We start from the raw sequence: 71850 nt of genomic DNA, 5'->3' as shown, positions 1-71850 counted from the left end.
TGAAAAAGTATATTGGTTAATGTGTTAAATAAAAATCAGTCATTTCATACTGTAATCTTTCTGCTATAATCTTTTCCTTTGACTCCTTTTCATTTCTGTCCCTCAAGTAATGATTCAAGACCATTTTTCTGCACACGAATATACAAAGGAAACTGTAAGTCACCCGCAGCCTGCGAAGCTGAATTTCCAATTCTTGAGGCAACAGAGCAAACAGTGGGCTAAGAACACATAAGCTGAAGTAGTTTGACACGAATGATTAACAGAGCTGGTTCATCAACAAATACATGTGGATCAAAATGAAGACTGCAAATATTTCATGAGAAGAGGAAGGGCTAAATGAATCGAATAAAGTGTTTGCTGTGACTTGCTTGGCTGCCTGTAAGTGGAAGGCTGCATTTCTGTGGCCCCGTGTGCCTTTTTTGTTTCCTTTTCCTTTCAGCAAAACTGCCAACATCCCGAGGATCCTAGCTGTGTGTTGCTGATTGCTTGGCATGATATTTTTCTCTGTACCAGTGGGCTGTTATTAATGAACTGCCAAACCTGAAAAAAAAAATGGAGCCGAGTGTATCTGCATAGCTAAATAGCTTCTTTTAATTTGCTGTAGGTCTACAGGTTACTTGGTTCATTTGTGAGAACAAACTTCAAGACCCTTGCTCTCCAACACGAGCCGTGGCCAAAAAAAAGAGACGCTGCAGCAGAGAATCAGGGTGAAATATAGCAAATGGAGATTAAAAAGAAGTTTTGCCCATTTCAAGCAAATTATTGAAGTGGGTAAAATTAATCCCTTCTGCATCTGCCCTGGCTCTGGAGGGGTGGCTGCAGGGCTGGACTCGGGTCTCAGTGGCTGCAGCCTGTGTTTGCAGAGAGGAGGCTGGGCAGGTTTCTGCAGGAGGGAGGAATGGCAGCCGAAGCGAAGGGCTGGCACCTCGCAGGGCTCGTGGCACCCCGAGGGGCCGGGGCAGCTTGGCAGCGGCGGCGGTTTGCAGGAGAACACGCATTGCATTTCCAGAATAAACGTTGCAGGGGATAAGCACCGGAGCTCCTATTCCTGGGGAGCCCCCGCTGATGGGGAAGGACAGGGTGGGTCATGCAGCCTCTCAGGAGCGTTTTAGGAGATTATCCAGGCTGCCAAACTGCACATCAGCTTAATTTGGGGAAGAAAAGGGGTGCTCCGCTTTAATAATCTGAGTGGAAAGAAGAAGATAATGTTATTCCACTTCCCTGGATGCTTCCACAGCAAAGCAAGGAGGAGTACAGCTGGAGAAGGGACACCCTGGAGCATCCCCCCGCTGCTGCACCCGGGGATCCTGGTGTCAGCAGGGAGGGCAAGGTCAGCCCCATTCTACCCCATTTGATACAGGGCAACAGATCCACGTTCTTGCTCCAAATTTCCTCCAGTTCAGTACATGGGGTACTGAGATGGTTGGCAGTGTTTGCTTAAGTGCAGGGTAGCTGGGAAAAGCTTTTCTCCCTACAGGGGCCTGGGGAGGCAGGAGGGCAGCCACAGGCGAGGGCAGCCCAGATGACACCTTCTGGGGTCATGCTTTGCCCAAGGGGTTGTCACAGAGCTCTCAGAAGCCCAGAATCCCCAAATCCCAGAATAGCTGAGGTTGGAAGGCACCTCTGGAGATCCTCTAGTCCAACCCCTGCACAAGCAGGGTCACCCAGAGCAGATTGCCCAAGGTCATGTCCAGGTGGGTTTTGAATATCTCCAAGAATGGAGACATCACGACCTCTTGGGGCAACCTGTGAACTCCAAGTGTTCAACCACCCTCACAGTAAAAAAAAGTCTTCTTACATTCAGAGAAAATTTCCTGTATTTCAGTTTGTGCCTGTTGCCTCTTGTCCTGTCACTGGGCACCACTGCGAACATTTACTGAACTCCACGAGGCTCCCGTCAGCCCGTTTCTCCAGCCTGTGGAGGTCAGCACACCCCTCAAGTGTATCAACCGCTTCTCTCAATTCTCTTGTATCATCTGCAAATTTGCTGAGGGTGCATCTGTCCCATCTTTCAGGTGGATGCACTTGGTCCCATCATCCAGCTCCAACACTCCTGACTTTGAGCGGACAGCAGGATCCCCACGGCGATAGGCAGGGCTGAGACTCAAATTCTTCTGGGGAAGTCAAAGCACCTCGCTGTCTGAGCTGGACCAGGCAGAAGGAGGTGAGAAATGACTTCCCGACTACGAGAGGAAAGATGCTGCCTCATTTCCACAGAACACACACTAGAGATGGGGAACAGGCAGCTTCTGCTCACTCCCACTGCATCTGTTCTTCCTAGCCATGAATGCAACAGTTCTCATACTAGGGAGACAGTGACCATGCTGGAGATGTTTTCTGCCTGCACGGCTACAGCATGGCTTCAAATGGTGGGTGCCTGATGGGGCAGGAGCTGGTGTGATCCCTTTCAAAGAAGGTATGATGTTTACCCAGGTTTACTAGATTAAAGAATACAAGGAGCAGCTGCCTTAAGCTTGAAGCTGCTAAGCATTGGACAGCCTGGCATGTGCAAGGGCTGTGATTCCAACAGATCCAGGGCATTTTGGGACAAAACCAGACAGGCTGGGTATAAACCAGTCTGGTGACAACCTTACTGGGCATGTGGGATCCCCAGAGCATGAGAAATCACACGGCTGAAATGCAAAGGCAGAAGATGCAAATCCGTTGCCAGAGCGTGAGATGGATGGAAGTCAAATGAATGACTCCCATGCCTGGAGAAGAAACTCAACAGGTCTGGGTACCTCTCCTTAAGCAGGGCTCAGCACACATAATGGCTGGGTTGAGCCCTCGTATCTCTCATGGGGTCCAACGTGGGCAGAGCCGGTCCTGGGAGAGGACCTGACCTTGTCATGCGGATGGTCCTCAACCCAAGAGGGTACAGGAGTCTGGAGAGCTTCCCCAGAGAAGGACTTCTGCACCCAGGATGTGTCAAGACATGCCAGATGAATCCTCCCAGCCTGGCCTGGAGTCCAGCCGTTGAATCTATGGGGACAGAAAAGACTGTCTGAAGGAAGAGAGGAATGTGCCCTGGGTGCTGTTTGTCTGGCACATTGCTACTGCGAGTGTGAGTGCAGTAATTGAACCGTGTCAATAATATACCAACAGAGCATTTCCACCAGAAAATGGCATTTAAATGGCATTTTGTTGTAATAAAGAATTTCCATGGGAATACATTGATTTCAAGGAAATTTAATTTTGAAAAAAAAGAGAAGACATTTTGTAAGCTTTGAAAGCTCAAGCACCTCTATTGCAGTAAATATATCATTTGTTACTCTACAATTGACTTTATTTCTCAGCTTATTCAACATCATGTAGTTATGTAATTTGATTGAAGTAGTTAGCTAATATTCAGACTTGACTTTTGGCAGCTGTTTCCAATATGGAGGGAACTTGCAAGAAAGCCAGGTACTTTTGGTGGAATTCATTTTATATGCAAAAACATTGCTGTAAATGACACTTTCCTTGAGATGAGTACTGGTGCAGCAGGAGATACTGATGCCACCAGACTTCCCAAGCCTCTTTCCCCAGCCAACACGCTGCCCAAAATCTCGGTCTTTGCTTTCTCTGAACATAAGGCTGCAAAGTGTTGCTTTGGCCACCCTTGGCTTTCTGATGATTGCTTCTCATTATTTCTGTTGTGCCTCCCCACCCTCAGACAGGCAGGCCCGTAGACCTCTCTAACAAAGCAACATCCATTTAGCTCTTTCATGCACAAGCTCAGCTCTTAATTAGTCTTACACGTGGCCTGCGCTTTGGGCAATAGCTCCTGTTGGTTGCATAAGAGAAATGAATTCTTTCCCTGCTCGCTCTGACTGAAGGATGGCAGCAATGCCCAGCTTTTGCAGTGCTCTCCCTGACCGCTTGTGGAGCAAGAGGGTCCTCGCGCCTCTGCATGCTCTGGTCTGCAGCCTCCAACCCAATCCCAGCTGCGTGGGTCCAGCCGCTTGCAGGGAAGGATCAAGCCTTTCTCCTTCTTCAGCAAAATCGGCCTGATACAAGCACAGCTGGAAGAGCAAAGTGCACAACCACTGTCCTCCTGGGTGCTCACCCGAGTTTTTTAGGAAGATATAAATAAGCCACAGCTGTGCATAAACACATTAGCAAGGAGTTTGGTCCACCCAAGGTGAAGACACACCAGCGCGATTCTGAAAGTCTCATCCAAGGAAAGCAGACAAAGACTCCGGCTTTTAAACTGCCTGAGTCCCGCTAGACCATGAGAAAGGGCAGCCAACATATCTTGGTCGTCAGGATTAGGGTAAGGGGATTACTGCACCTGCTAAAGTCTCTCTGAACTTCAAAGGCTCATGGCACATCATATTTTTAAACATGTCCCAGAGTAATTAAGCAAAGCAACTTTAAAAGAAAGGCATTTTGTCAGTCTGAGGAGCTCCCTTGGGGACTTCCTTGCTGTGGAGAAGGTTAGCCTGATTACGGCAGGAAGACAGGCATTTTACAAGCTCTCCACTGCAGCCACATCCTAGCTGCAACGCTGTCTGCCAGGGCCAGGGTCTGGGTCCTGGAAAAGCCCCCGCAGCAGCCGATGAACCCACCATCCTTGATAGGAGAGTTAGGCTCCTGCAGCAGCTTGGTGCCTCCTCCTGCAAAGGGCCTTATCGCGGCTCCCCATCCGCCGCGGCAGCGTGGGGGCGAGGAAGGGGGCCAGAATTCACGCAGGGCTGTCAGGTTGATGGACGGATGCTGCTGGAGCCCAGCCCTGCTAAGTCTTGCATACATCTGCGATGTGCCTCTGCGTGGAGCAAATGGAGCAAATGTTGCTCTGCTGAAAGGGGCAGGAGCGGTCACTTGTGATGGACACGTGTCACAAGCACATTTCGAAAACCCTGGAGATCAGGATGGGCTCCCCATCACTTGTGGTCCTGTCCCTGCTGCTGGGCTAGGAAGGGTGGCACTGTCAGGATCTCCGAGACCTGCTGCCCAGCAAGACTCCTCAGGCCTCTCCAGTCTAGCACTGAGATTCAGTCCTAGGCTGAGAAAATAGGTTTTCTGAATGATTTCTGATTTCGAGCCTGGCTTCAGCATTGCATCAGGTAGAAGCGGCATCCTGCTGAGCTTTCTGTGACTCACTGTGCCACCCACTTCTCGAGGAAAGGGAATGTTAGGTCTTTAACAAGCGAGCCGAGCACTGGAAATTGCTTGTGGAGTATTGATTGGTGTCCAGACTGCAGGGAGAAGGGATTTTCAGTCATTATCTGGAAGATGTCAGGGCCGTGAGACTGATCTTAAAACTGAACAAGAATAGAAATTATTCCTCTTGTTTTGTTTGGGGGTTTTATTTCCTTTGCATTGAATTCTTGGTTAACATTTACAGGAGTCAAACCTGGATGCTGCTGCAGAGAGGGAGGTATGAAAAATCAGAGCAGCAGCACTACACCAAGAGCACATGGCCAGAGAAAAGGCTGGGGTACAGAAAGACCAGTACTTTTTTTATCATCCCGTGTGTCCAAATGACTTGTGTGGGTGCAATGAGATAAGGGGTTTCTTCTTCTGACTCTAGACCCAGTAAGACCAGACTGGCGCAACTGGTACCCCAGGAAGCAAGCAATCCCTCCCTTCCTCCCTCCTGCAGGAATGAGTCACAGAGAGCTCGTGTCCAGCTCCCCAGCCTCTCGCAGCTCCTACCCGACCACTCAGCTCGCTCCAATTAGGCAAGAAAAATGTGTGGAAATGAAAGGAGCTGTGTGCAATTTCCAGCAGCTGTTAACTTCCTTGCTCTGCTCCCAAGATGGTTGAATTTGAATCGATCTGGCTGTGGAGCCCCTGCTAAAGTCTGCACATCTTTACTTAATGCTTTACGTGACATTTTGACCAAACCCCAAATGCCAAGGACCACTGCCCATGCGAGTGATGGGGTGACTGTCAGGGTCAGAGGAGGGAGGTGGGGACTCAGCGGTGGCAGGTCCTGGACAAGTGTCCTAGGAGGAAACATTTCCAGCTCCTGTTGGCAGAGGTGAGCATTTCCAACCAAGCATTTCCACCTCTGCCCGGTCGTTTTGCTTGAAACATACCACCTTTTCAAAATCTGTTTCTGATTTCCACCAGCAGCCTGCTCAGATATTGACTGGTGGCTGGCATTTTATCCCAGAGGTTATGTTTTGTGTGACTAAGAGGGGAAACACAGGGATGCAGAGCCTTGTCAGAGGTCCCTGGCCTTCAGGAGAGACACAAATCGGCCACGAGTGACAGGAAATTTCCAATCCCAGATCCAGCAGCTTTTGAGATCCTAGCGTTTCCTTATAATTAGGAAGCTTAGGCAGAGCCAGACAGCTTTCCCCTGCCTCCAACCCTGTCCCCCCATAGCCATCCTGCAGGGTTTCAGGGTCCCTTCAGAGCTCCCCAGCTCTGCTCCAGCTCTGTGGCTGCTGCCTGGGTCAGGCTCGAACATGCCATGGAGGCTGTTAGCAGTGATGGGCTGCACGTACCCCTGGGGGCCCGGAGCAGCTTTGCTGCTGCAGTTCGCATTTGTTCACAGCATTCTCAGGATGTCTGAGCTCTCTGAAGCTCCTCGAGTCCTGGCCTGCAGGTCCCACACCTCAGCTTGTGTTGCTCAATGTTTCTCTCCAAATATCCGGTTCACCATCCTGCAGGAGTGACTTGGGCTGGCTGACCCTCATGGCTCTTCACGCATCTCCCTGAGCCTCCATCTAAATGTGCCGTTTCCCAAAAGCATCGCGGGTTGCTCCAGGAGGCAATGTGATTTCTATTTCTCAGCGCTGCTGTGCAGATTTGTTGCTCGTGCCTTGGGGCAGGCGGATTTCAAGCCTCGCCTGCACTGCAGTTCGCAGAGCCCTGCCTGCATGGAGGAAGCACAGCCTTGATGGTCCCGGCATTTCTGCAGCACCCAAGCTCTCTTCCCGAGGGCCAGCCAGGCATTTCGGCTCCCCGCCAGCCAGGAGAGGCTCCTTCGGATGAACAGAGAGATGGGGAAGCTGCCTGAGGCAGGCTGTGCATACCCCTCCCTCCCCAAGCCACACTGCTCATCACCCTGCCAGGGTAGCCTTCAGTGTAATATCAATAACTCTTTACTATAAAAAAAAAATAAATACAGTATAAATGTACCAATTCCTCCCCTGCACGTGCATACACACCAACTCACACTCACCCACACGATCGATCTCTGTTTAATTAAATACTGGCAATGACTGTCACGTGGGGGCAATTCTGCTGACTTGGGCACTTTGGGATTTTTATGCATCTATTTCTGCTTTGCTTTTCCATTAACTTATTTTTCCCTTTGTAATAAGGGGTTGTCAGTGTAATTTATACAGCAGTGCAGGAGGCACGGGCAGCCCGGGGAGCCATTCACAGCTTGCCAGGGATAAACACAATTACACATTTTTAAATGTCAGACTTCAGGAGAAGAAATGAAAAAGGTAAACTATATAAATCTCCGAGAGAGAGCTGCTCTCTCTCTCTCTTTGAAGAACAGCTTCCCAGCCAAGCTACCATGCCCCCACATCTGTGGCACAGGCATGTCCTCCTGCATCTCTGGGATGCAGAGGCACAAAGGAAGGGCCACAAGAAATACATAGAAAGTGACAGTAGCACTTATGTTTCCCATATTGCTATTGAGTATTTAAAAAAAAACAAACCTGGAAAAGCATCATGCCCCAGCATGTGTTCCCACAACCTGTCCCCTCCTCACCCACTGCAGGCCAGCTTGCACAGGGGAGAGCCTGTGCTGCTCCCTACTCATTTCACAGTCAGCTGCTTTGATCTCATATGTGATTAAAAGAGGATAGTTCAGATGGATTAAATGAGAGCCACTTACATAATCTGTTTAAAATTCCAGTAGCACATATTCAGAGAAGAGGAGAAGGAGAACAGCCACCAACTCCCACTTGTTTTGCATGTTAGGTGGGAGCTTCACTGCTGCTTCCCTGCTCCTGGTGGGCTTGGGACAGTGTAGGAAACCACCTGCAGGTGACAGCAACCTTGTCATTGTGACCCACAATGGGTGCCTGCTAGAAAGAGAGAGGAAAGCTGGGTGTGGAGAGGGAGGCTTATAATGCCCAGGCCCTCCTAATGAGCAGCTGTCTGAGCTCTAGAAAAGCTGATGGCACAAAGAGGGTCTGGTGTTTTGGGAGGATGTGTGTTGTTGTGGTCTAGGGTGCTTCCAGGTGGTTGATAGCCAGGGTATGTCTCTTGCTCTAAGCCTATGGTAGGGGGTAAACTTTGGGTGGGAGGAGGTAGTGGGTTAGCAGGGTCTCCTCATCTGGCTTCTCTTAGGCTTGTAGCCTGGAGGAAGGAATGGGGGGTGAGGAAGGACCTACAACCAAAAGGATGGGGCTGAAACTCTTTGGAGAGTGCTTGCAGGGGTAGGAGAGAAACTGGAGTTTCTTGTTACCTACATGCTAGATGAAGGGAGCCTGTCCCACCGTTATGGAGCTTGAAGGGCTTAGGCTGTGGAGGAAGGCAGTAAAGCTGGTGGGCTTGTAGGGCCCTAGAAAGATGCTATTTGATCACGTAGTACTTTTCCTGCTGGACTGGGAGGATGCTGCAGCAAAACAAGGTAAGGAGATGGAAAGGGAGTGTCTCTTGATGCAGGGAGAGGGAGGGAACCTTGAGAACACAGTAAGTTGGATGGCTCACTTCAACATTTGGATGGCGCTGCTCATGGAAAGCCCCCAAAACAGGCACAGCCACTGTTGAAAGATTGGTGGGTGGTTATGGAAGTGAGGACTATTTCAAGGGACTGGATGGGGAGGCTGGAGGAATGGGGGAAGGTAGGAGATCAGATTTGGGCTGGCAGTGGTAACTGGTAAAGCCAGTGCATACTGGACCTGGAGTGGACAGGGATCAGCACAAGGAGGAGGAGCTCAGCCCCTGCAGGAGTGTGTTACTGATCTTGGACCCCATGGACTGATGCCGCTTACTGGTGTGGCAAACAGCAGCCATTTGGCCAGCAGCTTTAAGCTGGAAGTGTGAGCAGGGAGTGCTGGGGATGGGTAATAGTATAGAGAGATGGGATCCATGGTCCCTTCTATAACGCCACTGTAGGAAACTAGGTGCAGTTCTTTGCAAAAGGGAGGAGATGCCTTGCAGTGGGCTTGGGGGTATGGTGCTGCACAGAAGTGTTTGTGGTGGAAAGCTGGTCTGGAGAATAGAGTATGTGGCAAATAGATGAGGTGGCTTTTTGGCCTTTCTAGAGGCTTATAGGAATGCTGCTAGAGTATCAAAAAGAATGAAGTTGTATCTATTTGTACTTGAAGGACACTGGTATGTTAGACTGTATTGACCTCAGGAGCATAAAGGCCTCATCTCTAACCTGGCCCTTGGAAAATGGGATGCCAAGGGCATTTCAACTGCTGCTGTTACATTGCTGTAATATTAATCTGGGTTGCAATTTCCAGAGTAGTGTTTCTCCACTAAGGCAATGCTAATGAGTTGCTCAGAGCCCACATGGCATCCAAGTGTTTCAAAGTGTAAGGGCCATGAAGGAATAAACAGGGCATCTCCACTAGCTGAGTGTAAACCATTAGTTTGATGGCTTTGTGCAAGGGCAGGAAGGTGAAATAGGACTGCAGCAACATTACACAGTGAACTCAACTTATTTACTAAGTGATAAAGGGTTTAACATAGCTTCTGAGGTAGTCAAACTTCAATCTAAATGCTAGTTATGCATAGGACAGCTCATGCTTAGGTGAAGGCAGCTGTGAGTGATACCCAGCCCATTGCAGGTACTACTGAGAAACTGCACTGAGGGTGAGAGAACATTGTCTTAATTGAGGGTGACAACAGGGCTCTCCAGGGAGTGGAAGAGCTTTTCTGAGATGCCAAGAAGTGCAAGGCAAGAGCTGGAGGGATGGGACTTCTTACAGAAGAATTGCGATGAGTTTTCCTCTAACAGAGGCTGGTATGATAACTAGGCTCTGGTGTAGATTTTAAAAACAGTCTCCAAAGGTGTTTAAAGTGGCATGGAAAGTCTAGCTGTTCTTGTTCCAGGTGGACCATTTACAAGCCTTGATAATAACCTAGCAGATGTTTATCTTCCTTTCAGGATAGCAGGAGGTTTAAGGTGTTGCTTGCATAGCAATGGGAATTTGGCTGGGGATGAGGCTGATGAAAATGAGACCTCTACCATCAGACAGCACAAAAACCTCCCTAGAGAGGCCTTGAGGTTCAAGAGCAGGGAGGACTGGTGGAGACAATTTTTCTGACACTGTCTAAAGACCAGCAGTGTGTTATATGGACCAGCTTGTCAGCTGGGGGATGAGTGGCATCCATGGCTGCATTTAGCTGACAGTGATCACTGCTTGGTGAGATCTGACTGGCTTTCAAAGCATGAAAGCTAGATCACATCTGCTAGGATAGCATCTACTTCTGATGCCCTTTACCAGTAGTGTTTGTGGAGGTCCTCTCTGCTTGGTAGCTTCAGGGAAGACACAGTAATGTTGATACAGTGTTTTTGATTACTTTAGGGTGTTTTGAATTAGTTGATTCTAGAACTGAGAGGTAGTCACAGGAGGAGCCCACTGTGGGCACATGTGCAATGGAAACTGCTTCACCGGTCTGGTGATGGGTGAAATGGAAGGTGTCATGGAGCCCAGTGCAGTGTCTTGGCTGCTCTTGGCACTGATGGTGGCATGGTCCTCTGCCCGTGCTCCCAGCTCTGGGAATGAGGCCAGGAAAGGGCAGTAGTTACCCCTCTGAAGCAAGGGAAGATGCCAAGGTGGGTTTTGCCTACAACTAGATCTAGGCAGTAGAAAATATAGGAGTGAGGGAGTACCACTTGCTGTTGAAGGATTATATATGGAAAGCAAAGGCCCTCTGGGGAAGGGCCCTTCTGCCCATTAATCAGAGGTGGCTGGGGGGTTGTGGAGGAGGACTTGGGATGGAGGCTGGTGTGTCTCCGTGGGATGGCTCAACTACATGTCCCTAATGGAAAGCCTACTACAGTAGATCAGACCACCTTTCAGAGGTGAAGGATGTGAGCAGGGGGAGACTGGGTTCACAGAGTTCACAGGTCAGAGGGGAGGTGTATGAATGGGGTTAGGGGACACCTGGGGTCACTGAAAACTAAACTGAAGAACTGCAGACCAGAGTGAACTGCTGTGGGTGCTTCCCACCCTCTTACTGTTGCAGATGCTCTTTGCCTCTAACATAACCTGAGGGTGTCCCTTGAGCCTAGATGCCAAGAGGCTAAAAGCACTGAACGTACAAGACCAGTACAAGATTCTTGTAAGCACAGCTGAGAGAAGTGGTATAAGGAGTGCAAGCTGGGGCAGTGGCTCTTGGAGAAAACTGAGTTGGCCACCACTGAGAGTAAAAAAAGCAATGATTTATCATTTGGCCAGTCAGTGTTGCCTGAACAGCCAGCTATGCACTCCTGAATGCCTCTCCAGGTACAAGCACCTCTTGAGCTGGATGCTTTTCATGAGTCTGCTGCTCACCCTGTGAACATGAGTCTGCTGCTCAGCCTTCAGGGAAAACTCCCCAGTCATCAAATTTAGGACCCTGCTAGCAAAGAAGAAAGTGATGTAGGATCACAGCAAAGAGCAGAGTGTCATTAATGGAAAAACAAAGCAGCAACTACGAGCAGAGAAAACAAAATGCTGGTCCCAGACAGCTGGGGTTTCTAGACAAAGAGTTTACTCGAGTAGGAAGCAAGGAGTCTGTTTACAGAGCTAATGCAAGGATGAAAGGGAGAAAATGAAACTAGAGCTTTTTATGGTATTGCTTGAGGAAAAAGACAAGGAAACAATGCTGGCAGAAATAGTTTGAAACACAAACAGCTGGTACTACAGTCATCATAGCTGGACATAAAGCAAACGAGACTGCAGAGATGTCTGGAATTGGGTTTTCTGTTTGAAAACTCTGGCATCTATGTAAACACAGAAGGTTTCACAGTCACTTGGTCTATCTGTTAGACTTGACTCTAGGTACAATAAGCAAAGCCACAGCTAGCCTGAGAAAATTCTCTGAAAAACAAGATCAGCTAAGCTGTCCAGGGAAGGTTTAACAACATTGGGTCACCAAGGCCAGGCAAGTGCATGCACCCCAGGCAATGGGAGGTGGGCTGGAAACACAGATACTGTCTACTGGATGCAGGGGAAGGAGAAAGCTCACAAAGCAGACGAATACACAGCTTGTGTGGTGGAACAGAGTGATCTGGGAAGGGAAAACCTCAAGTCCTGTTACCTCAGCAGCCCCAGCAAGTGGAGGGGCTGTGGTGAAGCTTCCTGAAAAGCTGTTTGCTACATGATGCTGCACCTGACCTTCTGAAGGTCAGCCACTGGACTTCACACAGGCTAAACCTCAGGACTGTTGATTCCCTTTGAGGGTGCTGTTGATTTGGGCTTGCTAGATTGCCTCACTGGATTGAGTTGCTTTATTTTTCTTTCACCAGTAGCATGGCAAAAAGCACTCTTGCTCAAGTGACTGGCCATTGGCTTGGGCTGACAGTAAGCAAAACTAGTCTGGCATCTCCTTTAGACCTAAGGAAACCATCAGTTACTCCAAGAAAGATATTCCCCCATTTAGCTCCTCTGTAGCTGTCAAACATATTTAACTTTCTGTATTCTTTGTCACCTGGAATCCCAAGGAAACCTGAATTGCATCCTGGTTGTTGGGGGTTTCCCCTCTTCCAGCTCCTCTGCTTCAGTTAAAATGACAGAAGATATAGTTCTGTTTAAAAGGTGCTTGTTGTTCCGTGACTGATGTGACTCCAGAATCATGAGCAGCAATATTAGACTGAGGAAAGTAATCAATAGTTGAGATCATACCAAAATACATTCTGAATTCAACAGGCAAGTGCAGCCTGTCCTGTCAGAGCCTTAGAGATTCCACTGCTTATCCCCACCAGGAGAAGTGGGAAATAACTTTTTCTAAAAATCATTCTGAGAGTAACTCAGACCTTACCACCTAAAACCAATAAATGCCTCTGGTTTGATCAGGAAAGGTCTTTGTGCTTAAACATGCTGTACCTCTGAAGAGAGGCAAAGGAGTTGTGTCTGGAGACTCCCTTCAGGTCTTTTATCGAAATGTTACATGTACATAAGACTGATCTCTGCCCCAGAGGCCTTCAGATGTCCTCTAGAAGCTGTGCCTGCTTGTGTACCTGCCAGGATGATTGACTTCTCAGGGCAAGCACTCCATCCTCACGTCCTAGTACTTGTCTCTGCGATGTGTGCTGCAGTTGCTTGGCTGCTTCCTCGTGGTGCTTTCCAAGGGTTTATGGCAGCTTCACCTTTGAACCCAAAGTTAATGTGCATGGCTCTGCAGCTCCAGCTGTTTCTTGGCGTGCTGAGTCCCTGTGTCTCAATGGTCTTTTGTATTCTTTCAAATGCCTGGTCCTGGATGTGATCATTTTCTCTGACTGTCTCAAGAGCTGGCAGACTTAGGAACTGTCTCAAGCTGATTAGCTTTCCCTGTCTGTTTCTTGCATGTCCTTTTTCCTTTGTGGCCACCAGGTTCTCAAGGGCTGCTGGAAGTCAACAGATGTTTGCTGAAATGGACTTCAGATCCTGCTTGTACTGCCATTATTCAGCATTTGCTTAGGAGCTAGTGTAACCTAATACTCGGCAAGCATAGTAGAGAATCTTTCACTTATCCAATTGGATGGTGTCATTTTAATAATAAAAAAAAAATCCTTTTCAGACTTATTCTGGGCTCTAATCCTGTCCTCCAATGTGTATGCAGCTCCTCCTGGCCTTTTTACCAGCCAGTTTAATAAGCATCCTCTACAGGGCAGCATCCAGGTCACTAATGAAAAATTGAATAATATTAGACAGATGTGCTTTGGAAAAGCCTCCTTGATGTCTTTCATTCTGACAATAAGTCATTCACGGCTCCTCTGCAAACCCAAGTTTCCAGCAAGTTTTGTGCTGGTGTCATACTAAATTCTTCCCAAATGTTTCTTTCACATATGTATATTTGCTTGCAAGAGTTTATTGAAAGATGGTCAAAAACCACACTAAAATTGGTATACAAGGTATCATCTGCTCGTACTGCTTACCTTGCTGCTTTTAACAGCTGTGGTAATCAGTAAAAATGAGATACAAAGACTTAAATGTGGAAAAAGTCCATAGTAGACTCTTTTGCCTGAACAGCATCTGCATCAAACTGTTAGAAAAATGAGTATAACTTTGAAAAGAGATAATTCCTACAGAATGTCTCATTTTATTTGACCAAGAAATCTCAAGAGATGTCTCCTAAGAAGCCTTCAGATATCTGTACTGGGCATTTACTAGTTATACATCCTCTCAGCTCTCACACCAAAGTAATTTTCTTTTCTCCAAATTTCATCTTAATGGTGGTTTATAGCATATGTTCACAGTGTTATTCATTAGCTCTGGGTAAATAAACCTAAAAATGAGGAAAAAAACCCCTACAATAAATATGAACAGTGAAAGATTGGTTCAAGAAAGATTCGAAGAGAAGTGAAGCAGGAGATTTTTTTCTACTTTGGCCATTAGTGTGTTGTTTGGAAATCACTCAGCCATTCTTGTTTACTTTTACTGACAGGAATTATGTGATTACAGCACATTACTATTCCAATTTATAGCAGAAAGGCTAGCTAGGGGACACTTAGGTGGGGATTATGATCAGAAAGCTGACTGTACTTTTGAAAGATAAGACGATGCCTGAGCATGGTGCACTGCAGCAAGAGGGTCCTCACACGCGTGCCCTCTTTCCGCGGGTGCCCGCACAACAACGTGCGGGCAGAGGTGGATCATCTGTGGGTATGGCGGAGCAGGAAGGAGTCGGGAATCCAAAGTCATTGTATGCAGGCAAGTGAATCCCAATGCAGCATCAGGCAGACTGTGTAAAGGCGGCAGTCAAAGCTGTAACTGGATTTGAAGTGGTCCGGTATCCTGCTGTGGTGGAGATGATCCAAAGGCAGCTCTGGAGCAGTTCAGAGCTGACAAAATGAGGTGCATTGCATCAAGCCCAGAGCCTGATGAGACTCTCCCAAGCATTGACATGATTAATTCAAAATGTGGTGCAGTTAATACAAAAGGTGAACGTTGTAGCAGCCAGAAAATAAAGGAGGCAACAGATAGGAAGGTGTCCTTTAATCCTTATGTTATTGCTTTTGATAGGGAGACTGCAAGGGCTTTCGGGGAGGAATTCTGAAAGCAGGAAACAGTGGACCTCAATTTGGAAAATTTCTCATGCAAAGCTGGGAGCGTGCGCTTGGAAAGGCTGTATGCCAAACACTGCAGGAGGAGCAGGGAGGGCAGAACTTGGACAGACCTGAGTTTCCTGGTTCGAAAAGGCCTGACTGCAGTTTATTTTGGACATATGATTAAGCTTTAAGAATGAAATGAAGCATAAATGTACATGGGAGAGGGGCAGCAGAAGTAACAGTACAAAGCATGAGCTGCAGCAGTGGGAATCTTCTGTTGTCTTTCAGCAATGCCCTCCTCAGGAGGTCATGATTTGCACCCTATTTTTGGAGCATGAAGGAGAAAAAGGGCTTGCTTAGATCCTCTTCTAAGGACAAACATTTAAAACATAGGAGCACCTTGGACTGACCTGTGCTCGTGTGCACATACTGCTTAAATTTTCTCCCATGTGCAACAAAGGGTCGTGAATTTTCCCTGTAACGTAGCCTAGCTCTCGAACTGGGAGACTGAGCTCTGTCCTCCTGAGATTATTAGCCCAGCCCTTCAGTCTGTGTGGCTGTAAATGGGGCTAGGCCTTGAACCTCGGTGATAGCATTTCCTAATTGTGCCTTGTTCTCAAGAAATAACCTCTTCTGTTCACTTTTTCACATGTGGGGACTCAAATTACCCTCAAAGAGCTTCTTCCAATATCCTTATCCTTCAGAGTTTCCCAGGCCCAGGAGCAGCACAGGCAATGACTGAAATTGCTTGCAAATAGCTCATTTCTCAATAATTAAACCCATTGTTCTGTAACAATGCTGTAGATTTTTCTAAGATATTATTATTTTTAAATGATTACTTGCAAACATATAATTTGATCTCTTCTATTTAAAAGCACATCAGGAGAGCCTGTCAGTGATTTATTGTGGAAGAAAGAGTGGGAGAGGTGGGTTATCACTGGAATATCATCTACTGTCTCAACAGAATTAATTTGTAGAAAGATGCAAAGTTAGAACACTAATTTGCAGTATTTATTCCCAGAGGTCAAAACATCACTGCAAAGAGTAGCTGCAAGGTGGGATTTCAGAAAGCATTCAGGCTTGGCATAGGCAATCCCTCGGGCACCTGCAGCAGCATACCAGCTCGCCTCTTGCAAAGCTATGGGGTGGGTTATTCTGCTCTTGCCTTGAAATCCCCCAAGGAGGGTGTTGAAGGCATTCCTTTTTTCTAATTGCATTTTATTTTTGATGCCCATATGGTGAAGATGATCCACCTTTTTCTGATCCCAGTGTAACGAGTGGCTCTTAGCTGTGAGAACTAAGACACAGAGATGGGAAGTTGAAGGCATAAAGGAGGAAAGAGTGGGGGCCTGATGGCCATGTAGCCAGTGTTGTAACCATTAGGAAAGGGTATTGTATCTCAGCCAAGAAATTCCTGGGTTCTGTGGAAGTCCAGAGAAATAGTAAAGTAAGGTTTTATAGCAATAACTTGAATTTAATGTCCCCTGAGTTCTAAGGCTTTTTTTTCCTTAGTTAAATTACTTCAAAATGCAAGCAGGTGGTAAAATCTGGTGTATCTATGGGCATCTGATTTGTGACAAAAGAAATTGTTAATACTTGAAGAAAGTTTTATAAAGAGATTAGGAAGCTGATAGGTGTTCTGATTATCTCCCTGAGCTAATACTGGAAGAAAACTTTATTCACAGAATGAAACGATGCCATATTTCTGTGGCTGGATGAGGAGCTAACAAAAGTCTAGAAGTAAAATTCACATTTCTAGCACAGTAAATCAGTGGAGTAACTTAGCTTGGGAAGTATGGCATCTCTCTTATTTGCCTCTAATTTGAGATTAATGCATTTTTCTAAAACATCTACCACTCTCCTTCAACCAGTAGCTCTTGTGATAAGGTAGGGGTTCATCGGGTTCAGGTTTGACAGACGATGAATTGGATCATCAAAATTATCTTCTCAACACTTCTGAATATATGCTACCTTTTTGAAAAAACTCAGAAATTTAGACTTTAACAGAACAGTTGTGGAGGTGTTGGTGAGAAGGAGTCTCTGGAAGCCTCTGGTCAAACCGACTGCTTGGAGCAGGACTACTGCTCATGCCAGATCCGGTCACGGCGTTGTCCAGCCAAGTCTTGGAAACCTCTGGAGGGAGTTCCCACTGCCCCTCTGAGGAGCCTGCTCTGGAGCCCACCACCTTCCTGGGGACTGGGCTTGCCTAAGGTCCAGCCTGAGCCTCCAATGCTGCTGTGTGTGGCTGTTGTAGTATCATCTGACACCACTGAGAAGACTGTCCCCATCTTCCTGCCTGTCCCTCAGGTAGGTGAAGGCTCCAATTAGATCACCCCTGAGCCTACTCTTGGCCAGACTAGACTGGCCTGTCTCCCCCAGCCTTTCCTCATAGCCCATGAGCCACAGACCCCAATCATCTTGATAGCCTCTGCTGGCTCATCTCTGCTTTTCCCATGTCACCCTTGAACTTGGGGGGCCCAAAACTGGACGTGGCACTGAGGTGTGGCCTCCCCAGCACCAAGCAGGAGGGGATGGTAACTTCTTGCAGTCGTCTGGCCTTGTTCGTCGTAGTGCAGCCCAGGATGAGGTCTGCATTATTCAGGATGAGAGCGTGCTGGAGGCTTGTTTGCCCTGGCAGCCTGTCAGTTCGCAGCCTGGACTGATGCCAGGCGTGATGACGACCCACATGCATAATTTTGCACTTCTTGTTGAACTCTGGAGTTTGTTGGCCCCATCCTCAAGTTTCTCAAGGTCCCTCTGGATTGGAGCTCTACTGTTTGCTGTGTCAATCATCCTCTCTAATTTAGTACTGTCCACAAATGTGCTGAGGGTGCGCTCTGTCTCATCACTCAGGTAGCTGATGAAGATATTGAACAATATCAGCCCCAGTATTGACCCCTGAGGCACTCTGCTTATTACTGGCTGCCAACCAGATGTTGAGCCATTGATTACCACGCTTTGAGCCTGGCGACCCAGACAATTTTCAAGCCATCTAATAGTCCTTTCATCCAGCCCGTACTTCCTCAGCTTCCAAATGAGAATGCTGAGGGAGACAGCGTCAAAAGCTTGATCAACCTGGCTATGTTGAATTAAGGCCAAGTCTGAGGTTATTAACTGAAACAGCAGACATGCCTACACAACCAAATGAAGGAGTGATTGCAGTGTCTGCTGCTGTAACCATGCTGGCTCTAGGGCACAGTAACAATAGCATTAACATGGGTATTAGCTCCTGCTAACAAGCAGAGCAAAAGCTCCTGAGGAATTGCACTTACGAGTGCTGCTTTCTAGCAGAAACTGAAGTCCATGCCCCTGCATCTTTGCTGCTCCTGTTGCCTATGCCAGTTTGGTGGTGCGAGGATGGGCACGCTAGCACATGCAGCAACAGTATTCGCTTTTGCTGTGTAATCACACCTAATAATTTTGTGCTGACAGAGCTGACTTCTCAGCAGCACAAAGCAGCAATTAAAAACTGTATTTGAAATCATTACATGAAGACAAACCTTGCACCTAATGCTGCTGCAAGGCCCTTAGATGGGTGAGCAAATAACTGGGGAGATGAAGAATTCAGATGGGAAGTGAGGCCTTTTGGTCTTTATCCACCTGTTTGTGATTTGCAAGTTCACATACATTATGGTTGCTGTGTCCTCCTATTCAGATGGACTAATGCTGCCAGATATATTATAAAGACTTATGGTGATAAACCAAGAAGAAAACATTTAATTGACCCCCAAATGACTATTGCTGTTGGTGTCAAATATATGAGAACAAAGCTGGTCAACTTGAATCACAAATCCTCAGCTGGTAGAGACATTTAGTAAAGACCTGAGACAGCTGCGCAGTGCAATTTCTCTCACTAATGATTCTTAAATTAAGAAATTAACCCCCTTCCACAAGCATTTGGATTGCACTGGAGTGGGAGACAGTAACAAAAATTGGACCGGAGTCCATGGTAATAACAGCCATGGATGCTGCCAACAATACTTATAATTTTTGAGCCCTAGTGCTTGCAGAAACAAGGCACTCTAGACTGCCAGATACGGCCCTTGTAAGGGAAGGGACGGTCCCCAAAGGCATTGGTGAGCCCTATAGTACTCATGTGCTGCAACATGTTTGCCAGGCATGCTGGTCTTTTCCAGAGGTTATGCCTTGTATTAGCATTAGGCTTAACGCAACTCTCTGTTCAGTATTGTCTGACCATCTTCTGTCATCAGTCAGACCAAATCTCTGCATTGCTGGAACACCTCAGGGTGCAACTTCCAGCTGGATCAGCTGATGGAGCCAGCAGGCATAGCACAAGCCTTAGACCAGCTTCAGGATTTTATGCTGGCTTTATGGCATCCGTGTCCAGCATGGAGTGCCACAGTCAGAGGAGACCTGACCAGCCTGTAACCTGTCAGTATTTTTTTGTCAAGCCATCAAAAACTCTTGAATGAATTTGGACTGGTAGAGTGAGTTCGTGTCAGATCAGTTGTCTGTATCATAAAGCTGCAGTGTTTTTCAGCTGGTACGAGGAGCCCTAACGCTGGGTTTATTACATTGTCAAATGGTGACCTTGCTAAGCTGTTTGCAATGCGCAGACTGCTGCAAATGAATGAAGCTTCTGTTAGGGAAGCATCAAAGCAGTAGCAGGGCTTGGATGCAATTGCTTAGCGAATGAAGGGTGCTGTGCAGCCATGCATCTATTCCCCTTCACATGAAAAATTCATGCTGTGCACTGGGAGGTGTGGTAGGCGTGAAGGGATTTCTTTAGCCCTCTCCTGAGTAAGTCTATTCCTCGTGGCTTCATGGGCTAAGCCGATCTGAGCTTTGGGCAGACTTGATCACTGAACCCTGTGATTCAAATAATTGCTACTAGTCATGTCGCAGGCTCATTGAGTGTTGTCATTGCCTTTGATTTGACTACCTTTGAATGTGAGCTTGAGATCAGTGAGGTCAAGATGTTGCAATATGACAGAACACTTCAAAGCTCTTGGAGAACCTCTAAATGCTGATGGGTCTTGGACTGTGTCCTTAGACTGCCTGTAAAAATGCTTCTTTTTTTACCACTTCATCTTCATGTTCTTTCTAAAGGCGTTCTGAAATGGGTGTTGCCTGGAGATATTTTCTTTAGCTTTTGCTAGCTGTTCATCCCCCATCAACAAGAAATGTCTGATGTGTTTATTTTTGTGTGTGATCTTCTAATAGATTGCTTTTACCCCTTTGAAGGAAAAGTCATTGACTTTCTTAAGAGTTCATGCTCCTTCCTCCCATCCTCCTGCAAGATCTTTGTTTCTATCTTCTGCAGTGATCTGCAGATTGGCATAATTTCTTTCCTTCATGCCTTTTCCAAGAATTCTCACTTATTCACCAATTTTAACAGTTCTGTAGTACTTTGAGAGATTCAGAAAGAGCACAAGTTCCCTAAACACAAAACCTTTGATATTTCCAGCCATTTTCTCATTTCTATCTAGGTCAGCACCTGTTTGGGGCATAATGCTCGGTGCATGGTGAGCTGCCTTTCTGGTCACCCCATGCAACCATTTCAGTTCTCCCGGAGTCCAGCATATTATCTGCTGTGTCAGACATGACTGAGATGCCAAAACATATTAATTACCTTAAAAAAGCTTACACAGAGCTTTGATTTCATAAATGTACAGATTTTCTTGTTTTCTGTGATTTCTTCTTTAACAGCATAGTGGTTACAGTGCCTTGTGTTAAGTTTTTAGTTATCTTTGGAGTCTTGGATCTATCCTTCACAGTAGTACTAAGATTGAACTATCGCTCACAGAGGCACCTTTCTATAATCCATATTGCACACAGGTATCATTTGAAACACTGAAAGGTGCTGACTATTTGACTCTCATTTTCACTAGGGACTACTTGCTCATCGCCTCTCCCTGCAAACAGGCCTCTGCTCCACATATGTGAGCTTTCCTCAGGTTAATGATAAGTCAAGCTGATTAGTTCTCTGAAAGTGGCTAATGAAAATGTTGGAGGATGGGGTACTTCAGAGATGCCTGGCAAATGGTAATAGTGGCTCCGCTATGTACTCAGACTTCTCTTCCACGTGATCCTGATAAACTTGTGAGGATGTTGGGTGCTTTGCATCCTCATGGCTTTTCACATCTGGGAGCTCAGGATGGATGTGAAGTTCCCTTTGTAGTCTGCTGAAACCAGTAGTCTCAAGTGTTTTCTTAGACTTGGAAAACTTCTTACGCTGCTTCCCCATTAGCAGTTTTTCTGCAGAGTGCTTCTTGCTGCATCTGCAGACTGTTCTTGCAGGAGATGGTCCTACATAGGTCTAGGTTTTCCGGTGTCTACAAGACCTGCCACCGGACACAGCTGCATCACCCATGCAGCAATTCCCTTGGAAGCCTTTTGGCTTTCTGCCCCTTTCCTTTCCTAAGGGCCATTCCACCTGTTTCTGGAGTTATGCTTAGGTTTTTCCTGTTCCTGAGAGTTTTTCATCATCTTTCAGGTTATATGCCACTATTGTTGAGCTAGACCATGCAACCACAGGCTTTTCTTCAAAACTTCAATCTCTTTTCAGTCTGGAGAGGTGAGCCCGTTTTGATTGACTGAGGCTTCTCTTGACATAGCTCCCTTCAGTCAGCAATGAACAGTCTGCTTTGCCTGCCTACATTTTATCTTTTTTTTTTTTTATTCTAGATAGGAATGATATGTTGTCTTAAATCCTTGCTGACTGCTTAAAATTCTCCCACATCTTTGGAGTGTTTAATTATTCCCCTTCAGGAACGGGTTTAAATTGACTGACTTCCTTTAAGGCTGTGATTTCACATGTAATGGCAGTACTGCTTAAATTATTATAGGCTGGCTCCCTCCCTTGTGCAGCTGACTGACCTGGGAAAAGTAACACTTCAAAACCAACATTTTCTCCTCCAGCTGGGCTTAATACGATGGGCTCCCTTGCTCTTGTCGCTCCCCAGCCACACGGATGCAGCAGGGCAGGGGCACAGAGCATCTTCCTGCAGTGGAGGTGCCAGTTCATGGTGGCATAAAGCGTGGGTGGTATTTTGGTCTTAGTTTCGTCTCAAGCTCCCTTCACCAGGGGGATTGCTGATGTTCATTAGCAGCTAATTGGTGCTGGAGAGCTGTGACTTTCACCCCACAGTTTCGCAGCTACTCTGGCAACAGCAGCTGATGCTTAATTGCTAAGTCTGAGTGAAGCTGTGGGTTCACAGAGATTGCCTGAGTTCTGTTATCTGCCTTTGCTTGACAATTACATGTAGTTTTGATTAGTAAAATTTTGATGGGTTTTACTGTTCTGTTTCTTTGATGTTTTGAGAAAGCTTTAGCTGCGCTGCTGAGCTGCTCCTGTAAAGCGTGCCAGAGCATTATTTAGGCACGGGAAAATGGAAACTGCATCTGGACAAACGCTGCTTGAAGAGGCTGTTTGCAAACCAGATTTTTGTTCCTGATGGTCGCCATCTGAGGCAGAAATTATGGCTGACATATTTTGCCCAAGAACTAGTTTTAATTTGTTGGTTTGCCTGATTGAATCAAATTTGGCCGTAAAATGGTGCACTTTTGATTTCCTAACCTATTTGTATGTGTATCTTTGTGGGTAAATGTGGAAAATAGAGTGAGGTCATTGCTGTCTGCCTGCTAGTTAGCATAGCTCGAATGGTAGTAGCAGAGTCATGTTTTTCCATGGCCCATTTTGACCCAGTAGCTCTCCCTGTCCCAGTGCCTGAGATGCTATTCAGCCAGTTTAACAGACCCAAAACTGCTGTGCAAGGATCCAGCAACTCGAATCCAGGAGCTCTGGTCATGTGAAAATGTATTTTTTTTTTTTAGGACATTCTGAGATTGGCAAGTTCAAGACCATAGTCTTGTGACCTTACACCTTACATTATTCTCTAGTCTGAAACAAGCCCAGGTGTTAATTCTGCCAGCTTCACCTCTGGGTCCAGGCACTCCTGTGTAGGTAATTGCAGTAAATGAGCCAAAGTCTCAGCTGAGGTCTGGCTCAGTCATCTCTGTCTCAAAGCAGCCTTGAAATGGGAAAGCCAGCATGTCAGCTGGTTGCCTCTTCTAATGCCAAGCCGTACCACGTTGGTTGAGGTGCTGTGTGTGTTGTGCTTCCCCCAAGCAGACACCTGCCTGGCGTGGGACAGAAGGGCACATCAGATGCTGCAGAACTAAAGTCACGTGAAGTCTCTCCAGGTATGAGATGTGTGTCTGGTCCCTCCTCCCCGCTCATCGTAGTTCCCTTTCCCTCTCTCCTAGGGTGACAGCCTGGTTGGGCAGTTGTCCCTAGTTTGTGGGGGACTCTGCAAGTCCCCAGCGTGGGGCTGAGGGCACCAGTGCTGCAGAGGCACAGCTTACACAGCAGTGTAATGCTGCTGTGTTTTCTTCTCAGTTCCTCACCTGGTACTTCCTAGCATTTCAGTTGTTTGGGTTTTTTCTTGACTGTGCACTGAACTGATATTTTCAGAGCTTGCTATCACAACCCCAAAACAGTAATGTTCCTCAGCGGTGATGGCCAGCCTACAGACCACTGGTAGGTAGAAAGTTCAACTCCCTGCATGCATTGCCTTCCCCATGATATTTCTGGTTATCATGTCTTATTTCGTAGATTTACAGTGTTTGTGCAGAAGCTCTGTCTCTGCCTCCTGTTCAAAGAGGAAGGTTTAGTCTAAATACTTGCCTTTTCCATACAACTATTGTCACCTGCTGTCTTATCCTCTAGGTAATGATGCTGAGGTCCTGTGACTTCATCTTGCTCTTCCACACCTCCCGGCTTTTTCCCCACTGTCTTTTCAAGTGCCACTTGCTGTGGCTTGTCTTGATTTGGGTGAAATTTGTCCCCCAGCTCCTGATTCACCTGTCCTCAGGATAACTGATGATGTAGACCCCTGGCACTATGCTCTCCTCGTGCTGATGTGGGGCAGATGTCTGCTCTGCCTTGCCTTGGCACCCAGCCTGCTGGCTCCTCTGCAGGGCTGGACGCTTTGCTGGATGCCCTCGCTGAGCCTCCTGTGCTCCGTGATGCTGGGCTCCCCTGCAGCACATGGGGCTGAGTGACTTCCCTGGCCAAGCAAATGTGGATGGGATGGCAGGAGCCATTGGCCTCAGAGCCCACAGCTATGTAGAGGTTGGATTTTTGTGCTTGTTTTGTTTTAATAAGGAATTCCCTGGTTGCTACATTATACAAAACTTCACGATTTTTTTTTTCCTGCTTTCCCAGCACCTTTGTGCAAGGCCAGGACTTATACATGCAGCTTCTCCTCTGCCAACTTTCATAACGTAAGCCTTGAGACTAGCTTAGCCCAGCTTCTTAAATCTAAAGCTTTGCTTTTTCATGTTAAATTTGTGAACTCCAACTGCCAGGCACTAAACTTCTTGAACTAGAGAAGGGATTTTTTGATAATTGTGATTTTTCTCCATGACTTGCAAGTTCTGTAAGCTTCTCGCTACACCGTTTATGGCCAAAACCATTACAAAACTGGCTGAGCTAAGACCTGAGAGAGGTCTGAATTCTCTCGAGCAAATGCTGCTTGAGATTAGCAACGTTCAAAGGATCCAGCTTGAAAGTGTCCTAGAAGATGCAGTTGCACTACAAGTAAAGATAGACTATGACATTTTAGAGAAAAACAATAAATGAGTTGGAAGGCTTTCTTATCTGCAGGTCTGGCTGTAGCCAGATGTCTGCTTCCCTTGCTGCGCTCCCCACCAGTGCTCCCCTTGCCTGGGAAAGGAGCTCTGACCTGCTCTTCGTTTTATGCCATGGCTGTCCTGCTTTAGACACCTGTGTCTGATTCTTCCCCATGCTCCTACTATCCCATAATGTGTTTCTGACAGTGTGCTTGCCCAGGGGGCTTCATATACACTACATAACTGGGTAGAAAATGGGGACAGGCTGGTCAATGTCCCTGCTGCTCTCCAAATCCACATCAGGTGGGATTCAGCCACATGTGTCACAGGGTGGGAGAAGGGCATGAGAACCTAAGGGGGGTTCAGGATAGGTCCTCAGGCAAGGGCTTAGGAAAACAATTTTTAAAAGGAAAAAAAACCTCAACATTTTCTTGACCTTGACTTCTTGCCCTTTGAAAGTACTGCACCACTGGTCAGCCTGTGATATCTGGATGCCAAAAATTGCCCTGGTCCCAGAGCAGGTGTGCTCATCCAAACTTTTGGAGAGGAATCTGATACTTAATGCGGGGAGGAGGTACACTGGTGTGCCCTCTCAGAGCAGCTCCTCCACCTTCCTCAGGCCTGGACCAGACGTGTGAGGAGGAAACTCAGCAAGCTGGGAAAGGAAGAATAACGTTACTGAGACAGGTCTGATTCCTCTCTCCCTTCTGGGGCAGAGGGGATTATTTGGAGAACAGATTAATAAATCCTTTCCCTGGTGCCAGCAACTTCCACTGGCAACCAGTTTGCTTAAGGGCTAACCTGGCAGAAGATCCCAAACATGTGAATGCTCATGAATACTGGTAAGATCTTCACCTTGAGGAAATAACATGTTTCGTTTCCAGCTGAGGCTGAAGAACATAATTGCACTGTTCTACCTAATTGAAATGAAAAATGCTGCCATATCAACCTACCGAAAATATTGCAAGCTTATGTCTTATTAATTTACTGTGGGAGCTGTACCCTGAAATGTGAATGAAATTCTGAATAAGATTGTTTGAGGTAATTCACAGGTTTTGATTTGAAATATTTTACCTTTTTGTTTAAATTTGTTGTTGCTGGGCAGGATGACAGTTTGAAGATGATACCTCATTTTAGATTTTACAGATCCTGTAAGTGTGAAAATGAATGAAACCTAGGAGTGTAATGTTGCATATTATTCAATTATCTTTCAGCTGGGTCCAGAGAGCTTCTCTAACACTGAATCTGGGATGGAAAAGCAGGAGGTAGCACAGAGACTCAGAAGAACCACAGAGCAAAACTCTACCAAGGAAACTACTGACCCTGCAAAGGATGGAGTTTCTCAAGCATTAAATGGTGCAAGCCCCAGGGCCCAGTCTAGGGTTTGCAAAGTAAATGCAGTTTCCATTGACTTCAGTGTGCGTTTGGCCCTCAGGCTTGGGGCCACGGAAGAGCCTGGTGGATTCATGCATGCTTTTCTCCATATCTAGCAAAGTAGCAGCCTGATCAACTCATTAGAAGAAGGCCTTGCCTTCCACGAGGGTAGGAAATGCATGGAGTCAGCCTCCAAACCTGTTGATGCTGGATGCATGCGATGGCCCCTGGTCACTGCCAGGGAGGCATTGTCAGAAAGGAGATTGGTTTGTGGCTTCCTACTTCAAGATGCAGACTTCCATTTCGATATCAGCTCGTGCCACCCTCTCGGTGTTTCTCCTGGGGCTGGTGAGGATGTTTATTGGTGCTGGGTGCATTCTCCCCTGCTTGCAGAGCAGGCTCCTTCCCGTGGTCCGGCACCCATCACAGCACTGCCTTTGCTGCAGGAGGGGCCCTCCCCACGTAGACATGGAGCCTCAGAAACACCAGCTCCAGCAGTGGCTTAGGAAGGAGAGCAGCACGTGGGCAGAGTGGTGTGGTTTACGTGTCGGGGGTGGAAGGATGGTTGGGTTTTTTAATGATTTTTTTTTTTCCCAAGTACTACTCTCTTTTTTTTGTTCAAATCATACTTTGCCTTAAGGAGGCGGTTTGTCACCGGGTATCCCTGATGCTGCTCCCCGAGGAACCAGAACTGCAGGCAGTGTAGATGAATCAGGTCTGCCAGGATAATTGTGGCAGATAAGAGAGAATTGAAGCCTCCAGCCCAGTCAGAGAGAGAAGACTGCTGAGGAAAGAGAGGCTAGCTCACGGCGCTCAGAGATGCGGCATACAGCCAGCCTGGAGAGCAAAAACCATCATGCCCAGCCTGAATCAGGGAGGCTCTTTCCATACGCCAGCCACGCACACACCTCAGCTGACAGCATTTGCTTTCCAATGACAGGACAGAGAGGAAGAAAATGAGAGCTGGCTGGAACATGGACTCCATAGCGAGAGCTCAAACAGCATGAAAACCATCAGGAACGTGAGAGGGGAGGAAAAAACATTACCTATAGCTCCCAGTGTGACTGAGCAGGTCTTTGTGCCTCTAATAGTTTCTCCATCAATCTGCCAGAGCTGTGCTTCGCTGCACAGAGCTGCCTCAGCCGGGTGGCTATTGCTGGGTCACCTTTTGCAAAAGATTTGTGTCAACGTAAGCTGTGGTTATAGGGTCACAGTGGAAGTGCAGAAAGCAGCAGTATGTTGCTGGGTTTTTTTTTCTTTCCCCAGCATTTGTTGCCAGATACAGATTGCCATGCCATCGCTGCAGCGATGCTGTCTCTTAGGCCAGTTATCGTGGTAAAACTTCGTAAATGCTGCTTTTTGTCTGGGCTAAGGGGAAGGATCTGCTGCTGTTGCCTCTTGCATTGTGCAGCAGGAGCCCAGCTGAGCACCAGGCGGGAGCTGCCCCAGGTTTTGGACTCGGGCAACCCTTTTCTTTTCTGCTTTTGTAGCCTGGCACAGCAGCCCATTCGTGCTAATTGGTAAATTATGAGGATTCACTTCAAAATTGCCTCCTTGATGCCCAGCAGGTATCAGAGGCTCTGCATGCAGACTCTCCCCAGCAGGGAGCAGGGGCATGCACCCCATCTCCTGCCCTTCCCAGACTAGATGTGACTTTGTCACTCTGCAGGTGCTTCATGCTGTGTCTTCATGTCTCTGCCTTCAGCGCTGGCTGGTGTTATGGCAGCATGGCTTGATGCAGCCCATGGCTCCATCTGTGCTCCCCACCAGGCAACCCTGCCTAACTACTCTGCTGCTCTGGCTCCTGAAAGCATTTGCACCCAGTGAGCACCCTTGGGTGCAATGCTGTGCACCCAAGTATTGCTGCCACAGCAGCTGCCACACGGCAGGGGGAGGAGATGAAGAGGGCTGTTTCCCACTGCGGGTGGAAGTGCTTTGCAGCAGGATCCTGTTTTCCTGTGGGCAGGCGAAGTGGAAGGATTGTAAGGTACCTCAAAGAGGAGCCGAGTGACCCGAGGTTTAAGTAAAGATCATGCACTCACAAAAAAAGAAGAAAGTATTAAGCACTGTTTTGTTTCATCTTTCACCTAGATATAAATTGTCATCGTGCATTAAGAGGGAGATGCAATAAAGGTATTCTGTGCATTTCCTCCTCAGAAGGTTGACCTGCAGCCCCTTCTCTGGCGATGCTTTCTAATGCAAAGCTTTCCTGAGAGCAAAGTCCTGCTTGGGCATGAAGTGCAAACCCAGAAAATGTGAACTGCAAGCCTGAGGCTGCAGGAGAAGGAGGGGGGCAGCTGGGCGAAGCGCTGTGCTGCTGTGCAAGGTCCTGGTGATCCCGTCGGCTGAGGATGGAGGGAGTGTGGGATGCAGGGGGATGGTCAGCAGCCTGACCGGGGCGGACCAGGTGCCTGGAGGGTGTGTGGGGGATGTGGTGTGGATGTGGGGAGAGGCAGTGGTGCTGGCAGCTGGAGAGGCTTCCTGACAGGAGTACTGGATTTTGCAGTGCTCTCAGCTATTCCTGCTGCCCTTCTGTGCTCTCACCACCTGGCTCTGATGCACAGCAGCTGTGGTACAACCCCTTTACAGCTGTTTGCCGAAGACCTGCTCATCACTGCTGTGCTCCTCTCCCTGCCCCTGCCACTTTGCCACTGCAAAATAGCTCTCTCGGTGGTGATGTGTGCCCGTCTCCTCAGCTGTGTGAATTTGCTCATAGCTGCTGATGCTTTTCAGGCAAGAAAAACTGCTCCAAGGAAGCCTGGCTCTGCTGCCGGTGCCTTGCTGTTGCTTCAGATGATGAACGATGGGGTCTGATGATGGTGTGATGCAAGGCAGAAAATGTTAATCCCAGGGTGAGCAACCAAGACAAAGTCATCGTGCTCAAAGATCTGATGCAAGCCCACTGCAAAGAGGAAAAAAACAGAGACCCTGCGAGCATCCGAGGAGAAAGCCCAAGTATAGGGTACCCAGCCTACGTCTAGGGGAGGATGGAGACATCAAGCATGGTGTACCCAGTGGGCAAGAACAGGCTAGTGGAGAAGCTTATGAGATAACTGGGAGATTAAAGAGCACTCTGGTGTGGACACAGTGCTTGCCCTAGCATGCAGTTAACCCATCCAGGTCTTTAAAGCAAATTTAAACCAGCAGTGTGTTTCTACTCTGCGTAAGCAATTAGATTCACATGGCCATGGTGATTTTCATCTGGCACCTGCATCCCAAAGCCAATTTAGCATGAAAATGCTCAGTGTGTAAACACAGCGAGAATAGCCTCTTAGCTCCTGGGCCCTCTGTCCTTGATGTGACATTCAGTATTTACAAAGGTTGGGGTTTTTTACGCCACAGCAGGGAACCACACAGATTTCTCTGAAATCAAAGCATGATGACTATTTTGATGCCCAAAATGACCGCTTCCACTCTGCTAATATTGGACAAATATTGACTTGTGGCCACTATGAGTCCGTTCCTTCACTGATGAATGCTCAATGCTACTTGGATAAACAAATGATTTCTCATGAATATTCTTATTTTAACACATCCCTAGAATAATAATATGTCCTGTATATATTCTTATTATGCTTTTTTTTCTGTTGACAGTTTGAGGTGACATTGTGTGGCACTTTGTTAGCACAGAAAAGGAGTGTCCCGTTGTGGAGGGTCACTTGTCCAGAGCAGAGTTCAGCTGTACAATTCTTGGTCTCTGCTTGACCCTGAGCAATAGAAAAAAAAATCAGAGTTACTACTTCTGCGTGAAGGAGGGGATGAGCATCCAGCACAGTCCTGTCCATGCATTGTTTACTCTGATTGCTAGATCATTAATCTAACGCCTGATGATACTGGTGGCTGCAGCCCAGATGCTGCAGGTGATTAGCACCTGGACTGCTCCCAAAAATACACTCTTCCATTAGTGAGGAAGGCTGCTTGTTGCTCAGCCCATGACATCTCCCTCAGCTCCAGGAGCCCTGTGACTGCTCGCTGCCTGTGCACCGCTTGCCAAGGACCAAGGAGCAACTGTCACATGCGACCACAGCGTGGCAGTCCCACTTTTCCTGCTGAAGTGGGACGTGCCAGGAGCTCCCTAGCAGGAGAGGTGACAGGGGAGAAGATGGGAGAACAGCGTCCTGGTTTCCAAATGTTGCTCCTTGAGCTGCAACCATAAAACGGTCTTGGCATACTCACACCTTGGGTTAAGACAGACCTTACCGGTTTCATTCGCTAATCCTGGCAGCAAGGCTTCCTGATGCCTATTTCTGCTTCCCACTGTCGAAACGGCGATGCAGCTCATGGTTGGTCAGCTTTGGAGCAAATGGCTCGCCTTAAAGCGAAGTTACTAAGCACCTGATGACAGCAGGACCATTACCTTCGTTTTGCCGCAATCAGTTACTCTGCTTCAAAGTGGCTGGAAACATCAGCATCCTGCGTTGGCATTGCTTTACAGGCACTTTGCATTGATATGAATGGCTCCACAATGGTGAACTGATATGTAGGTGAGGCTGTTAAAATTATTTAGTGTAAGCTAGTAAGCAGAGCTACTGGAGAATGAAGTCTTCCAGAATAGCTCTTCCAGAACAGCTCCCCACATGAACATTCAGGTCCAGAATAAAGGGCCACTTAATTCTGGAATAATTACTCCAATTATTTTCAATGACTCCTTTCTCAAATTTTGTGAAGTGTCTAAAAATTGTGCATGTCCCTGTCACTCCGATGAGATCACACTGTTTCACAAAAGTCGGAGTAGATGAAGTTACTGACTCCCCCAGGCAGCCTGCATATTTTTTAATCCATTTACAGTGTTTTGATTCCATGGTGATAAGGACTTTATAAATGCTAATTGATAAATGAGATAGAGTTTATATTGGCTCATACAGGGCAGAAATAGTCAAATGCATACAAAATTGCTATTATTTAAAAACTCGACAAGCCTTTCCATTCCGAAGTTGACACAGTGAATAAACTCAGGGAAAACACGTCCTTCGGCATGTCGTCGGCGAATGCTGTGAGCATCTGGGTTCGCAGGCTCACACCAGCCTGGCGAGGGTGGACGGCCAGGAAACCACTGAGGAATCGAGAAACAGCTATCAGATGTCTCATAGTTAGTATGGGCAGTGTCACACGCTTCAATCCTTCCTTCTCCTTTCTTTCCTCCCTTCCCCTGCGAGGATCAGGCCAGCCCAGCAGCCATCCAGGCACTAGCTTGGGAAGGGGAAAAACTCTGGTTCAACTCACCGTATGGACAAGCTGCCTTTGAAGGAGGTGTCTGGGGCTTTGGCTTCTGTGACTCAAAGGTGCTTCGTTTACTGCAGTAAGACAAACATGATTCTGGATTTTTAAACTATTTTTACTTCTCTGCTGGTTTGTTTTTTTTTTTTTCCTTAAACACATTGCCTGCTTTAACTCCCGCTAAGTTCATAGACACCTGAGAAGTAAGCCAGCCTGCCCACGAGAGGTGTGCACTGCTCCTGAAGGAAATGGATGGCTTATATCGCCGGCTCACCAGAAACCATGCTTGTAGTCAGAAAAATACGCAAAATTTATACAAACGATTGCAGGCTTGCTCAGTGCTTTAATGGAAGAACCTGCAAAGCTTATGAAACAAATTTGCAAAATGAAAAAACATCTTCTCTGTCATACCTGGAGGCTCTGGCTCCATGTTTTACAGGTTTTGATGGTCTTTTCTCCAAATCCCTCCAGCCAGCAGAACCGACCGGAGATTGCAATCACCTGATCCTTGCTCAGCGAGGAGTGTGATCGCTGTGACCCAGGATGGGTGGCATTGCAGAGCCCCGGCATTGCACGGATACTCCCAGCACTGGAACCCCCAGTCCCTGGGAAGCACCAGCGTCAGTACCCCAGGAAACCTGGGAGGCAAGCAGCCTGCAGAGCCTTTATAAGTCTTCCTTTTCCCTTTTATTGTCTAGCCAAGCCTAGCTGTCTCTTAAGCCCATGTGAACAAAGACTCTCTGATGCTGGAGCGTGTCAGCAGAAGTATACATCAGTCCATTTTTTCCTATCTGTGGGGAATGCAGTGCTCTCTGCCTTGTTTTCTCTCTCGTTCTGGTCCTGCACCAGGCGACAGACATTGGTAATTAATTGCCTTGGTCGCTTTTTAGCTGCAGTCTCTTGCTGGAGCCACAGCATAAAAAATAGAAGTTAAATTCATGTCTTAGTCCCGCTGTACAATTCCCTTTCTCTGCAAGATACGGTCTGAGCACAACGTGCATAGCAGCCTCCAGACGTCGGGCTGGGGAGCCAGAATGGCGCTGCTGCTATTTTTGCCAAATGCTGACATTAGTCACACTAAAAAGGAAAAGCTACCTCTCACCTCACTGTAAAATCTAGCAGGATGCTGAGCACCCAGAGCTGACCCAGCACACCCAGGAGGGTGCTCCCTGCCTTTGGCTGGGGCTAGCAGGGGTCTGACCACAGCACAGCCAACACAGACCAGGGCATCCACTGTAAAAAAAGCCACTTTCCTGCTCAGTGGGTGTGGGGCTGCGCTTCCCGATGCTCCGCTTGCCCCACTGAAAAGAGAGTGACGGCAGCCCCACGGCAAGGGCACAGCATTGCCTACGGGGCCATGCGGAGCAGCAGCGTGGGAATGGCACACCGAGGGTCAATGCCGAGACCAACAGACAGGCAGATGGACAGAAGACCTTATTTTTCCAAAAATTAAGGGTGAAACTTTTGGTTTCACCTCCCAGTGAGTCCCTGAAGATTTAGACTATGGTGAAGTGTGTTGCAGACATTTTATACATAACTGTAAGCACGGTAATAAAGCATGTTATATGAGTTACAAGACATAGTAATAAACAACCTCTGGTGATCTATCAGTCTAAAAGACCCCATTAGGATTTATTAAAACTTCTGTTAATCATTTATACTTGCCTTTCTGTACCTAAAAGCCTGCGAGCAGGAAGCTTCAAACAAAAAGCCAACACAAAAAGCCACATCGGGAAGACAGTTTATTACCAGCCCTGTAGTCACTAGCAGCAAAGATACACGTGCATTTTAGTGGGCATGAGTTTGCTGCAAAGAGTTTTCTGCAGTGTCCACGTCGGTCAGGAGGGTGAAGCAGGCACCATCAGCATGCAGGGAGGGTATTGATGCAAACCCACTGCAAATGCAGCCCACCTCCTGCCTGCAGATGTGACGTCCCCGAACATCTGCTGATGCTCCAGCGGCTGCATCAGAAGAAGCAGAACCGGTCATCTTCACCTTGTTTGCTAAAATTACTGCTGTTGATAGGATCTGGGGAAGAGCCACACGCAGCGATTATCCAGGCTTACTGCAATTGACTGAAGTTGTCCAAAAATCACTAACACAAAGAAAATCTCCCCCTGCCATTAATCCTCTTGTAGTCTAGACAAGATCTCACAAAGTATATTCCCATGACCATGCGGCTCTGCACTGTCACTCAGACTGAATAATTGTAAACAGTCCATCAAATTCCAGATTATATCCCCTCTGCCGTTTTCAGAGGTCTTTATGCTGTTCACATTGCTGCAAGTAGAGACACGCCAGGAGAAAAAACTCAGCTGGGAACAGACTTTGGCCTGGAGTCCTTCCAGTGGCACCTGAACGGTGTGGTTTGAAGTCTCCATGCAAGCACTGCTTCTTGCATAAAGCTATGCACTTTGCTACCTGCAGACCAAGCAGATCAGTGGGCATTTGCTCACCCCAAAATGCAGTGAGACAACATGAACAGAACCAGCAGAATTGCACTGGCAGCTGTTTAAGAAAACATATTTGATCAAGAGTTATTCTTTGGCCTGGTCTCTACACAGATACCGAGCTGGGAATGGGAGACTGATGCAGCTACCAAGAAACTTTTTCATGGCATCTACCGAAATGAGCTGCCAAAGTCTGGCCAAGACTGCTCAGACCAAGAAAATGCACTTTCTCAGCAGAAAGTGCCGGCCCATATGTTTTGCCTGGAAAGTAGGCATCAGGTAGATGCATGGTCAATCTGGTACAAGGGCACTGTTCAGCAAAGAGGCGTTGAAACTCAAATTGAAGACAGTGATAAAACAAAGCCTTTTACTTTTGAAGGGCCTGAAAATACAGTGAAATATTACTCAGGAAATAAGTGTTAGCCTGGCAAAGGAAGTACCAAATGCCCTTTCTGGCAGGAGTTTTGGTTGCAATATAACTGAAGATCTCCCAGAAACCTCAAATTATGAAATATTTGTTTTGAGGAACAGATGACATCCAAAGCACTATTAGAGGAAAATCAGACCTTCCGCTGATTTTCTCTCTTGCCATCCCAGGTGGAGAGCAGTAGGTATTGCCAATATTGATTTAGCAGGAAGGACCTCAGATGTACTTGAGGTTTGCTTGGCAAAGATTTTTTTTCCCTCTGATTTTGACATAATATGCACTCAAGTACAAGCAATCTGCATTAGGCAGAGGTCTAGCAGCTTCCCTCCACTCCTACGCTGGCAAAAGCTGATTTTTGCAAGTGTCTGCTGGTAACCAGAGCTGATGGCTTGTAGGTGAAAACAGATGCTGTTCTGCGATACCCATGGGATCCGCCTCTGCCCACAGCATTGCATGAAGGCTAAATCCCATCACAAATGCCACATACGGTTTCCTTCTTCCCCAGGGCTGCTGGGTATGGAAGGTCATTGAATGAGCAGCTGCACCCCACTGCACGGTGGGTGGTGGGTCCTTTGTGGTCATGGTGAGTCCCACCAGCATGTAGGAGACTGCAAGAACATGCGTGCCATTGTTTATATAGGTCTTGCTCTGAACAGGGGACCCTCACTCCGTGACTCGGCCCAGGGCTGCCACTGTGAACAGGGGAGCATTGGTGGGGCTGAATCCAGCAAGGTGCCCCATGGCACGAGGAGCGAGGAGACCTCCTGCAGCCACCACAGACCAGGATGATGCAGGGGTGGTGACATCCCTCCTTGGTTCAGTCTGCACGGAGGTGCCAGCCACGTTGGAGGGAACGTGCTGCTTCTTACAGGGAGTGCAGCCAGTGCCTCCTTGGGGTGAAGGACCCTGTGATGTCTTCCCAAGTGCCCAGGTGTCTCCATCACCACTGGAGCAGAGAAAGGGTGATCTCTGTCTGATGGGGAGGACCCGATTTGCAGCCAAAGACACTTGGAAACCCAACCTTTGAGCTCTCAAGAGTTCAAATCCCTTATTGATCCCTTGAGCGAGATATGAATCCCTTGAGCTTATCACAAACAACTTTGCAATAGCTGCTGCCCTGTCTTAGGAAACTCATGACCTCTGCTTGTGAGAGCTCCTTGCTTTTCTCTTCCCTTCCCCATGGGAACCGCCTTCTTCCCTGGGGTGAGTGGGCTGCTGCAGCTGGCCAGATGTGCAGGTGTGTGCTGTTTCTCTGCAGTTCATGCCTGCCCCTGCACATCCCAGGGTTTTCTTGGCGTGGTGCTGCATTGCAAATCTGCATTAGGAGCATGGCATTAGCACTGCAGCTCTGTGGGAAGTGTGAGTGCTCCAATTCCCCCAGCGATTAGTGGGTGACAGTTCTGATAAATCAACTGTTTTATCATAAACATGTGCACTCAGCATTAACTCTACATGTGCCCAGCTCTGGGTGAAGAGATTATTTTTCACCAGGAAAGAGACAGCCTGCAACAGGGAGATCCTCAGCAAATCCCTCTGAGGAGCTGCCACGTCCCTGCCCTGACTCATGCACGTGCACACACACGTGTACCCGGCCATATGACAACACCAACATGTACATACAGCATAACCTACGTGTGCCTGCACACACCCGTGTGCACAGAAGAGACACCCCCCCACCCCCACGTGGGCTTCGTGTATGGCCAGGCACCCCATGCATCCATGCAGAAACACACAGTGATGCCTGGGCAAGGGACTAATCCCAGCTCTTCCCTGCTGCATTTCCAGCTGCGTGGTCCTTAGAGCTGCTGTATTACTTGCCAGGCCCCCGAGCAGCTGACTGAGAGGGCAGCAAGCGCTCAGCAGCCCCAACACAGATCCATGTGCATGTGTGTGCTTGGTGCCTTCTTCGTGCCACCATCCCTGGGAGTGGTGGGCATGATTTTCTTCTGCAAGGTGGGGCGGCCAGTGTGCATAGCCCTTCTTGGTTTCCAACCTATCTATCTGCCTGCACCCAGCTTGTAGGACTGACTGTCAACCAGCTTTTTTCAGAGTCACAGCTGCGCGCCAAGCCTTGCAAAATGGGAAAACCCAATCCCTTGCAGCTGGGAGCAAAGCTGAGGACAGGGAGCAAGCACTGGCCTTTACCTGCTCTGCTTCTCCGTGTCAGGACGTGATGACTTGGGACACACGCTCATGCAGAGCAAGAGGGCTCCCGGTGGGCCAATGCTGAAGCGAGATTTGGTGGTCCCAAAGCTGTGCTCACCCTGAACTGCCATTGCTGATGGGGACACTTCCATGCATCACTGCTGGGTTTGCAGAGCAGAGCTTTGCTGCAGCCTGGGCGCTTTGGGATACTGAACCCAGGCTTGGGCCAGGAACAAAGAGTGATGGAGAAAGGGGCACCAAAGGCATGGGATGCAGCAGAGCCTGCAGCCAAGCAGGAGCTTCAGATAATGGATGCAGGGAGCCGCGGTATCCAGGTACCAGTTACCCAGGAGGCTGCCTCAAGGCTGAGGGCCACTGCAGGCATCTCCCCTGGCCTCTCTTGCACGCAACCTCCCATGTCTGGGGCAGGGGACCACTGCCACACCACGGGAGGAATCAAGGTGGCAGCCCAGGGGCCCATAAATCACCACGTCTCTCCGTGCATTGTGGCAACTCCTCATTTAGTGTATGTATGTATTTGTGTATTCCTTCTGACATTTTTATTATTATGAGATAGTTCCCCTGAAGGGGGATGAATAATGAAAACGCAGCCTTTGGATGTAGGAAAGTAGGGAGGCAGAGAGTAACTGCTCTGCCTAAAGACACCTCGCTGCAGTGCACGTCCCCTTCCCACACACTGCTGTCCCCAGCGCCGGCTCCTGATGCCTCCCTGCCCAGAGCCAGCACCACATCCACCCTCCCCTCCTTCCACGAAACACCGGCGCACCACGTCTGCCCTTCTCTTGCCATCCCTCTGGTGATCTCTGGTGTCTCTTCTCCTGCTTCCAGACCCTGCTACCAGCACCTCTTCCAGAAAGGTGCTCGTGGGCATTCTCCTCTGCTGACCTTCCTGCCCGAGCACCTGATGTTGTGTTGAGGACATGGAGGGGGCTTTGCAGGCTGCCAGAGGTGATGTTTGCCAAGGGGGTGTTTTTGATGGCAAGGAGTGGAGGTGTGATGTGACATTCCGCCAAGGTATCCTGTGTGGATTGCTGGGAAGCCTTGGAAAACTTCAAGCACATGAGAGCAGCGTGGCTGTGCTCACACTCAGGGCCAGGGTGGGCTCTGCTGTGGGCAGACGCAGGGTTGTAGGGTGAGCGGGGGGACTAACTGCCCCGCATCGGCTGCTGTCAAGGGAATCTCCCCCTGGGCACTGTGGATGGGAGCACTGATGCCACGGGCTGGGTTTGGAGATCAGAAAAAATCAACAGTATCGGTTTCCGTGGCAACCCTGCCATGGAGCTGGAAGCGAGCGCCATGGCCTCCATCACTGCAGACATGGGGGAAGGCCCTGCCTGGGTGATGGTTTCTAGACAAAATGATATCCCCACCATTGCATGGCACTGGGCGAGAGGCTGGAGACCTGTTGGCTGGAGCTGGCTCCACAGAGGAGGGGAAGTGGGGCTGGAGCCACCCATCCCGTCCCATCCCATCCCATCCCATCCCATCTCATCCCATCTCATCCCAGGTGCCAAATCCACAGCCCCCCCCCGCAGGGTGGGATACTGCTCTTTTTTACTGGGGCTCCCTTTTCCCCACCATGCACCCCAGGAGCAAATGACTTGCAGGGAGATTCGAAGCCTGTGGACCTTCCCAGGGTAGCTGGGGTGGATGGAAGGGTGTGCTGTGAAATCCTGTGGCTGCAGAGATCAATAGCACAACATAAAGCCATTTATATCACTATAAAGGCAGCATACAGACTAGAATTAGTTACACTGAAATGTCTGTCGTGGAGTATTAATTGGGTTACTAAATATGTCACTGTGAATGTATTTTATAGGCAGCATAAATTTCTGTATTAATAAGGAACATTTCTGGTCCTCTCCATGGCTGCCCATCACGGCGTGAGCTCTGCCGGCACAGGGCTCTCCTGGCTCCGCGTGCATGGGGCACCTGGCAGGCGATGCTGCCGGCCTCCTTTGGTGCCCCATCCCTGGCAAGCCTGCACTGTGCTTGCCAGAGGGGTCCCGATGAAAACACCCTCTGTCCTCCCGCAGGGAGCAGAGACACAGCTCGGCCCTGGGGCCGGGAAAGGTGGCAGGTCAGAACCTGCCCCCCTCCCTCATTGGGATGGGGGAAGAAGGTCTCAGGGTGATAAGCCAGGTCCCCTTTGCAGGGGAAAGTGAGGATGCACAAGGAATCTGGAGGGGCTTTGGGGTTTCCCCACGGGACTCTGCTGCCGTGCAGCGAGGTGCACAGCCCAGGATGGTGTGCACTGCCTGCATATGCGGGGTACACCAGTACAATGGGACTGGGCAGGGGTTGTGGTCCCCGAGCATCTTGTTTGGGCTCTGGGCTGCCGGGCTGGGCCCTTCAGGGACAGTGGCTGGATGTCAAAGTACCACCAAAGATCCAGCCATCCATTTAGATGCAGATACACAAGTGTAGTTCTGGACCTCATGCGGTTGCTTTGCTCTGTTTTTCCCATTTCAATGCTGCTCCCCCCTTCCTTGTACGTCTGCTGCTATCAAATGCTTCTTTAAACAGAGAAATTCAGCTGTCTGGTTGCTTCAGATTATTTTTGGTTCTTGCAGTGAAAAAGTTTAAAAAAAAAAAAACAACAAAAAAAAAGTAAGCCTTCCTAGAAATGTGAGCTCCTGCCTCCGTGCTGCCCAAGGGGCTCCTGCCGGCACTCGCACCGGCAGTTGGAGAGTTGAATCTCATCTGTAAGTCACCCTGCCCCTGGCTGTTGTGGGGTGGTCACAGAAGGGAAGCAATCCTGGTTTTACATGAAATATTTAACTGTATCTAAGTTACAGCTGGCATACATCCACTGCAAACAAACATCCGTGGAAGATCTGAACTGTCAGTGAATGCCTATGAAATGCTATGAAAAGAAGGGAGAAAAACACAGCTTTTAACATTAAAAATATCACTACAACTTGCTCCTTTTAGTTCAAAGGGTCTCTAAGGGCAAGTCTTTGACACTGCAGCCCTGTTGCTCGGAGCCATTTTGGACAAGTGCATATTGAAAGGGCAGTTATTGAATTGGTGACGATTGATTTTGATTTTTTTTTTTTTTTTTTTTTGTGTTGAGGCAAATGAAGACAGAAGCAAATAGACATGAGGAAAGAAAAGGGCACAGAGAAAAAGGTAAAAATATCGTTTCCCATATACTTTGGCTTAGTTGCTGAAAAATGTCAAGCCTACAACCTGCTCTTGTTTCAGATTTGAGAGGAAAGCTTTGGCAGAGGGCTGGCAGCAGCCAGCGAGTTTACCATGGGATCCAAGCCAGACACTTCTCAGGGAGGCAAATGAGATGACAGGAGGAAGCACAGGAGATAATCTGGGGATGAAGAGGTGCACATAATGCGAGGCTGGCAGCAGGGATGCCAGGTTCACAATGCTTACCTCGTGCCAAGTTGGTCACCCCAGTAAAGGAGGGGATGTCACTGGGGCACTGGTCTCGACCCAGAGGCTGGACTGTTCCCTGTTCAGAAGTCCCTGCTCCTGAGCCATGTGCATGTCTATATAGAGGATTCCTCCTTCTTTTGCTTCAATGCTAGTGACTCACACAGAGCTTGAGAAGAAAAAAAAATGTATTCCTAAACATTGTTATTTTGGGTTCATGAAAAGCAGATTGTTCACTAGGTAACAAGCGAACAACTTGCCAGACACATGTAGAGGTCACGACGACTGTGATTCATCTTACTAATCTAGCAGGTATCTAGAGCCATTTTAAATGTCTTTACACTTGGCAGTGATTCACTTCAACTGCTCCCGAGCACCTTTCCAAAAATGCAAGATTCCTTTGCTCCTCTGTGATTGTGAGAGTTGTTCACACAAGGTAAGGAGAAAGCAGTCAAGCACTTGCCAGATAACCATGTGCCTCACCTGAAGACAAGAAGATTCAGACGAATCTGCATTTAATATCTGCACTCAGATAGCAAAATAGGAACACATTGCCTCCCTGTACATGTGCATGCTGCAGAGCTCCATGATGGATCTCCTATTTGCGTCCAAGTGACTACCTTCCAACTTCAACATCTCTGCAGCCTTCATGCATAGTCGGACCAGAAGCATCTCCAGGAGGCTTCTCCAGCAGACACCTCCGGAATGAGACTGCAGGAGAGCAGCAAAGCATCTTCACATGCGCTGACCACATACATGCAGGTCTTCACCTCAGGGGTGGTGGCACGATGTTGGGAGAAAGCAGGAGAGATGCTCAGGGAGTCTGTGGGAACTTGAGGCTAGATAAGCATAGGATAAAATGAGATCATCTAGAGAGGGACTGGTGTGCAGTTTAAATCTGGGACCTTCAGATTCAGACTACAGTCAGTGGGAGTGGATAGATGGGGCATGGGTGGGAGATCAGTTAGTGCATGGGCTTCAGAGCAGGGAGACAGTGAAGGGGGGCAGGTGAGATTACGTAGGCTGCTTGGAGAGGTGGAGAAAAGACCATCGTATTCCCTCCCACATCACATGTGGGAGTGGAGGAACAGGAGAAGGCTGCCCAGACACCACCAGCTTCCTTGGCATCACCAACATATCCCACGTGGCAGGTTATTGCCTCAGCATAGAAGCAGTGAAGTGCCTACAGGACCTTCTTCAGGACCATGCACTCCTACCACTTCCCTGGTGTGCACATGAGATTGAGGGGTGCAGGGTAATGTAATCATTCACTTCTTCACATGGGTAGAGGGGGCCTGGCCTCCTCCCATCCTCCCCTCTCCAGCAGATGATCAAGAGATCCTTCCAAGAGAAGGTCCACCGGCAGATCAGATGCTGAAAATAGAGGTCGGATGGGGTCTTGGTAGGTAGGGTCTTTTGCAGCTGAAAGGTGTATGCAAGAGCAGGGAAGGGGAGATGGTTGGCAGGATTAAATGTACTGCTCTGTGCCTGCCCAGGGAGCACATTTCAGCTGAAAGGCATGCAGGCGTCCTGGTAAAGTCTGGGAGAGGTGCGCTGTGCCAGCCAAGCCTCTGCCATCTTGGTAGGCTGGGATTTAGTCATCTGTATTGTCAAGACAGCGTTTGGGACAGATCTGACCTAAATAGGGACATCTGATTTTAGTCAGAGAAATCGCACACTCTCTGCTATTTTATTATTAAAGAAACCAATACAGGTTAAATCCACAGAAAAAATGAACCAGTCCTTTCAAACTGTCTTTATCTGGAAAAGCATGGGTTCCATTTCCATTTGTATTCCAGGGAAGAGATCTTCATCCTGAGCTTTAATGTCAACACATTGAATTAAAGGGTTTTTCATTAGTTACAAGGAAGGTGAAAATCATCTTCTGCTGAAATGTGATTTGCAGCAGTAAGCTGCGGGGAGATGACTGCGCCATCTTACACAACAGGTTTCTGCTCTTCCCCCACGAGTGTAAACAGGCAGGTCCTGACACGGGAGATGGAGAGCTCAGAGCCAGGGCTTGCTTGAGCAGATGTAGCAGGCGGGAGGGCTTTCAAGTCTCCATCATCTCCAATCTCTATCCCCCCCCCAAAATGGAGCGTGAGAGTGCTCCATGTTCTTGGGTTCAGAGCTTGGCCATGTCTTGAGACTGGGGACTAGATGTTTTAACATGACTTCGGAGTTGGGAAGCAGTGGGATAGCATCCCAGGGGCAGGACCCAGGGGCTAGCTGGGTCCAGGATATGTTGCTCATCATGTATCCCACACCATGCACATGGGGTGTCAAAGGGTTGAGAAGAGGAGATGCATGACCAGAACAAGTTGCTTTTAGGTTTTTTTTGTGGACAGGCCTTTGAAGAGCTCAGCCAGCCAAAGTGGATTTAGGCAGTCAGGGTCAGCCAAGATGGAGCTGAGGTTCAAGGACCAGTGCGTAGCTGATGGTTTTCTTCCCCCGCTGCAGCAGAGGTAGGGCTCTTTGCAACACTGAAACTGCGAGGAAGCGCAGTGTGGGCTGAGGATGCAGGGATGTGTGCATGCATTCATTCAGCAAGGAAAAACATGTATATGCAGCTGCATACACTCTATTTACACAATTTTACTAGGGTGTTTTTATTTTTTATTACACTATAAAACAAGAATAAGTGATCAGAAACAAAAGAATTTAGTTATCATCTGCCAAAAACAAGACAGAGAGAGAAGCATTGCAATAAATTGCACAGTCTATAAAAAATTCCAGCGTATTAACAAAAGTGCTGCAGAGCAGACAACAGGTAATGATAAAGCTGAACATAATTACTAAAGAAAAAATTTATTTTAAAATACTGGGATATTCTCAGTTGAGAAATGTTGCTGATTTACAGTTTAGTTGGCTGGATTAAATAATATCTGCCTTCAGGTGAGGAAAAGCAGAAGCAAGCCTGAATTTGGCAACAAATCCTACCCAGGTCATGTTTAGGAAGCGGGAGTACCAAAGCCTTTCTTTTCCATCGGATCGCTCTGCATTTTTACCATATCTTCTGAATACGTGGCTGACACCTCGTCCGGCCCAATTAAATTGACACACTAAATCTCGGCAAATAGGCTGCCTGCTGCAGCCCTTCTCCACAATCCCAGCGTACCAAGTAATAAGTTCCTTCTTTTTTTTCTGACACAGGCTATGAACCTGCGACTATACGCCGGAGACACAAATTCTCAAAGCCTAAATGCAAAACTCTATAGGCCGCTTGGCTTAGCGCTTTGTTAACAAAACCCAGACGAAAACTCTCTCAGATTGTCTCTTTTATCAATTTTCCCAGCCAATATGAGATGTGGAGGCTGACATCGAAACAATGTGCTAGTTAGAGGATTCAGAGCGCATTGACCAAGTCATTTTAGTTAATCAATTACCCATTCCATGGTCCTAATAGCTCTTTAGATCTCATTTCGCTTAGCGAAACTGTGAACTCAAGTGCTCAACTATACAATTTATTAATGAAAATTCGCTTTATAGTAATTTTAAAAATTATGGAATGGAAAATAAAGATGATTAACAGTGCCTGCAAAGATTCAACAAATGTATATAAGGTTTTAGAACTTCGTTGTGAATCAGTAAATCTAATCGATGAATAAATGTTACATCAGAATTAATATTAACATAGTGGTAACTTATTCTAATTATTGCATAACCTATTTTGGAGGGGTAATTTTTATATCAGCATGAGCTGTTGGTCTTTAATCTTTCATTAATTTCATTCATAGCCTTTTATTAATTTGCCAATCAAGCTTTATATTTGAATTAAAAGCTCTGGGACTTGGATGCATCAAGTCAACCAAATGATTTCAAAATCAGGATTTAGGAATTTAGAGAGTTACTTAATTACTGCAAACACTAAGTTCATTCACAACTGCCTTTTCCTCATCACGATACTCATGATCACACGCTTCTCCTCATCAGTTTTGCTCCTTCTGCAGCCTTCATTTGTTGTAAGAATAGGTGCACCAGAAAAAAAGGTCTTATAATTAAAAAAAAGAGAATATGAACTGTGAAATAAAAGACTGGTTTGCATTGCATGTGTTCTGCAAGTCACATCAAACTTGTAGCGCAGCTCTAATTGGTGCAGTTCTTAATTATCAAGGTATATCTTTGCCAGTTTGTCTTTCAGATACACAGAGGGACAGGCGGATCCTCTCAGGACGCAGCTGCGAAGCACTGCTGAACTGTCCCGTGTTCGCTTTTTCCTTCGTTGTCGTCCGTCACCAGCACTTGTCCACCTTTCCTGGCCCTGACCACAGCCGTCCAGCACACGCACGGCAGGGCGCGCACCCAGGCGGCTCACGGGTGCCAGCCACTGTGGCACTGCTGTCTTTCTGCACCCAGGGCCTCTTCTCTGCATGCCAACCCAGACTCGGCCATATTTGTCATATTTATAAATACAAGGCAGTGTTAAGGCTATGTGTGGGACAAGGAAGAGGAAGATAGAGTTATCACACCAGGCAGGAATGCATATGGGCATAGCTGGGTCACTTCTATCTGCATTTGGGGGTTTCAAGCCCATGCATCTTTGTAATGTGCTACTTGTAATGCTACTATCTAGTGACCTTAATGCCCAGCTACTGCCTTGTGGATATGAATATCATGAATATCAAAGTTACTGCGCTGTTTACATTGAGTTAGAAAATTGATCCCATCCCACCCACAGGCACTAGCTTGTTTTCCAAGGTACATATCCTTGTTAATAGTAATTTATAGGCAGCATTTGATATTGCAGACAGGGTGGGGCAAGAAGCAGTGGCAGGAATTGCTGCCAGCATTGTAACATGCATACGTAACTGGGGAGCCTTAGGATGCTGTTACCTGGTCATCTCATACCATGTATGATCAAAATGATACCTTTCCTCTTGCATGCAGCCGTATCTTTCTTGCATTGGCTATAGCAATTCTGCAGAGTCAAAACAACCTGCTGCTCAAGCTGCAAACTAACATCACCAAAAAAACATTTCATTTTCTGTTGAAGGCCAGCTGTGAAATGGCACCCTTAAATCCGGGCAACCTGCTGTCTCAAATGCCTTTCTCACCCGTAGGTGAGAGAGCAAATGGCTGCTTTGAAATAGAAGACATCTCAAGTAGAAGCGAGGGCCACTGACACAGCGGAGTTGGAGGCACAGGAGTCCAACAGTGAGCAAATCTTCTTGAGACTCTGCCCATCCTAGCAGGGCTGCAAGTTGCCATGTCGCTCAGGTACAACCCATGCAGTTCAACCCCATGCCATCCAGCAAGCAAAACAGTTAACCAAAACCAAAGCCACTTAGCATATACCCAAGTGCTGCAATGATTCCTAAAGAGGCAGGGAGCCCAGGAGAGGGTCAGGGACTTGAGGTGGAGAGGAGTAGGCACTGAGATGGGCCTGAAAGAGATTGAGCAGCCTCAAATTTCCCTCTGTAAATGATGAGTTCAGCGCTGGGCCTTGAGAAGCCCATGTACTTTCTCTGTCCACGGTCTGCTGAGCACCAGCTTGGACCCAAGTTCAGCTGGGCTTTGTCCTCCATCTAAGCACCATTGGTCTCTTATCTCCCAAGGTGGGAGCTTCCAGGAGAAGAAGCAGTGGGAGATAGTCCTCTGGAGTCACACTGGCATTTTAGCATCCCTGTGTGCCTGTGATGAGCTTCGGACCTGAGTCAAGACAAGTGGAAGCTTCAAAATTCCCCTTCCTTTGCAAAACAGTTGGAGGGGTGAGAGGAGCTGGTGGCCCCCAGCCCCATGACCAGTTTGCAGGTGCCTCTGCTCTGCATATGTGGAGTGCCATGGCACCATCCCGCTTTCATCTTTGGGGTGTAAGTGTTGCAGTTCTGGCAGTAGCCTGAGGGCAAATTGTTCTGGAAAGTTTGAGCAAAGCCGGTTCAACTGCTTCAAAGCAGGAAGTGGATGACAAAAATATGTAATTGCCTTCTTAAGAAAACAAAAAGCAACTTTTTTTGGCAGATTGGCAAGTATACACTTCCTACGCACTTTCCCTTCTACCCAAAACATGATTCCAGCCTTATTTTTATTTCAAGAACTGTGAATTATGAAAGGGCTCTCCCCTCCCTCTTCCTCTGCCTTTTTCTCTCTCCCTCCAACTCTTTCTCTCCCTCCCCATTCCTAACCAGTATTATGTTCATTTATAACCTTCACATGCAGACCTTGTTCTACTTTACTTTATACACACGTTGCAGGGCCCACAGGACAAGGATTGGTTTGCTGCTGCTGTGGCTTTATGAATAAATCCTTTTACAAAACAAAATCCCCCTGCAGTGCCACAGCTGGGTGATATGTTTTACTAAATCCCAGTGCCCCTTGTCCCACACTTTTCCAGGGGAGAGGTGCTTGTGCGTGCTTGGAGCCAAAAGCGAGCTGCCACATCCCCTCAGCTGTCCCCCATCCCATGGGATGCCCCTTCGCCTGGCTCTCCGCACACCCTGGAGTGCCTGTTGCTGCTGGTGCCCACTCGCTGCCAGCACACTGGGGAGCTCTGTGGCTCTGCGGTGGGTCAGGCTGCTCACCCTTGCATGGGTGACTACAAATCCCCTTCCTCCCAAGAGGGGAGATGCTAGCTGTGAAGCTGTGCTTGCTGTCAGCTGCCATGTGGCCTTTGTAGACACCCAGAGTTTCTCCGGTTAAGCCTGCTTGGAGGAAGATGTAGTCCTTGGCTGGAGCTGCTGCCTTTACACAAATGCCAGCCTGTGCTGACAAACCAAGTCCAGGCAGGAAGGCGGCATGCGCCGACACCAGGAGGCTTCCCCTGCCTCTTACCTGCCGGTCCCCACAGGTTTGGTTACAGATGTGTGCAGGCAGCAGCATCGCTGCTTTCTCCTTGACCAGCCTTGATCCTCACAGACCGACTGCTGCAAAGGGCAGCCTAAGGAGCTCTAAAGCCATGTGGAGAAACCCCCTCTCCCCAGGGGCAATGCCTGGGGGCACACCTCAACCCGCAAGGCAGGGGAGGGAGGCGGGATGGTTTTGTGGGTGTTTGCAGAGCGTCCATCGCTTGGACGAAGAGCTGTGGGAGAGAGATGCAAAGCCACATGTGGAGCAACGTACAGGTAAAGGCTGATCCTGATCAACTTCACTCCTTGGCTGCATCTGCTGCAGTTTATGCCAATGCACTGGGAAGGCTGAGAAACAGCATAAAGGACCTGGATGGTGGAGATAAGTGTCCCCTGGAGCTGCTGGCATCAGGGCAGGCGAGAAGAAAAGTGTTAGGCAATCTTCACCATGCAAAAGGTGCTTGACCCCCCGTCCTAGTTTCAGCTGGGATAGAGTTAATTTTCTTCTTAGTAGCTGGTACAGTGCTGTGTTTTGGATTTAGTGTGAGAATAATGTTGATAACACACTGATGTTTTAGTTGTTGCTAAGTAGTGCTTATCTTAAGTCGAGGATTTTCAGTTTCCCATGCTCTGCCAGCAAGCAGGTGTGCAAGAAGCTGGGAGGGAGCAGAGCCAGGACAGCTGACCCGAACTAGCCAAAGGGATATTCCATGCCATGGAATGCCATGCCCAGTACATAAATGGGTGGGATTTGGCTGGGAGGGATGGATCACCGCTCGAGCATCGGTCAGCAGGTGGTGAGCAATTGCATTGTGCATCACTTGTCTTTTCTTGGGTTTTATTTCTCTCTTTTTTTTTTGTTACATTCCTTTTCATTACAGTTATTATTATTATACTATTATTATTTTATATATTATATTTAGTATTATATTTTATTTTACTTTATTTATTAAACTGCTTTTATCTCAACCCACAAGTTTTACTTCTTTTCCCAATCCTCCTCCCCATCCCACTGGGAGGGGGGAGAGGTGAGTAGCTGCGTGGTGCTTAGTTGCTGGCTGGGGTTAAACCACGACACCCCCCAACCCTCCTCCTGTTAAGTGCCCCACACACGACTGTGACACTGCAAAGCCCCAGCTAGACTGGCTCAAAAGTGAGTCAAGAGAGGCAGGCGGAGTGTGGGAAATGCTGAAAGCTTCCCACAGCTCTTTGGGATCCTGGGGCTGGGCAGGAGGCATTGCCTAAACACCAAGTGCAGGGACTAGTAATGCACTGGGCATGATGGGTGAAATGCCATGGGAACATCAGCCACACATCCCCACCCCCAGGCATGCTGAGGAGTGCTTGTCTCCTGCACATCCCCTGTGGCCTGTTGCAATGTGAAAACTAATGCGTCTTTCCTGCTATGCCCAAGAAAAAATGAAAGAACTGCCCCAAACCAAATCCTTCCAGGATGACTAACGTAAGCAGGAAAACAGTTGTCCATTTAACTCTTCCTTGCAGGAGGGAGACAGGCAGGGGACCAGTTTTTAATCTCCCTCCCTTACCTCTGTCCCATTACTAATCTGCAGTGGAGGCTGACTCAGCCCTCGTCCCCTTTGGCCACCCTCAGGCGCCTTGTGCTGCTGAGGTGCAGGGAGCCCTGCTCCAAAAAGCAGCCGACAGCATCTGCTGAGCATGTCAGCCCATGCCAGGTAGCATGCTGGCTCTCGTCCCGCCTCGCCAGCCACTCATCGGGAGCCCCGCGGGCGCTCGCTGGGCAGCAGCTGCCATCAGAGGCCACGGTCCTGGGCTGCGGGGGGCACGGGGCTCAGGGCAGGGACCCCAGCTGTGCCAACAGCTGTGACAGCTGTGGCTGGTCCCAGATGACAGGAGAGTTTATGGCACTTGTAATAGGTGACCTGCAGACAGTAAGACGGGATGCAGCTCTGAAGGAGCCTATGGAGAAGCAGCACGAGCGTGACGAGCCCTACCACCCCCAGGGGCTCCTCCTCCTGCCTGAGCTAGGCATCAATTTCCAGCATGCTGGTGCAGAGCACATGGCTCCCAGCTCCACACTGAGTTCCTGCCTGCACCCTTTGCTCTGGAGCTGTTTCCACCTCTGCTACATCCAGCACTGTGCTGTGGCTGTCACAGTATGTGTGTAGCATCTTGTCACTGGCTCCAGCCCCTCAAGACGTCTGTGGTCCTGGCAGAAAGAAAAGTCACTGGAGACCATGCATGGTCCCAAGCCTGGGCTTTGGCAGAGGAAGTTGTGGTGCTGGCATCCAGCACAAAGCATTTCGGAGACAGGGGACCACCTCCCAGGGGTGATCCCCCGCTGTTGGTCAGAGTCTTCTCAGGCTTCCTGTCCCTGCACCAGAGCTATGTGTGCATTTAACATCGACAAGGATCCAGGGAGCAGGGATGGGATTGCGGGCGGCTGTGCTCCCTGTGTAGTCCCCTCCAGAAGCAGGTCCCTCCTATTTGCTCTCCCTCCAGTGGGACGAAGCAGAAATACCTCCCCGTGCAGGACTGGGCTGCTGCTTGGAGAATAAATCCCCTTCCTAAAAGCTGAGTCCGGCCACATGCGCCCAACCCACCCCTGCAAGCTCCCAGCACAGAGCAAGCTTCCCAGGCCCACAACCCATCCATCTCCTGGCACGCTCATCTCCGCAGTGCCTCTGGCAGAGCGGTAAGCTCCTGAATATTTTATGTGGTTATTAGTCGACAACATAATCTATCTGAGGGGAAGTCAGAACTGCTGACCGAGGCGTATGGCACAGCGGCAGGGAACGCTGACTCCCGCAGCACCCTGCCCCATCCTCGCAGCATCACCCGGTGCGGTGCAGGCACTACCCGCTGTTGTGAGCTGGTGGCTTGCCCTCGCATGGGCTGCACGCCCATGGCCAAGTGTGCGCACATGCTGCACTTACAGGCAGCCAGACTGGATGCCTCCTTGTTAGAAGGGCTTGTGTACACATCCCTTCCCCCCTCTAATTTGTCACATATGGTGCAGGCATGGTATGTCCATGTGTCTTGACGCAGGGGCATATGCTCTGTACATGGCGGTACCATGATTAGTAACACATTAGCCACAAATATGCTGGTGGTGCACGCAAGTACAATGCCTATGCCAGTAAGTACAAACACAAATGTGAGCATGCGGAAAGTATGCACCCAGGCCTCTCCCTCACGTGCGACCCGCCCAAGTTCTGCGAGCCTGCAGCCATCTGCACCCCGGCTGTGAGCAAGTACTCACATGCATGGTGGAGGATTGCTGGCCTGCATTTTGCAGGGTGTCAAATTCAACACTCGTTGCACCTGAAGAAATGTCTTTGGGTGCAAAAGATTGCAGAGCTCAGGAATGCGTAAGGGCAGTGCTGTGCAGACACTCGCTGTGCAAGCAGCCTGGGAAAGTAGAGTCTAGACCAGCAGGATGGCACAGAGGCTGCACACCCATTCACTACATGTGCTTGTGCCGTGGAGCTGCACAGGGCCAGGGATTAGCAACAGCAACGCGTGGGGAAGGGTTGGCAGAGAGGAAGCTGAGCCATCTCTTCGGTGTGCCTACCATCCAAGGGAGGTGATTTCCAGTGCAATCAGGTAGCAGTTGTGGAAGATCTAAGACCATGATGAAAGTCTGGCCATGCATGTAACGTGGGGGAGGCTGGAAGGAAAATACCTGAGGAACTCTGCCCTTTTCAAATCTTGGTCCCCAGCGAGTGACTTGACGTGGACTCTCAGCTTGTGGTATAAGCCAGGCTGCTGCTAAACTTCTTGTTCCCACTCCCTCCCCTGTGCTGGCACTGGTGTTCATGCAGGGAGTTGGGTCATGTTTGTTTGCCTTTTTTTCCAGCCAGATCAGCTTCCCAGCCTGGTTCCTTGCATGGCCACAAATTTGCCTGCTGCAGTCAGGGGGTCCTGCTGGGGATGGCAGATGGGTGGCAGGAACACCCAGTAGCTCATCACAACCAGGAGCTAGGCTGAGGTGGGATGGGTTAGCAGCCTGGGGGGCTGCAGCAATCCCTCCTGGTGGGCTGCAAGTGCTTGCAGAGGCAGACAGAGCTGCTGGAACGGGACACAGCTCTCTCCTGCCTGTTGGGAAGCAGAGGCACCTGGCAGTGCTGCCAACCCCGGGATGCTGCAGAGCATCCCAGCCGAGGCCCAGCCTGTGCTGCTGCTGCTGCTGCTGAGCCACCCGGTGCTGCCGAGGAAGACGGTGCCGAGCGGGTTCATCTTTATGTAAATCACATTCACTTCAGCTGGCTTCCAGGATAATCAGTATTAAAGGGAAACTATTTTCTAGTTCATTAGAGGAAAGCTGCGTCCCTGCGGCTGCTGCTGTCGGCACCTCCTTCTCCTTCCAGGAGAAATGATCTCCGCAAGCACCAAACACAGAGACATTCACACTCCAAATGTCAAGTGGGGGAAGGGGGAGAAGAAAGGTCTGTGGCTCCAAGGGCAGCCCTTCCTCCTTCTCCTTCATCCTCCAGGAGGGTTTGAGTGAACTGTCGTCCTTCCCCTTGGGCTCCTCCCCATCAGCCCTCACCCCCGTAGGCCCTGGGGTCCTTCCCTCCATTCCTTGCTGCGGTACCCCCCTGGTCCTGATAAGCCCTTGTTCTCGTCTTATCCCTGGGCTCCCTGCTGCTTGGTAGCATCCCCGAGAGCCCAGGTCTCCTCGTGCACAAAGCACATTGATGGTTGTGCCAATGCCTCTGCCAGAGCCTCCTCCTCTCAGCAGGATGCTCTGAAGTTAGCCTAGGGCTGGGACTGTTCTCCCCTTCTCCTAGACAAAAAGCAGGTCCTTCTTGTATTGATTATGCCTTCCCTGATCCCCTGTGGTGCAGTGACCTCTCCAGCAGTTTCTTTACCCCATTTCTTCCTTGGGTTTTCCTTGATCACAACATCCCTGTGCTCATCTCACAGCTTCTTTCTTTCTCACTCTCTCCCCATTTCTTCTCTGTAGTTTAGTCCTCTCTCCATTTTATCTGGGTGAAGATGCTGCTTTCCCATCCCACCAGCCCAGCCATGTGCTCGTGGCTGGAGGTACCAGCACAGACTCAGCAGGTAGTGGTGTTTTGAGGTTTGTAGAGGATGTCCCCTTGCTGATAGACCTTGGTGTTGAAATCTTCCCACTACTCCAGAACAAGGCTCTGTGTTTGCCTGAAACCACGGGCTGGCAAACTCATAGAGCTCAATATTAATCCAACTCCCAAGAAACACCAAGACGATGCTAGAAGAAGTGATGCTGGCCTGACAATCCAAGGAGCAAAGCTTTTTACTTGTCAGGTCTCTGGGAAGCTGTCTTCAGCCCTGCCCAGGCAGGCAGCCCCCAGACACTGGGTGCTGCTAGTGGTTGGGCTCTCTGCTAGGCTCCTTGCTTTGGAAATAATTCACTCTGGCTCCCTGAAAGCCTTCCCTGTGCAGAAAAAGGACATGGCATGAGAGGGCCTCAACATTGCCCATGTCCTTTGGGATTTCAGAAGGAGCCAGGGTATCTTTCCACTTACCCATGACAACTGAGACTGACTGCTGGAATGGACTGCCAGTAAGTCTCATACATGTTCACCCTGGAGGTGGTGAGGCATGTTGACTTGGGGCTAAAAATGGATCATAGAGGCCATCCAGACCAAGTACCAGCCGAGGATGGTAAAAGACCCTCACTCAAGTAAGCCTTCAGGTCAGCCTCTTCTTGGCAAACAGCTCTCCCATCCACCATGGAAGGAGGCCAAGACCACTCCCAAGATAAGTGGAGAATCCCAATGCAAGACGATATCCACCTCCCTCTACCTTTGAGTGACCCCAGAACTGGGATTGCCATGAAGAGGGACAACACGCATAGGAGCTCCTGGCAGGGCAGGGAGACTGAGTTGGGATCCTTTCCCTAAAGGTTTTGTTAGGCTGGGGCGCTGGGCATTCAATCAGGAGAGGGCAGGCTGTGCTTTCACTGGGTGGCAGATGGGGACAGGGTTTGCGTGCACAGGGCAGAGTGCAGGGAGGTGGCAGTGCTGCACACCTCCAAGGTGATGATGCTGAATTTCCTGAGGATGATAGCACCAGCATGGAGTGCATAAGCACAGGCACAGCCCCCAGCACTTTGGAAAATGGCTGGGCTTTGCCCACTCTTCCTCCTGCCTGCAGAGTCTGGGAAGCGGCCATGGTGTGCTGGCCCTGCAGCTGCAACGCACACCTCTGTCTGTCCACCTGCATGCCCACGCACTCCCAGAGCATCTACTGGCACAGGTCTGTGCCAGACATCCTGCAGTGGGTTGTTCCCCTCCACCAGCTTGTGCCTCCTCTCCTTGCCAACCCCTCATCCTCAAGGAAGCCAGACCTGGGTGACTCAGACATCACGCTGGCATGCATGAGCGTCCAAGCTCATCAACGGCGGACAGGGCAGTGACAGGAGGACACTAATGCAGAATTATTAGTGGCCTCTAAGAGGATGGCTTCAATGCATATCCATGAGGAGCAGCTGCCCTGACAGTGGCTTCTGCCTGATGCAGGGGAAGGGCAGAGACACACTAAAGACCCTGAGGGATTTGGTGTCCCTCTGGTGGGGTCCTGGTGAGAAGAGGCAAGAAGGAGCCTGTGCTGGGGCATGGGGCTGAGGAGCAAGCTGGATGTGAGTGGTGTGTGCTCGTCAGACAGTAGTGACCGCATGCACCAGGCATGGCTTTTCCCACCTTGTTCTGCAAGAAGGGGTCCTGGAGCTGTTGTCCCCAGGAAGGTGGAGCTCCAGCAGGATAATGGTAAAAATGAGATTGGAAAGAACTGGAATGAGTGTCCTGGCAGGAAAGAAGATAATTTTGTGGAAAGAAGTGCAAAAAAAACCCCCACCCTTGGTAGCGCCTTCCTGGCAGCTCCAAGCATGCAAATGCACTGGCTGGTCCCTCACATGGAGCCGGAGAGCCAGTGTGAACTCTCCAGTCTTGCAGAGGGATGCCAAGTCTTGGCCTTTCAGAGCTGTTCTCTTCTCTGGCTCATAGCCACGGCTGGGGGATTTCTTCGAGGTGAGGCCAAGACTGACAGATGATCCCCTAATCAGCTGTATAAGCAGAGCCCAAAGTCCCTGTTCCCACCTCCGCCGGCTAATTGCTTTTGTTACCAGCCCAACGGGGCAGAACCGGTTTTTGTGCTCCGGTGCCCTTTTTAAGCATTCACAGTGTGTTTCCCAGATAGGCTGTGCAGATGTTGATGAGCTCTGATGAGCTGTTTACCCATCCTCCCAGGCACCAGGCCTGATCTCTCTGCACGCGGCAGAAGGCAGCTTGGAGAATGCTCCTGTGCAAGGCGGCGAGTCTGTTTGCGGTTATACCCTTTGCTCCTGCTCCCATGAAGAAAACCCTACTGTCAATCAAGAAGAAAGCTTTTTTTAGGCTGCTCCCATCCTCAGACAAAGCCCAAAGGTGTTCTGGGACCTGTGATCTCGGGCAGGGGCGGTATGTGTGTGGAAAGACGGGACAAACCTGCTGCAGTCTGAGCCCACAGATGAAGCTGGTATGACGCTGCTGATGCTGTCAACGTGGCTATCACCTGTCTAGACAGTCTGTGAATGAATGGGGAGACAGAGTCACCTCTGGGGTGGGATTCTTCTGACCTATCCTGGACGCTACTACAGCAAGAGACAAAAATGCTCTGGCCCACGTGGGATGCTCGGCCATGCCTGGCTTGTGGGCCAGGCTTGCATCCATGTTCCTCACCAAAGAAGGACTGAGGTCTGCTCCGGGGAAGCACTCACAGCATTGCATGTCCTCTGCTCCCCGCCTTCATCCCTCATCCGTCAGCAGCCAACAGTCGCTTTGGTGACATGCAGCGTGGTCCAGGTATTAGAAAGCTGCTCTGCAGTCTGCTGCAGCAGCATCTCCGTTCTGAGCGATGGAGGGGCAGAAAGGAGCGGAGGTACAGAGTGAGTCTGGTGGCAACCTGGCCTGGAGGAGCAGATCTCTCTGTGCAAATGAGGCCAGCATAAATTCAAAATTACCTCTGTATGGATAATAGAGTGAAATGAGTTTTCCTTCAGACACCCTGGGGAAGAAGCATGAATTTATGTGAGCTGTGTTGTAGCCAGCATATTGGAGGTTCAGCCTCTAAGGCCTGAACTCTCCATACAGAAACGCAGGACAGCAGCGTGCAAGACTCCTGTTATGCATGGCCTGTGGGATTTGGACACAGAAGACAGCTTGGGAACAGCTTTAGTGGGGCGTGATTGTTGTACGCCAAATGGGTCCAGAAGTAAAGAGTAACTTGGAAGATGGGAAGAAGGAGCAGTCTGAAGCCCCCTCAGCAGTCAGAGCTGAAATTCCCTGGACACGTGATAAACAGCTGGAGAAGATCGAAAACAGGGGTCGGCCAAAAGTAGCTAAAAAGTAGCCTCTGCACTGACAATAGTGGGGCTTGAAGTACTTGATGGTTTAACACTTTTTAGTTAACTCGGGAAGAGGAGAATAATTTTGAAGTCCTATTGAAGAAATCTGAGGAGTGCTACACTCGACGTGAAAATGATGCATATGAGAGAGCGCTTCTTAACTGGAGCGTATGAAACAAGGTGAAACCATAGAGGAATTTGCAGCTCATCAAGGTCTGAAGAGCCAATTTTGCAATTATGGGTGCTGAATCTTCGGTAAGAGACTGAAATCTGATTGTGATCTGGAACAAAAATTTTAGACAGAGATGACAGGAAGGCCCTCAGTTAACCTTCTACAAAGCAATTAGAGCTTGCTAATCCGAGAAAACCACTCAGTCTGGCCTGAAGGTTATAGAGGACTGGCATGGCTTTGGCCCGGTGGGCATGGCAGAGAATCCAAAGTGGCACAAGAGGAATGGTGAGACACAAACACATGCAGAGCCGGTGCTGGAGACCGGCAGAAACACCATGCAGCGATGCACAAGCCAGGGCCGTGCCTGGAATACAGAAAAGGTACGAGACCTCAGTACGTCTCCTCGCTTGGCAAATGTTTGTTTGCACCGGGAGACAACACCTAGCCCTGTCAGCCTGGAGAGAAGAGGTGAGAGAAGTACGTGAGTTCACAGTAATTTGTAGGAGCGAAGGACAGTGCTGCTGCAGATGATGAGACCATCCATCTGAAAGCATGGAGAATAATAAATATGTGTACATTGGATCCTGATGCTCAAACAAGGACGATGCCAAGGAGGATGGTGCCAAGGTTAAGGTTATCTGTAAGCAATAGGCAGCTTTCCAGCCCACTCAAACCTCTGGTGGCACACAGCAGCACACATCTACTTTCTTCATCCATGACTGTCCTTCTGGATCAGCCAAAACCATGCCCTCTGCTATGAGAGAGGCTGCTGCAAAGCCCTCTGCTCTGCCCTTGAGTGATGGCTGCCCAGCAATCTCCAATACAGCTTAATTTGATAATAACCCTGAGCCAGTTTAAATACTTCAATCATGTCACCTCTTAATCATCTTCTCTCAGAACAAAATAATCCCACTTCGGTTAATCTCTTCTCCTGTGGAAATCCTGTCACTCCTTTATTGTCTAAATGACTTTACACTGCGCTCTCTCCAACACAAAAATATCTGCCTTCACATAAATTGACAAAAACAGGACATTACTCCCGTGTGGTCTAAGTAGCTTCGTGGCACTGTGTTTGTAACTTCAGTGAGCATCTTGTGAATGGTCGACACCTCTACTGCATCCACCAAAGCATGTGGATCCAGGGCAATATTATTTTATCCAGTAGTCTGCATGAATGCTTTCGCTGATGCTCACCCTGGACCAGTGCAAGGCCATCTCCCATCTCACCTGCAGCCTCAGTGTCCGAGGCATATGGGCAGGCTGTGGCATGGGGGGAGCCAGCTGGGATGTGGATGGTTGCAAATAACTTAGGAAGCTGGTTTTGTTGTTTTGGGTTTTTTTTCTGGAGACGCTGGGCATGCAGACGTGTGGAGTTTGACCAGAGAGAACAGACTAACTGAGGGCAGGAGACCAGTAGCATCTGCATAAGAGGACAGGACATCGCAGGTGTAAAGAGGAAAAGGACTTCAAAGGGTGCAGACTGCAGTAAAACCACATGCTGCACGGAAAGCTCCCTATAAGGGACCAGCAAGTCTTGGTTCTTCCCTCTCTGACCCATGAAATGCTCTGTACAGCCACTACTCTCACTTGGATAGCTGCTGTCAGGAGAAATTGAGGCAGGAGATTTCCAGTCAAGGCATCTGCAGAAGATTGTCAGGATGTCCTGGCTGCACTTAAACAATTTTTTCTGCAACTGTGACAGCCAGAAATGTAATTACAAATTAAAAAAAAAATCAAGATGAGATTTTTACACATTCACTTTGTCACCGGGGTGCAGGGTTTGAGGAAAAGCAGCAAATGCCTCACCAAAAATTCATGAGAGCTGACATAAGTGACATTTCATCAAAATCTGGAAAAGATTTTTGCCTGGAGAAGGGATAGATATGAATCCACCCATAGGAAATCTGTTACTGTTAAGCCTGTATCAACTTTGCAGAACTAAAATATTCCCCCCAAATCTTTGTTTTTTAGGAAATTTTTAACGGTAGTAAGAATGGTGTTAGCTGTTTTACTCCCACACAAGCAATAAACAGAGAAAGGCAGCTCCTGGTTGTTTCTTGCATTTTGTGTCGCAATTCCTTATGCCTAAATGAAACAAATACAATGTGTCCATATTTAACGCAATTTGCGGAGGCACTAAAGAAAAAGATGCTGATATTTAGGTGTGAAATATTGTCTCCAGCAGCATGAGGTTGTGATTGAGAAGCACTCAGGCCCCGGGACCCGCGGTGCAGCTGATGTCTCCCATCATAACACCCCGTGTGGGGTGGACAATTCTTTTCCCCAGCCACTCTCTTGTAGTTATCATTATCAGACAGTTTTTTGTTCCGCCGGTGCAATGAGGCCAAGCTTGAGCTCAAATAATGAATAGGTACCTTTTAGTTGAGTTCATTGATTTGGGAGAGACAGCATTTCATAGCCCTGATTGATCTCTTGAATAACCATAGGCACTGCAAGCTGGGCAGAGATGCTTTGATTCTGTGTCTGCTTTGAGATTTATTTTCCTGACACGCTGAAGTGTGACTGAATTGTGTACATTGGCTCAGATCACATCGCAAGCACCTCAGCCAGCTTCATACAGACTCTCAGGAGTCACGAAGTAGAAACCACCATGTTAAATACGTGACCTCAGCAAGGTGGATGTACAGATGGGTTTTTCTGGTAGGGTAAGGGATGGGTCTCCCTGGGTACCACCACCATGAGCGATGTATTCCCACTCTTCTGGCCAAGGGGTTCTCCAGCAAGCATGCATTCTAAATGAGTGGGGTTCAATTAAAATATTACACGAGTAATAGCCTGATCCTAATGATGATGGGGTTGCCAGACCTGGGCAACTCAATATTAGCAAAGCCTGGAGGACTCCAGGAGGGAGCAGTGATGCGGGGTGAGTTGGGCACGGGGCAGAGGCTGTCTGGCAGGCTGTTGGGAGGCAGGAGGAGGATTTCTCCTCTCTGCAGAGGGCTGGTGGCTCCTGGCTGGTGTGCTGCTGGGCCGCCAGTGCTGTTGGCCACATTGGCTGAGTGTGCTTCCCCAGCCATTGAGCAGTGCCCAGCATTGATGTGAGGGCAGAATGTCCTCCATCGGTGTTTTCATCTATTTATTTCTCTGCTTTAAAATAAATATTTGATAACTTTTCTGGGATTAAGCCCTCTGATCGGGGCCCTGATGATTTATTTATACACACACTTATTCTGCTGCAGCACTCTGCCGCAGGAGATGGAGACGTCCTGATGGCCGAGGCATCAGCACAATCACGGATGTCTCATCTGGGGGCACCGGCGTGACGGCTGGTGGCTCCCATGCCACCCCTGCACCACTAAGTTACCTCTGCTCTTACGCCTGCAGCTCTTGAGGAGACAAGAAAAGCAGTTGCAAGCAGCTGGGCAAGGGGTGATGGGGCAATTGCTGCTCCGATGCCTGAGGAGACACATCTTGCTGGAGCCCTTGGCCTCCGAATCTGCACTTTCAGTAGCGAGGAGTGAGAGGAAACCTGGAGAGAGAAATTGTGCAAAAAGGGAGCAGAAGGCAGAAGGAGGAAAATGATGATAATTTGCTAAGGAGATAGGACATGCTGAAGACAGATACTTCAAGTGCGATGTGCTCACAGAGGGTGACCTGCACTTTTGCCTCCTGCAATCCAGATGACCGACAGACACTGGTTTTGAAAAGCTGCCTTGTCAGGCTGGCTGGGATTCATTGCTGGGTATCTGACTGCGGGATGCCTTGAAAGGATGAGTCCTCATTCGGAGTTGATTTAGGTCGCTGTGCTGCGCTGTGGAAATGAACACAGCTGTGGCCCTCTCTTCTGAGTCAAAGGAGACTCATCCGTATGCACAGGCCACTCGAGGACTCCTGGGCAAGATTATAAAGTACTGGAGCCCTGACAAATGTTAAGGTTGCTGGGATCAGACGTGGAGAGAAGTCCTCTGATTGCAGCCAGGGCAGAGCCACACAAAAGGCTGTGCCAGCGATGAAGATTAGGAAGGGCAAACAAATTTTCATGAAGTGCAGAATTACCTATTGGAAAGAGCCATTTTGAGAAATGTCAGGTTCCCATACATGTAAGGATTGTAAATTAGGATTGTACTGCATCTGAAAAAAACCCTGTGCTAGCTGACCCGTGAGACATGGGCTGGATGCAAAGTGCTTTGGTTAAGCTGCCTGGCCCATGCCCTGCAGGCAGGCAGGCAGGAGGAAGACAGTGATCTCTCTGCCCTCGGCATCTCTGAACTGATGAAAAACTACAGCATAGTGCTTGTTAAGGCCTCTTTGCTCAGCGGTGGTTATGCATGGACACAGTAGCCATGCCTCTCCATCGGACCCTCCGCTTCCCAGGGTCCCAGCCGGAGCTGTTGCCCTGCTGCCGGTGAGCCAGGTCAGGGATTTGATTTCCCCTGCTGCTCCGTGCACGGCAGAGCTGAGCCCGGCTGCTCTCACCCACGTTTGGCAGCGGGATTCAGGGGTCTGGAGTGCTGCTAACGCTGCATTTTAGGTGGGAGCAGCCTCATGCCGTGGTACCACAGCTGGCCAGGTGCAAAAGGATGGGGGCTGTGCTGGGAGGACCTCCCAGCTCAGCTGCTGCCGGCACACCGTGGCTCAGCTCATGGCATTGCAGGCAGGGGCCCGGCAGCACCCAGGGGCTCCCGCTCCCCACTGCAGGGAGATGGCAGGGCTGTTTCTGCCCACCCCAGGGGCACCGTCCACCCCTTTGCACCCACCGAGCAGAGCCCCATGTGCAGCAGCGTGGGGCCAAGCTGGTTTGTCTGGGCTGGTTCACCCCCGGCATCCCATCGGGTGGACTGCCGGCTCGTTGGTGCTCGCGCTGAAGCAGCAGACGGTGCTGGCTTTTCCACCCCTTGCCCTGCTCCCTTCCCTCCTGGCTGACGTGAGAGCACTCACTGGGGGCCTGTGTTCATTTATTCCTCTCATTTGCGATTCACTCTCTGTGCGAGAGCATGGGGAAGCTTTACCGATGCTCTGAGCCGAATAACGAGCTCTCGGCATTTTGTTCGGCGCTGGCAGGTAGGCGGCAGGGCCTTGGAGGGTGCTTGCAAAGAGCAGTGCCTTGGGTGCAGCGAGGCTTTGTAGCAGCTCCGCTGGGCTTTTGCATTCAAATGAAGCGATTTTCACTCCCTCACATCAGCACAGACAGGAGAGCAGCTCTGCAAAACCTGGGGATGGGCAGGAATGCCCATCCTCCTGCGGCTGCTGACTCCTGAAATCTGGCTGGGCTCCTGCTCTGGCCTGGGGGATGCTTCATCCCCAACCTGTGTCCAAGGTGGCATTTTTATCTGGTGGCTTTGGGGAGTGCAGGGCATGCTGGATGCAACAGCAGAGCACCAGCGCGCATTGAAAGAGAGCATCGGCATGGGCAAATATTTTTCCCGAGATGGGGAAGGGTGAGTGGCCATGCAGGAGCATCTCTGCAGAGGTGGGTGCCGCCTGGGCAAGCAGTGTCCGTCGGGGAAGGAGGGAGCAGCCCTCTGGGACAGACAGCTGCTGGCCATCAGCAGCCCAGCCCTCAAGCACAGCAAGCAGGAGAGGAAAGGTGGATTGAGGGCAGCTCTGATCACATGCCCTCAAGGGAACTAATTTATCCTGAATTTCTACCTTTTGTTCGATTTATGAATACACCCTGATTTCTTTGGTGCGCAAATGTGTTTGCCTGATACTTTGGATGAACACATTTCAGCCTCCCCCCCCGCGTTCGCTGCCTGCTCCCTTCCAGCACACGCTATTTGCTATTCATGCCCTCTCATCGGGCGCCTTTCACAGTGATTTCGAGAGGGGAAGGATGACTAATGCATGCCAAACAGTAGGTAACACATTTGGAGCCCAGTTTCTGACCTATAATCCTTGATGATAAAGCAGATGAAATACTCGGGATGGCAAATGTCTTCGTGCAAACCTTGTATTTCTCTGGCTCCTGCAATTGTCAGTCAAAAAGCCAAGGTGGTCTCACAAACAACAGCTAAGAAAACTGGTCTGCAGGTCTGCTTTGGGGCTTTTTTTGGTTTGGGAAGGAGTTTTTAGAGGCAGACAGTCTAACAATGGGTTAAGGGCATGGCCATAATGGAAAATACTGCTGTATGCTAGTACGTACGAGGGACACATTTGACTCTTTAGAGCTAATGATAAAAAAAAAAATAATATGAGTGAAATAGCCCTTGCCTCTGTGCCAGATTGCCTTTGTGTTGTACATTGCGGCTGCAGAAAGTGGCTACATAACGGTGTAATTGCCCTGTTGTAACTTTTAGCCTCTTATTACTTTAGTTGTGTGATCACATGGGGTTTTGTCACGGCGATGTCTGAAAGGATATATAGGGAGGCTCTTTCTGCAGCTCTGAGCAGCAGCAAATTTCTATTGTCCTCAATTGGACACATACCCGTGAAGAACAGATTTCTTCCTACCCAAACGTACAACACTTACTTTTTGAATACAGAACAGGCTTCTGACCTTGTACAATAAAAGTGGCTTATGATTAATGTTAGTTAATGGCACATTCACTAACAAATCTAGCATTATGTATGGGTTATTTCATGTGTCTCATGCCCTCACCAGAGAATAATACGGATGCTTCAAAGTCCCTGTAATACGAACTCTCTAAAATCGTGCTTGAATTTAAGTTAGAAATGAAATAGAATAAGTAATGGTCATTTTCTTTGGCTGGTCTTCATTACTGAACATTTTTTCTTTGGCTGAAACCGAGGAATATGTTTTTATTAGGCCACATCCATAAAGAGCTGCGCTTTCAGAAAATGACTGATGTTGATGTTAGTAAGGGGATTGAAGCCACAGACTGTTGTAAGTAAAGCCGTCTTGTCAAAATGGTCTGCTCAACAGGTACAGTTAAAGTGGTAGAGCCAGGAGAGCTCCCAAATTTTCATGTGCTGGGGGTAGGCTTAGAGCGGGTCTTGGATAGGGAAGACAAACGATTTGAAATGGTGAGGTCTTGCATTCGCCACCTTATACTACCCTGCTCTTGGGAATGTCTATAAACCCAGTATCTTCTGAGGCTGCCTGGGAGGCTTTGGCCAGCCCGCTCTTGCTGCTTGAAGGGTAAAGTATCACCACAAGCAAAAAAAATCTCAAAAGAGCTGACACATCTGTTAAAACAATTGTATTTTAATCTGAAACCAGAGAATAAATAATCAATTAATTATATTTCAATTGAATTTTATAATTGATTGTTGCATAGTATGGCTGCAATTTGTGAGTGTTTGGGTAACAACAATATATGTCTTTAATATTTTTAATTTAAATTATTACTGAAATGCACTCTCAGATCTGACTGTACTTCAGCATGTTTCTATATCATATTTCTTTTTCCTCAGAGAAACAGTTATCATAATCATCAACGCCATCATCATTTTTGCAATTGGAAACTCTTTTAGACAGGGAAGATAATTTTCCAGAGGAGTGGGTGCCCCGCAGGAATAAGCCAGGACAGTACATATCTGCTACTGCAGTGTACATAATGATAACTAGAATACATTCACAAAACATTTGGGAGACATTTCAATTTAGATAAAAAAAAGTAAGAATTATTTTGTTATGTATTATTGTTACCATTATTATTACAAATAGACAGAAAATTCAAAACATCTGGAATCTAAAGTATCTCTGCTGCAACATCATAGCAATAAAGCTCTGCTAATGTCATGAAACTCAGCGGAAGTTCATATAGGAGATGAAGATTTTATTTTAAAATGAAACTGATTTCTCTCACGTGCATTCTTTTATGACCACATATTCACAAGTTCCAGGATGCATGTATCCATGTAATCTATCCACAGTACTTGCTGTGACACAAGAGACATTAGAGATGCTGGCTGTGAAATCCCCTTCCTGCCTTCTGGCTTCTTCTTAGGATGGGACATGTGCTGATATTTGGGTGAGCCTTTGGTACACTTCACGTGCTAACAGTGATGTTGATCTCTTGTGTGTCCATCCTGTGCCACCTCTGAGTCACTGGACATCGGTGCTGATTTATTCCTTGCCTTTTGCCTGTCTACCTGGGCATCTTATGGCTCCAGTCCTTGTCTTTATTTTCCTGCTCTTGCTTCTTCAATGGCTTCTGCCTGGCCCTTGTTTTAGTCCGGCTCTTGTCTAAGGCTGGCCCTTTTTTCCAGTGAAGTGCATGGAGATGTGCTGTGGTCTTGGTGACCTGCTCATATGGGAGCCATCGCCTCTGCCATTCCTGTGTCCCTCTTCTGCCATTCTCTCTGGTCCTGCCACACCCCAGCACTCCCACACAAACACCACACATGCCAGTCTCCACGTTTCCTACTAAAATCTTTACATCTTGGTACGTGCTTCTGGTGGGGTGCCCATCAGTCCCGTGGGATTTCCCAGGGCTTTATCACTAGCTGACAGGACAAACTAGGGAACAGACACAAGGGACTGAGGAGCCTGGGGTCTCGAATAACCCTGGTCATCCAAGTGATCCAGAACTTTTTTTAGTTTTTTCCTGCTGCATTTCAGGAAATGGCTGCCGTGCTAAATCTCTGATTTCTGCAGGCAGGCACAGCTGGTTGGCTGGCTGACCTGCCGCGTACACAGGTTATTATTGTTACAATAAAAAGAAGTGGCATCTAAAGTCAGCTGTGAGGGCTTGGGGTAGACATGGTGATAATGGCTTCTGAATGCCAGAGAAGAGGCAGAGTGGTTATAAATTGAAGGAGATTACATTTAGGGAATAGGAAGGTTTGGAAGTGGGTCACCGAGATGCACAGACCGAGCATACTTTCTGGCATCCCTGTTGGGAATCCATCTAATGACGTATTCCTGTTAATTCTTTAGTTGTGCATCCTCACAGCCCGGCTCATCCTCAGGCGCTCCAGCCCAGATGGACCTGCCACAGCTGCCTCTCACTCCCGGTTCCCCAGGACACCTGGAGCCAGAGCGTACACGTGTGTGGCATGACAGGACCAAAGGCAGCACTGCTAATTACCTTCTGCAAAGCTGCCGTTTCCTCTGCATTGGGTTGGACCAGCAGCGGTGGCCTTGGAAAGGAGACGGAAGAAGTGATTTCATGCACTGGTTGTGTGTCCTAGATAGTGGCTTGCTGGGAGGGGAGCTGAGGAGAAAGAAAGCAGCTGGAAAAGTCTTGAAAACTGCTTGTTTTCCTTTTAATTTTTTTTTAGTGTTTAGGGCTGCATGAGTTTGTGCCGGGACCACAAGCAAGGCCATAGTCATGCCCTCTCGTTTAACCGGGTCTGAATCACAGTGCTGGGATAAACAAATTAACAACCGCGGCATTTCCCAGCGAAATCTCCATCAGCAGCTGGCAAGCCTGTAGTGCTGCTGGCTGTGTTTTCATGTTGCATTTCCACACATAAGTCATGAACTTACTGGGGCTGAGGAGGAGATGCACTGACACTGCGGACCAACTCAGTGCAGTAGGAGAGTTTTTAATCCACAATTCATATTTACATCCAGATGTGAAGCAGTAACAGTGGGAGAAAATCACTGTTCGCACAAATTAAGTTGTGAACTAGTTTGTTAGATGGGATACAAACAAGGCATATGCCTTTTAGGAATGCAAGAAACAGTGCTGTAGTTCTTGCAACAAAGAATATCATCCATATGTGGAGATTTGGGAGTGTTTCAGCAAAACCAGTGGTGCAGAAGGGGACTTAGGAAGCCAGATAAGCAGGACACCAGTCCAATTTATAATTAATGTGGATGTATGTGACAGTTATATATTTAGAGGGGTTATTAGGTAGGATGGAAAAGTGATATAAAGTGTAGGGAGAGCATTACTGAATATTGTATCCAATTCTGGCATCCACACTTTTATCATGGATTAAAAAAAATTAGAGAGAGCTCAGAGAAGAGCTGCAAGAATGAGAAAAGGTCTGAAAAACCTGCTGTGTGATGATAGGCTTAAGGATTTCAATCTATTTAGCTCATCAGAGAGCAAGTGGAGAGGTGACTTGATCATGGTCTCTAAGTACTTCCAGGGAGGAGATTTCTGATAGCAGAGGGTCCTTTAATCCAGCAGACAAAGACAAGACTCAGTGGCTGACAGGTGGAGCTGAAGTAAGAAAAATTCAAATTGGAATTAAGACACAAATGTTTCACAGGAAAGGTAATTAACTTCTGAAACTGTTCACTTAGGGATGTGCTGAATCCATCTTTAAATGATAATTGAAGAGATTTGCTCTCATCTAAACACAAGTTACAGGCTCAACAGCATTCATCCACATGGAAGTGGGGGAAATACCCTCCACCATGTCTACACGCATTGCCCTGCTTGCTCAGACCTGGTCTGTTGCCTGATCTCATGGTGAGGACGTGCCTTGGGCTCGGGGCACACATCCTTCCCCTCTTGGGGGGCACTGCACTAGCGGGTGTGAGGATGGGGACTTCTTTCCCTGGGGACATTCAGGGGGTGCTTGTGGGTTTCCTTTCAGAGTCAGGTGTCCATCATACAGAGTTTCTCCAGTGCCTCCAGTCTGGAAACTTGAGTTGCCAGACTACATGCATCTGTGAGCAGTTTATGCCCCTTATTTTTGTTGCAATGTTCTTTACTTCAGTCCTCCAGCTCACCTTGGTTTTAGATAATGTTGGTTTTGGCATCAGGGTTGTTTGACCTCTCCTCTGACTCGATCACTGAACTCATCATGATATTGCCTCCTGCTGCCAAAGGTGCATCTTCAAACTGAAATTGGCTCAGATACTTGTCATTAGAAGAAAACTCTTAAGAAAAAACTAATCTCAGAGGATCTCCAATTGCATTGGCAATAAAATCACAAAAGCCATTGGTTCTGGTAGGTGTCAGGGCCCTGACTGCACCAATAGACCTTAATGGCCCTGATCAGCCTCACCTGGGCCCTTACCCACACCTTGTCCATGGCTCAGGAGTCCTATTTAAAAGCAGCCCTGGGCCTTCTTTCTGCCTCTGAGTTGTGTTGTAGGTGTGTTTCTCTGTAGCTCTTCTGGCCCTACCTCCTGGATGACCCTGGACCTTTGCTGAACCTCAGTCCTGGCTGGCTCCATCCCTTCTGCATCCGTGGATGGACCCTGGACCCAGTTCACTGCTGAGTATGTCTGGGACTGCTTTTGAACCCTGTTGCCAGCAGCTGGCTCTGCCTGCTGTGTTCAGATGCTGTGGGACTATGCCTGTTGGTGAGGACACTGCCTGTGCTGGGGTTACCCTCAGCTCCTGGCTCCCCTTCCCTTAGGGAGCAGCTGGTCCTTGCTGGTCCCTGACAGTAGGAACCCCCCTAGTAAGCAAGACTGAGGCAGGAAAATTTATTTTCCAAGAGTAGGTTGCATAGACTTGCAGGTACACCTGCACAGCAGTGCTATCCCTGTTGCAGTTGTAAATTAATCCCCTAAGATTGTCAGTGGTCAACACATGTCATGAGGTGTTGAACAGTGGGTGCAGTGCTTCCTAGTAGACTGTGAAGCCCAGTTTAATGGCTGGTTATCACTGAATAACACACCTGAAGGGAAAAATCTCCTTCAGCAGCAGACTTCTGGAAGCTTGCTGGCTGTAAAGTTGAGAACACCTGTGCTCATGACACCACTGTCATGGTATGATTGGTGAACACATCAGCAGTAATAAGAAAAGCTCTTGGGACACCTAGAAAAGATCTCACAAGTGCAAGCAGAATGCCCCCATCTCCATAGGGACCTTCCACTGACCCATGTCGCTGGTTGGAAATGCTTGGGTCTTAGGGGTGATATCTATGTTGTATTTGGGTCCTCAAAGCTGATTGCAAAGCAGTATGCCAAGGGTTTCAGAGGGTTCAGAGCTGCGTTCCTCCACCCTTGCTGGGCAATACTTGCATTGAGCTTTTTGGTCGTGCCTTATCCCCCATCTACAGCTCCACAAGCAGTGCTGCAGGGCACCACGAGGAGCTGCTCGGTTATTGAGCAGCTCCTTAGTTTTTCTCCTGCCGCAGTCCCAGGGGAGAGCAGGGCTGCTCTGCTTGCTCCTGTATCTGCTGCCCTGGGAGGGCAGGAGCGTGACCCAGCACCAAACAGATGCCCCTGTACTTCAAACCAGAGCATTTCAAAGTAGGGAGAAAAGAGAAGGAAACAGGAGCAAATTTGGTGCCCTGGCTTTTGTCCTTTATGTTTCTCTGAAGTTGCTGGTGGAGCCAGACCCTGGGGACCATTGCCTGCCAGGCCGGCAGGAAGCATGTGGGACTGCTCGCATGGGAGCCAGTTATGGTTGAAGATGGATATTGCTGGTGCATGACAGCTTTTCAGGCAGACATCTTTTCTTGTGTTTTAGAGGAAAAACTGGAATATTTTGAATGAAACAAGGAAAAGTCTGTTTCGGGACAAATTCATTTTTTGTTGAATGAAATGAAAGCTCCCCAGCTGAATTGTTCACCCACCCACCGGCCCCACAGGCTCTGCTCAGAGCAAATCTTCAACTGCCTCTGGGAGGAAGGGGGTTTCAGACAGCTCTTACTCCGGTGGGTTACTCCCCAAGGCAAAAACAACAACAAATTTCCTCCAGAGCAAGGGTTGCCCAAATGTTTTAGCCAAGAGAATATATTACTGTAGTGTTGTCCAGAGGGATCACACTCTTGCACAGAATAATCTACTGGACCTGCAATAGAGATTTGGTATAACAGATGTAAACCTGACTGTATGCTGAATAACTAATGGGTATGTAGAGGGTTGGGCTGGGAGGTGCCACCAAGAAACCTGTAAAAATTATGTCTTTCAGGGTGGTTGCTGCTGCTTCTAGGACAGCACAATAGCTTTGGCCAGTTTGTACTTAGGGGAAGGGTATATGCATTGGTACAGGAGGCTGCCTGTAGCCCACAACATCATTAAAGTCATACATGCGCTAGCAAGGATCTGAGTGTTAGGAGCCAGTGGAAAGTAAAAAAGAAAAAAAAAATATCCACCAGCAGATCAGACTCATTCTGACACTATAAATGAAAAGCCAAATGAAGTCTAGAAATTCATTCATCCACATCACTCATGTTAAGTGTTAAAATGTTCATACTAGCCAATGAAAATATTAAAGAAGTGACAGCTAGGTTCTCTAGAGGAGAAAAGAGTCAGAGTAGTAGATACGGGATATGCTTTAGCAAGAAAAATTTGATGAGCTAGCCTCTAAGTTAGTGATTTCTATGACTTCATCTGTACATTAAAAATGCAAGTGAACGCCATTTGCTGTTAGCTCTGCTCCTAAGATATTAGATGGAGTCAATTCACAGTTCTTCAGTGGATAATACTTTTTGTTTTTAGCAAAGGGTGTTGAAACAGAATGGAAAATTAAAGCAATTTTTCTGACAGCAATGCATAAATGTTGACCATGAAACGGAAAAGCAAAAAACAAAACAAAAAGCAAGTACGTATCTAACCAAGTGCGTCTGTATTAGGCAGCAGTGATTTCATTACTGCTTTCATTTGAATAAAGGCAGAAGATGATGTGCCCTTTCTGTAATGGAAATGCTCTTCAAGTCCAAACTATCCATGGTCATTACAATCTGAAGAGGATCGCTTAGGAAATAACTATATGCAGTCAGATGCGGGCCTGGGGCACAGTGCTGCTCATCCCATGGCTGGATGCATTTTACCCAAGCATGTGGGGCTGGATGAAGATGGGTCCTGCTTACCCATTAATATCCATGTCTATGGGTATGTCGTTCTGCTCTGGAGTGTCTTAGACTTTTGCCTGCTTGTCCAACAGTTCAGTGCTGTGGTCTGAGCAGGGTGCCCCTTCAGTCCTACTTGCCAGACATTCTGGAAGTGTTTTTAAGCACTTAAAAAGGTCAAGAGAAACAAAAACTCTGACGAGAGGAAAGGCTGCACTTGGGATGACATGTAGCAGCATTGCTGTGGTCAACTCTCTTCTCCCAGCTCCCTGCACACCTAATGCAGGAGCACCTGAGGTGTTGCTGCTGAAACTCGTGTTTGAGAAAACTCTGCAAGTTTTTCCTTCCCCTTTGTGCAGGGGTCAAGAGCTTCCCCAGCTCTCCCTTCATCCTCCCTCCAGGTGCAAAGGAGAACTGGGCTACTCTGGCCCGTGGCACGATGAGGTCTCCTGTGCTGTCCTGGTGTGTGCTACCACCGTCCCAGCAGGACACCCTACACGAGTACCATCCACCCTGCTCTCTGGCTGCCTGGGATGTACTTTTTCCCGAAAGGACCTAGGGTTTGCGTGCATACATCTCTGCAAGGGGACAGGAGCCTCCCGAGCTCTCTCATGTGACTTTGCACCCTTTTGCAGCAGCTCAACCTAGCACTGGGCATGTCTTGCTCGTGGAGATGTCCCCATCTCAGTGAGCAGCCATGTCCCAAGGGTCTCCTGGGGCACCATTGGTGGGATCCTGACTTCCATCCGCCCCAGCTGTGCCCCGGCCCTGAGCTAAGCAGAGCGCGGACGGGCAGCGAGAACTAATGGGAGAGGTTAGGAGGGTCCGGGGAAAAAAGAGATGCAGAGTGGCCGAGCTTCAGCCAAGGTTAAGCGTGCCATCTGTCATGGTGCCACTAGATGTCCTTATGAGAAAGGGCTTGGTGCTGCCCACGGCCAGGTAACCACAGAGACAAAGCTGGGACTGGAGCTGGGGGCACCTCTGCCTCTCTCGCCTCCACCCAGCAGTTTGGCTCTTCCACAGCCAAATTAGCCGTGGGCAGCGATTCCTAGCTGCAGGGAGGAGCTCCAAGGGAGCCGTGGAGAGGGCAGAGAGAGGCATCCCGGCAGTCACCGGGGGATGCTGCAGCACGGGGGTGCTCACAGCCTGTGCTGAGTCAGTCCTCGCCCCTCCTCACAAACTCCAAGCGTTAAGAAAATAAAAGGCTGTGCTGTACAGCTCTGAGAGGAGCTGTGTGGGAGGATGAGCCGGTGTGCAGCCCTGTGCGTGGAGGGCTCTCACATGGCTCAGATCCTCTTTGCAGAGCTCCTTGAAGCCAGCCTGGAGCGGCCGAAGCATGGGAATCACTGGGCAGCGGTCCTCACTGAGCCCAAGTCCCATGTGCTTTGGTGCACAGGATTCGCATCACATCTTCGTTTAGCCTTCACCGTAACGGGCTTTGTGGTCCTGGCGCGGGGACCTTCCTGTGATGCCAGCCTTGTCCCTCTGCTCTGCTGATGGTGTGGTTGGCCATGCTGGCAGAGCCGAGGGAGACCTGTGCTGGATGGGCCGGCACCGTGCTCCCCCTCTTGCCTGCTTCCTCGGTGCTGGCAGTGTGTTGGGAGAAGGGCTGAGAAGCAGAAGGTGAAACTCTGCAGCGAGGAGATTAGCGCTCTTGTGTTTTTCTTTTTTTTTTTTTTTTCCTTCAAAGGAATGACTTCGTATTTTTGGAAATAATAGCTGCTCCGAAAACCCTGGTACAAACTCTTCCAGACTCCAGCCTTGCTTATCACGTGCTGTGCCCTGTTGGGAATGCAGAATTTTAACTCTTTGCTGCCTGCTTGCCTTTCATGGCTTTAGTAACTGACCCTCTCACTCCAACATAGTCTAATGGTTCAAATTAATGCTAGGTAATGCTTGGAGTCGAGGGCAAATCTCAGTAGGAAAGGTGAGTCGGGTGCCTTGGGAAATTGGACTCAGCCTGGTGCAAAGATGCTGGAGACTAAAGCTGGTGGTGGATGCTGAGCAGCCGCCTTTCAGCCATGCTCAAGGTGTGACTGACACACAGTCTGCAGCCTGGCAACCAGCAGGCGCATCTTTGATAAAGAAAGTTGCCCAAAATAGGAAGAATGGAAATAAATAATTTCTGTGGCTTGGTTTATGGCTTAACCTTCTCATCCGTGTGCAGATCTCAACAGGCTTCTGATGTCTCTTGATAGTCAGGAGTCATGGGGGGGTGGGAAGAGATGCTAAATTCAAGCTGGTGGAGCAGTAATGATGTAAAGGAGGGGAGTTAGCAGCTCACTAATTACATTTGCAGATAAATCATAACTGGGAGAAGATGCAAACTCCAGTGTGAAGTGAAACACAAAGGAACCCAAGTGAAACACAAAGGAACCCGAGAGACTGGAGCTGTGGGTAGGAAGCGACAATGCAAACCAGCTCTGATGAATGCAGTTCCTGTATTGTGGGGAAAATAACCCCGAAGCCAAATTCAATGGGAGTGAAACACCTGGAGAGCAATAGCCTTGGGCAGAAAGCACTCAGCCTACCAGGTAGGAGCTTGTAGCCGCTGCTATTGTGTATTGCAGACCCAGAGGAATTGCATGGCAGGGGCAGGAAGAGCGCACTGTTGCTTGCCTGAATCCCAAGAAGGATGCGGTTCAGATAACGTGTGCAGAGCTGGGTCCCAGAGACCTTGAGAAACGCCATGGAAAGCAATGGGCCCAGCAGAGAGATGGGGACAGGACTTGTGCAGGGACTGCCCAGTCCTGGGCATGGTGGGGGGGTGGGAACTGAGAAAGAAAAAGGAAGAGCTGGAGGGAGTAAGTAGGATGGCAGGGGTGACAGACCAGGAGGCTGGAGGAAGGGAGAGAAGAGGAAATGCCTCACAGCAGATATTGTGCTTTGCTATTTTTAGGTAATCCTTGCAGCCGCAGTGCACTGTGCAGTGGTCACCCGAAGAAGTGGGATGGGTTTCGGGAGCAGCCCTTGGAGCCTGTGCCTGCCATGACTCTGCAAAGGGACAGGGACCGTGGGAGCCCGGCATGGAGCAGGGGTCCCCGGCACGCACATCCAATGCTTGCTCAGTCTCAGGCCTCCCCACTCCTTGTGACAGTGGGACATTGCTAAGGGATGTGACCAGGATATGAGGGACACAGCTGACAGCAAAAGAAGGGGGCACCAGCTTGATGGCATAGAGGACAGCCTGGTTTTGTTAACTCATGTTCTGTCAAAGCCATAACTTCTAGCTCATCACCCTGAAATGGGCTGTGTCAGCTTG

The sequence above is a fragment of the Gymnogyps californianus genome, chromosome 14, assembly GCF_018139145.2.
Source record: "Gymnogyps californianus isolate 813 chromosome 14, ASM1813914v2, whole genome shotgun sequence".
Lineage (NCBI taxonomy): Eukaryota > Metazoa > Chordata > Aves > Accipitriformes > Cathartidae > Gymnogyps > Gymnogyps californianus.
This window is presented reverse-complemented; position numbering follows the sequence as displayed.